Raw genomic sequence first — 72,089 nt, forward strand, 5'->3', positions numbered from 1 at the left:
AATGTAGTCACTGTATGATCCGCAGTGAGATGATTATGATAGGATTTATTTTTGTGAAACAGCATCTCCCAGCATATCCTTATCATTGTTCGGGCCATGCTGGGAGCTGTAGTCTTACGCCGTACACACCTATACAGCAGGGGTTGCACTAAATTGAGCTGTATTTGTGCTGGTGTTGTATTTATGTACTGAGCTTGGTTCTGGTGTTGTGTATAGAACCATATTGCTTGTAAGATGTACAAATGTGTTACATAAAAAGCAATGACACGTCGATTGGTAGAGAAAACAAACACGGCGAGGGGGAAGGAGATGTCGGGAAAGAGGTTTGGGGGGGGGGGGGCCAAACTGAATCTTTATTATCAATGTACACCACTATTCCAGCGAAAAAAAGGTTGCAAATTTCAGCGCATGGCTGTTTTGTGAAAAAATCAGCACATTTTCCACCATGCCCGACATTTTTAAAAATGGGGTGTAGAACCTGTGCCTGGACAAATGTATTATAATTTACGCCAGGAGCTGGCATAAATTATGGCGCAAATCTACGCCAGCTCATAGATTTCACTGTGTGGGCCACAGGGCAGTACAAGGTAGAAACTCGGGCCGGGCCCAGTACCGTCCCACCCTCCCAGTAAGGGTATGTTCAAACGCAGTGACCAAAAACGTCTGAAAATACGGAGCTGTTTTCAAGGGAAAACAGCTCCTGATTTTCAGAAGTTTTTTGTGCCATTCGCGGTTTTCGCTGTGTTTTTTACGCCCGTTTTTGGAGCTTTTTTCAATAGAGTCTATGGAAAACGGCTCCATAAACGTCCCAAGAAGTGACCTGCACAGAACGCCGTTTTCCCATTGAAATCGATGGGCAGATGTTTAGAGGAGTTCTGCTTCAGATTTTTCGGGCGTTTACGGCCCAAAATAGGCCGTGTGAACATACCCTAAGAGTAATTTCCGCTTTGGTAAGAAACAAAAAAAAAAAAAGACAAAAATAAATAAATGTATGTGTATGTGTACACACTTACCGCACCATTCCATTTTTCTCTTGTGCCCCTCAGGTTCCCACATCATCAGGCCGCGCCGCACACAAGGTCCTGACGCCAGGCAGCGTCAGGACGTTATATGTAATACAGCACACAAGGACCTGCTGGTGTCTGGCGTCAGGACCTTGTATGCAATGCGACCACGATCGTTACGCCACAAAATTGTGGCAAACTATTAGTCGAAGATGTAATAAATGTATTACTAAGTTTGGCGCGTATTACCCCAGCAGGCTTTAAACTAGGACTGGCATATTAAACGCCAATCTTTGTAAATCTGCCCCATTGTATTTGTTATTATCATCATTTTACACTTCACAATAAATGCAGCTAAGGCTTCGTTCACAACTGCGTCAGGACTCCATTCAGGCGTTCCGTCGGATCTTTCCACCAGGGTAACCCATGATCGGAGCCGTGACTGAAACAAATGGAAACCGTAGGTTTCTGTTTGCATCACCATTGATTTCAGATCTGGTGCAAATGGTTTCTGGTTGTCCCTGTTGTGAAAGTGTTCCGTTGTTTTGACGAAATCAATACTGTAGTCGACTACGGTATTGTGTTCATATCACGTGTTCATGTCTCAGCTACAGACAAATATCACTTAATAAGGCCCCATGCACACGACCGTAAAATCGTCCGTAATTACAGTACCATTCATTTCTATGGCCGACGGACACCTTCCCGTATGTCTATGGGAGGGTGTCCCTGCCGTAGAAATATGCTGAAAAAAATAGGACATGTCCTATTTTTTAATTTTATGGACCACGCTCCTATACTTTATAATGGGAACACGGCCCGTAAAAACGGCTGGCTGTGCCCGTAATTACAGGCACGGTCGTGTGCATGAAGCTTAACTTTGTGATTCATTTAGTTCAAATTGTCTAGAAATTTTTTTAAAACATTTGTAGATTGTTAACCGACAGTGACCTATCAGCTTGGATAATGGAATGAGTCAAAAAACAAAAATGGTTACATCGCGGCCCACGCTGTGCACTGCCATATGGCATGTGATGGACCATGACAGAACATTTTTCTTACATATTTCTTCGGAATCTGCAAGAAAACGTAAAAATCTAAAATGCCTAGTTCTATAACGAGACACACAGAGGTGACGTGTGACCAGCAGAAGGCTATGTGCACTGTTCACACAAGTCCGTTATATGACCATCTGCGTGAGCCCTAGAACATCATTTACAGATAGAACAGAACCGGATTGGTCATTTAACTCTTTGTGCATCATCATATTTCACTATAATGCAGTAGGATAACTTGTTCTCCTATATAAAAACCATCACCATGAGCTGCGCCAAATTACAAACTCAGCTCTGTTACATCTGTACAAACAACTGTATATATCCCTGCAGGTGATGATCTCTCACGCCACTCCCTGTATCCCTCTACTACAGCCAACATTACTATAGGCTGGATTGTCTGCCATGTCCGCCTCTGATTGGCTGCTTAGACACCCAATGATAAAATCGTAACGTGGCACATAACTCCGGGATTTTAATGGAGGGGTGGCAGGAATATGGTAGAGTCCTAGTTTAATACTATCAGAAATAGTCACACAGCACCTCAGAACTGATGGAATCTTAGGAACCATGAGAAATAAGTAAATTATAAGAGAAAATTCAGAGAATTCTGTACGATGAAGTCATAGTTTTAATTCCTCAGGCAACACTCCAGCCATAAATCCGAGTGTTACACAATGTAACGCAAATGCAATTATAATTCCTAATTAAAAGCTCTAGAACTCATTCATAGTGCAGCCTGAATTCCCACGTTGAACACCCCTCTACTAAGCGCTCTGTGGAATGCTCCAGTCGCCGTGACGTCACGTCGCCTGGACGCCTTTTTTCCTGCCTTTCCGAGGCCTGCGTTCTTCTTTGATGATTCGGCTGCTGGAGAGAAACATGAAGCTGCTTTTTGCTGCTGCCCTTATTGCGGGTTCTGTCATCTTCCTTCTTTTCCCTGGCGGTTCCGAGGCTGATGAGAAGAAGAAGGGTCCGAAGGTCACCGTCAAGGTAATAAGCGACTATAGTAAAGACGGAGTACGATGTCCATGCTGCTTCACTACGTGCAGCGAATACCCAGACGCTGCAGTCCTTGGCGATGCACAGTGCGTCTCATAGACGTGGCAAGCGCTGGAGGATTCCCGCAGCCGGCACATGTTCCCTTTGTCCTCCCCGCACTATGGACCATATCCCAGGGTCCGCAGCGGAGTATTGTTTTTAGATCTATATTCCTGCTGTATAAAAGTATCCAGAGAGCTGAACTCCATTCTAGAGGTTCCACCCGCAGCCTCCAGACAGATCTCTGCTCCACCTGCGCCGGTGTGCTCGTCCTATAGCCTTCTCCGTATAAATGCTGCACGTATCCAATAGCGTCCGCTGTTTGTGTAGTGCTGCACGTATACACTCATAAGCTGCAATTTCATAGGATACCACTACGTGTGAACACGTACATGGAGTGCGGCTTACAATAATATACATACGAAGAGCGCAGTGCAATGGTAGAGCCCATGCAGATGCTGTATAGTTAGGTGGGCTTCGTGCCCCATCTATGCCAGTTGCTCTATAAAAGGGGTATATCGCGTCAGTGACCTCATGTAAAGATGTCGCATACAGTAAATATATTAAACTTTGGCCTATTCTGCTGGCTCTCATTGCGTGATGGCTCCTAGGGGCCACATGTTCTCAGTACATGTAGGATTGTACTACTATGATGTGTTGTATGGTCCATAAATGACATGCCCATCCCCAGGTTACCACGTGTGATGACCAGATAGCATGATCTCTTTCATAGATTACTTCTAGTTCGCATTCTTTGAGGGAACGTTGGCCTTTGTGCCCTGTTTGGCATTCCTGATGGTGCTATACCCAGAGGGCATGACCCCGATCTGTTCCTGCAGACGAGTAATGAAAATCTTATATTGCACCAAAAAGTTTTGACATGTCCAGACTTCTTCTTTGTAGCTCTGGTGTCTGATTTCCAGGTTGCCGAATGCTGTGGGGGCATATCCAACTGCCTGGAGTGCCCGCTCTGCAAAGTACCATGTGGCTCTGTGTAGAACTGCCAGTAGACTGACCGGATCTGAATCTTAATGCATCTTCAGATGGCCGCATGCTACGGGTGCATTGTTGGAATAAAAGTACAACAGTTGGCCAGGCTTTATGAAAACAACGTTCTATTCTGGAAAAAAAATGTTTAAGCTGCCCGTTGACGTTAAATTCCTGACGACCCACTGGGGGCTGCAGTTCTTCGTCTGATCAGGTTTTGGTTTATGATAACAATATAGAATTCACAAATGCCGCTGTGTAACCACGCTGAGTGATTGGTGGGAATTTACTGGTGTTTCATCTGCCATTTTTAATAGAAAGTTGGAGTAAGATGCAACACGTTTATTAAGAGGCAAAAGTGGAATGTGTTGCGTCTTTCAGCTTACTGTGCGCTCCGATGGCCGGGCACCATCCATTCCCCTGTTCCCATCGGAAATGCCGTATATATAAAAAAAAAAAAAAGTATACGGCTCCTCTTCTAATCTATACCAGTTTTCTGGTGGAAATGATCACTTTTGTGGGGCCACTGTGGGCCAGCCCCCTTTTAGAAGCGATGCAACGTTTTCATAAAGGTGGTGAGGGTGGCGTATAATTGTGACTTTTCTACACCAGAAAACTGGCGTAGAGATTGATCAATTCCCCCTATAGTCTGTGGCTGGCTGTGTTGTGCAGTGCTCTGAGGCCAGGGCCACATTCGAAGCCTCTATAATGAGGCAGATTTACCACCACTAGGGCCGGAATGAGGATAATGGCGTCCCCTATGCCAAGAATCTGGTAGTGGCATTTCATTATTTTTTTATTTTTTTTTAAATCTTAAGTAACCATAGCTCCTAAAAAGGCTAAATTCGAAATCTACAAATCAATGTACTTCTCCTATTCTATTGTTAGGCCAAATTCAGTTAGGATGTACAATAATTCTGTACACAATTCCGGTACGGTCCTGGATAATTCATAGTAGGCCAGTTCTATATAGACACGAGTTAAGGAGGCCATACACATTAGATGAATGTATTCCGAACCTGCCGATTTCAGCGGGATGGTCTAACCTAGTGAATGGCAGTTTCCCGACTCACCCAATGTCGGGGAGATGAGGATTGGGCTTTAACATGTTTGTAAGGAGATAAGCCGCTGCCAGAGTTGTCCCGTCCCCCTATTGAGAACACATGCACACTGAGCCAAGTGCGGATGGTTTTTTTGGGTGGTCGGGAGGATTAGCGGTTGGCCGAACAAGTATCTAAAGTGTGTGGCTAGTTTTAGACATTCTCCAGGTGTTCAGTCTGTACAAAGGATCCAAGGGAAAAGTGGAGGGAATAGAGAGAGAGCTTCCAGTGGTCGTGATGGTGACTAAAAACAGGAATGTGCTCACTATTGTGTCCTCTGGGGTAGTGGGTTGGTCATCTAAGGGTTGTGTGTACACGTGCAGGTTTTATTATGCAGTTTTTGAAGCCAAAACCAGGTGTGGATCATTAAGGGACCGTATAAAGGACAGATTTTACTTCTCCTTTTTAAATCCTTAAAATAATCTGCACAGGCTGATAAAGGCAGGCTGATAGAGCTAGTGTTGGATGGTGTCCGAACAGGCGATCATGAGGATAGTCTTGGCTATTGAAAATTAGTTATCAATCGGCTGGAACTTCTGTTAACAGGAGACACAGTATGCCGGTATTCCCGACCTTCTACCCCCACTGTGCCCATCTCTCCATGAACAGCCTGATCCCTAGATTGATTGGTCTCTGACTTTGTCAAGCATGGATCTACTTGGCCATATGTTTCTGCATGGGTAGCGACTGCCGCTTGGAAAATACCAAAATGCTCCTTTAACCCCTTAGTGACCAGCCTATTTTAGGCCTTAATGACCAAGCCATTTTTTAAGTTTTTCCATCGTCTCATTCAAAGAGCTATAACTTTTCTATTTTTGCGTCGACATAGCTGTATAATGTTTTGTTTTTTGAGGGACAAGTTGTAATTTTTAATAGCACCATTTTGGGGTACATAGAATTTATTGATTTAACGTAACTTTTTTTTTTGGCGGGGGGGATAGGAAAAAACCTGCAATTACGGCACACTTTTTTTGCGTCCTAAATTTATGCTGTTTACCGTGTGGTATAAATAACACAACTTTATTCAGCGGGTTGTTACGATTGCAACTATACCAAATTTGTATCGTTTTTGTATGTTTTACTACTTTTACACAGTGAACACTTTTTTTTTCAAAATGATTTGTTTGTCTCTCCATATTTGAAGAGCCGTAACTCCTTTATTTTTTTGCCGATGCAATTTGCGGGGCGACTTGTAGATTTTATCAGTACCATTTTGGAGTAGATGTGACTTTTCGATCACTTTTTAGCATATTTTTTTTTTTTTTAAAGAGCCTCTGTCACCAGATTATAAGTGCCCTATCTCCTACATAATCTGATCGGCGCTGTGATGTAGATAACAGTGGTTTTTATTTTGAAAAACGATCATTTTTGAGCAAGTTATGAGCAATTTTAGATTTATGCGAATTAGTTTCTTAATGACCAACTGGGTGTGTTTTTTACTTTTTACCAACTGGGTGTTGTACAGAGGAGTGTATGACGCTGACCAATCAGTCATACACTTCTCATTGTTCCAGCCTAGCATGATCCACAGCACAGTGTGATTGTGAGGTGAAAGAAGCTGGGCTGGAACAATGAGAAGTGTACGACGCTGATTGGTCACTGATTGGTCAGCCTCAGACACTTCTTTACAACACCCACTTTGTCAAAAGTAAAAACACACCCAGTTGGTCTTTAAGAAACTCATTAGCATAAATCTAAAATTGCTCATAACTTGCGCAAAAATGATTTTTCAAAATAAAAACCACTGCTGTTATCTACATGGCAGCGCCGATCAGACAATGTAGGAGACCGGGCATTTATAATCTGGTGACAGAGCCTCTTTTTTAAGACTGGGTTCAAAGAAAACAGCAATTTTTGCATGGTTTTTTATTTTATTTTTTATGCCGTTCGGGTTAATTCATGTAATAAGTTTATATTTGGGGTTGTTACGGACGTGGCGATACCAAGTATGTGTAACGTTTTTACTTTATTTTGTTTGTTAATAATAAAGAAGTTTGTAAGGGGGAAAAGGGTGTATTTTTATTTTTCCACTTTTTATTAAACTTTTTTTTTACTAGTCCACTAGGGGACTTCACTATGCGATCATACGATCACATTTATAATACACTGCAATACTTCTGTTTTACACGGACAGGCAAATGCTAGGTCATGTCAGAGGCATGACCTAGCAGGCATTTACTACAGGCAGACCTGGGGGCCTTTATTATCAGACACAGACACTCGGCGATCTTATCACCGGGTGTCAGCGGGATGAGAGGGAGCTCCCTCCCTCTCTCCAAAACCACTCAGATGCGGTGCACGCTATTGAGCGCCGCATCTGAGGGGTTAAACGGGTGAGATCGATACTAATATCGATCTCACCTGTTTGAGCAGGGATGCCCCCAGCTACCTCTGGTAGCTGAGAGCAGGGACATTTAACGGCTCCCTGCTTTATTTATTCCGATGCAGCGCCGTAAAAAGGCTTATGCATCAGAATAAAGCCCATTAGCGGCCGCCGTAAAAACACTATGGGGTGGTCACGAGCTGGTTAAAAAATTGGGGAGGTTAAGCTTGTGACTCTGTGAACCTTATTTGTATATTTGTTATTTTTTTAATCCAGATTAATTTTCCTTTTTAATGTCAGACCTAGAAAGCACATATTATGCTGCACAACGTGTCCTTTTCAAATTCTAGAGGATTAGGTGTCTAGTCTTTTGCACAGATTAAGATACGTTTGATGGTAGTGACCCCTCCATTATTCACTATCATTGTTCTATTCGTATTGTATACTTTATCAGTTTACAAGGATTTAGCTGCCAACGCTAATGAGTACACTAAATTCTAAGCTGCAAATGTCAAGTCTGGATCTTTATCTTTAGGCTGGGTTCACACTTCTTGGTCAAAAAATTTGGCTTTTTGCCGTGAATTTTTGTCAAAACTGCGCTATGATGCTACGACTTCTAAAAAGTTTTGACTGGGATGTGTGTATCCATCCTTAGGCCTCATGCACACTACTGTAATGCTGTCAGCAAATACGGATCCGTAGTCATCCGCATATATGGCACGCTGTCCGCAAATGTGGTCCATAGTGCATCCGCATTTACAGATCCGCAAAAAAACTGGGAGGAAACTTAGGTAATCCACTGGCGTCACATAGCAGCGCTACATCCGTAGCGATCCGCAATTACGGAAGCGCTCAGACTTCTATACGCAGTCCGTGACGTAAATCTGCACAATATCACATGTTCTATAATTTGCGGATCGTTTCTAGGCCGCGGACGCCCATCTGTAAATATACGGAAAGGTGTCTGTGGCCCATAGAAATGAATGGGTCCGCAATTTCATCCGTAATATCAGATGAAGGCTATGGTCGTGTGCATTTGGACTTAAAGAGGCTCTGTCACCAGATCATCAAATCCCTATCTCCTATTGCATGTGATTGGCGCTGCTATGTAGATAACAGTAACATTTTTTTTGTTTTTTTTAAACGATCATTTTTGGCCAAGTTATGAGCAATTTTATATTTATGCAAATGAGCCTTTCTAATGGGCAACTGGGCGTGTTTTCTCTTATTTCCAACTGGGCGTGTCTTGTGTTTGTAACATCTGGGCGTGTTTACTTGTTTTACTAGCTGGGCGTTGTGAATAGAAGTGTATGATGCTGACAAACACTTCTATTCACAATGCCCAGCTAGTAAAACAAGTAAACACGCCCACATGTTACAAACACAATACACGCCCAGTTGTCCATTAGAAAGGCTCATTTGCATATATATATATATATATATATATATATATATATATATATATATATATTCCAAAAAAATTAAGCGGCAGCACTCCAAGGAAATTGGTGAAAAAAAGTGGTGTGTTTATTCACCCCAGGCAGGCAACGTTTCGATCCGTCTCTATGGGATCTTTGTCAAGGCTTGACAAAGATCCCATAGAGACGGATCGAAACGTTGCCTGCCTGGGGTGAATAAACACACCACTTTTTTTCACCAATTTCCTTGGAGTGCTGCCTCTTCATTTTTTGGGATTTCATTAACAATAGTTCCTAGCCTCAACCTAGGAGGCCTGCACCCACTGCTGTTGCTGTGCTGCCTTACTCTTATTCTCATAAAAAAAAAAAAATATATATATATATATATATATATATATATATATATATAATATGCAGAGGATTGGAGCAGCACTGTGAACAAATGCCTGACTAGGCTGGTGCAAAGCTTCAAAAATAAAGGCGTGACCTCTCCTTATGTGTTAGATATCCAAAAAAGAGACCGTGAAGCAGCACTCAAAGTGAATTTATTCATCCAACATGGAACCACAACGTTTCACCTCCTCTATGAAGGCATTTTCATTGAAAATGCCTTCATAGAGGAGGTGAAACGTTGTGGTTCCATGTTGGATGAATAAATTCACTTTATTTGAGTGCTGCTTCACGGTCTCTTTTTTGGATATATATATTTGCTCATAACTTGGCCAAAAATGATCGTTTTAAGAAAAAAGCAAACACGTTACTGTTATCTACATAGCAGCGCCGATCACATGCAATAGGAGATAGGGATTTGATGATCTGATGACAGAGCCTCTTTAAGGCTGCCTTCACACACTTTTGTGTGGTTTGATATATTCTGAAGACTTCTTTAAAAAAAAAAAAAAAAAAAAAACATTTCACATTGACACTTTTTCCTCGTAAAAAAAAAAAAGTGTGTTCGATATTCCACCGTTGACTTCCAGCGAAGACCCCACGCGGGCGACCGTAGAATTACAGACCCATTCAATTATATTGCCCATGGACACCTTCCCGTATGTTTACGGGATAGTGTCCAGTCCATTAGAAAGCCTCCGCAAAAGTGAGCACATGTCCTATTTTTTGCTTTTTACGCACCGTGCTCCCATACTTTATATGGGAGCACGGCCTCCAAATGCCGGTGGCTGTCACTGGCCGTGCCCGTAATCACAGACCGTGATAACGGACACGGTCGTGTGCAGGGGGCCTAACATTAGGCTGCAGGATTTTTGGCCACAGTAGCGTTTTTCCTTAAAACGCTGTGTATGAAGGAGGTCTAGGCTGGGGTTTTTACAGAGCGTTTTGATTGCTGCTTAAGTGTTTTGCCACTTTATTTTTTTTCATGTGGTTTTTAATTGCTATGAACAACTCCTATTAAAACCGCATGTGTTCGTCCCTCACGGTGTTACCAGGAGCTAGTGATTATTTAAAATGGCTCCTCACCAACTGTCACTGGCTCCAGAGACTGCCTCCCTATACACACAGAGGGGACAGATGAGGGGCACACACACCACACCACCACGGACAGCAGCCACAGAAGGGGACGTTTATAACTGATATACGACATATCCTGTCTACAATCTCAAGATCACATAGGATTACAATGAAAGATGACACCTCTCTATAGATAACGATCAATGGGTCCCCTCATGTTTACAGGTCCCTATGGTCGATGTGGCTGCTGTAAAGCGTATCTCTAAATGCTGTTAACATCTGTTCAGGCAAGATAGCTGCCCCCATAATCATGTACAGAGAATGGAATAAAAAAAATCTACAATTGTAAAATAAGACAAGCAAAAATGAATATGTATCGGTATCTTTGCGCGCCCCTAGGTGATAAGATATATGAATTGTTTTCCGGACCTTCTCTCTACAGGTGTTCTTTGATGTTAACATTGGAGATGAGGAAGTTGGACGTATAGTGATTGGACTTTTCGGCAAAACTGTTCCTAAGACCGTTGATAACTTTGTTGCACTTGCAACTGGAGAGGTGAGTTCCGAAGCTGGGACTATAATGCATGGCCTTATCCCGTATCTATACTCCCTGACCAGGACATAAAGACACGGGATCTGCTGTCGCACAACAATTTTAAAACATAGGATAATAGTATTTTCTTTTCCAAAATATACATTTATAAGTTAATCTAGATCTGAGCCAATAGATGTAATAAAGCAGATCAAAATCCGCAAATCTAAATTATTTTTTATGAGCTGCAACGTTTGCTTGCCATCATTTATATTCTGTTTTTCCATCTCTGGTGAAAAGGGGGTTCTATGGGTATAAGATTTTTAAATCCGCTTTTCTATATCCCTCCCCTTAGAGATTCTGTGTCACTCTGCTGCTGCTACTCTTTGAAAATGAAACGCATTGACATCTTCTCTATAGTGGTGTTGTGTTGGTCAAAATGAGGAGCAGCAGGGGACAAAAGACAAGCGGGACCGGTATGGCAGAGATCAGTAAGGCTTCGTTCACATCTGCGTCAGGGTTCCGTCTGAGCTTTCCGTCAGAACTGGACCCTGACTGACACAAACGGAAACCAAAGTTTTCCGGTCCATCACCATTGATTTCAAAGGGGACTGATCCGGTGCCAATGGTTTTCGTTTGTCTCCGTTGTGCGAGGGTTCCGTCGTTTTGACTGAATCAAGAGCGTAGTCCACTATACTATTGGTTTCCGTTTGTGTCAGTCGGCTCAGTTCCGATGGAAAGCTCCGTCGGAACAGAGCCCTGACGCAGATGTGAACGAAGCCTAAGGTGTGTGTATATTTAAGTTTAATTATTTTAGTATAGTTGACCCATGTAACCCTATTTATGAGAGTTAGATACGAATAGCTATATAACCGGTTTTCTCCGTGTTACGGCCAGTTCAGATAGTTGCATCATTATTACATTTGCAACACCTGTAACCTTGCCGTAAAGCAGGCCCGATTCTGCTGTCAAAGTATGGATTCTGAAATGGGGCCCAAGAGGCAGATATTGCCGATGCCCCAGCCCATTGTGATATTAGAACCAACATGTTTACCGTTAAAATCAAATGCCATGGTTTGCGTTTAAAGGATATTCCAATTTCCGCACATAAAACTTATACTAAGAATAATTAAAAGTTGTTGTTTTTTAAAGAAAAAAAAATACCTTCTGTATGAATTTCTCACATTTTAAGATCCCTGCTTGCAGTTATTCAATAGGAACCTTCATTGTGTACTCCCAGGAGATAAGTCTATCCCGGTCATGTGATCACAGATGGTCAGCTAATTATAAGACACCGTACAATTATCGGACCTGTAACGAGCAGTGCACCTGTGTCAATCACATGACTAGGACTGATCTCTGCGCAAAGTAGGAAGGACATCAGTCAAATAGTATGTGTAGTGCAAGTCTTGGTAGGGGTACCGTCCCACTGACCCCAAACTTGACATCCAGCAATTTAAAAAAACATAGGTACTGTCGTATTGATGTACAAAAATATTGTGGTTTTTAATCCAGTCTGTCCATGGATATAAAAAGAGACCTCTATTTAATGCCTGCAAGCACAAATCTTAGAAACTGAGGAATTGATACAGAAAGTATTGTAAAACTGTATTTTCCATGTACAAAAACGTTTATTTGCTGAAACCATAATGAGATTGTGTTAGTTCGCTTTTATTTTATATTTGTCTTTTATTCCCCAAAAAACTAATTGGATGGTTTGCCATTTTGTTTTTCTTTTTTAGAAAGGGTTTGGTTTTAAGAGCAGCAAGTTCCACCGTGTTATCAAAGACTTCATGATTCAGGGAGGCGATTTCACAAGGGGAGATGGTACTGGAGGTCAGTAAATTTAAAAGTGGAGGGGGGGGGGGGGACGACGACAACGACCTAAAAAGCGAATTGGAAGTCAATAGGGGTAAAAAAATAAAAGATGCTAACGGATCATGATGGATAATTAAAGCGGTCATGGCTACATAGCGGATCTTTCTCTTGTGGGCTTTTAAATTGCAGCATGTATATTCTACCTCTTATTCTAATCTAGGTAAAAGCATTTATGGAGATAGATTCCCTGATGAAAACTTCAAGCTAAAGCATTATGGCCCTCTCTGGGTGAGCATGGCCAATGCCGGGAAGGATACAAATGGTTCCCAGTTTTTTATCACAACTGTTAAGACGACTTGGCTAGATGGAAGACATGTTGTATTTGGCAAAGTCCTGGAAGGAGAGGTAAGATGTTGATTTAATTAAATGGTCAAAAACTCTGCATAAATCAATAGTACAAGCTAATCTAGGAAACGATTTAACTTTAGCTTCATTAGAGAAAACATTTCTCCCTTTTTCTCCCCTTAACAGCTCCCCCTCCTAACTATTCACTCACTGTGAATTTACTGCTAAATAGTCTTGAGGCGAGACTAAATGCCCTTTTACATGGGCCAACGAGCGTTCATTTGACTGCTCGTTCAAAGATAATTGCCCTGTGTAAATAATGCTTGTTCATTGGCTGATCGTATAGTTTATGCAGCACAAAATACTATCGTTGGCAGCACATCTCACTGTAAATGCTGTGATCTGCTGCAGATACGATGCAAATGCATAGGGACGAGCAATTGTAGTAACAATCGCTCGTCCCCATACATTACTGATCATAGCTCCTTGTGAAAAGAGCAAACGTGTGCCGAGCAACTAGCTGTCTCGTTGATTGGCCCTTGTTTCTACATCCCAAATTGGCCGGTGTTAAATTACTTTATTTATAAACTCATTAAAGGATCAGTTTACAGCTGCCCATAGAAGTGTATGGAGAGAGGGGGCAGGAGCAGAGTGACAGCAGCAGCTTCCTAGTAAGGTTATGTTCACACGGGTGGTAAAAATACGTCTGAAAATACGGAGCTGTTTTCAGGCGAAAACAGCTCCTAATTTTCAGACTTTTTTTGTAGCAACTCGTGTTTTTCGTGGTGTATTTTACAGCCGTTATTGGAGCTGTTTTTCAATGGAGTCAATGAAAAACTGCTCCAAAAACATCCCAAGAAGTGACATGCACTTCTTTTTCGCGGTCGTCTTTTTACGCGCCGTATTTTCACAGCGATGCTTAAAATAACACCTCGTGGGAACAGAACACCGTAAAACCCATTGAAAGCAATGGGCAGATGTTTGTAGCCGTAATGGAGCCGTGTTTTCAGGTGTAATTAGAGACCAGAATTACGTCTGAAAACAGTGCGTGTGAACACACCCTAAGGGGTATGTTCACACGGCAGCGTCCGTAACGGCTGAAATTACGGGGATGTTTTCAGGAGAAAACATCCCCGTAATTTCAGCCGTAACTGCATGTGCAGGCGCTTGAACGCCGCGTCCATTACGGATGTAATTGGCGCTGCTTTTCATTGGAGTCAATGAATAACGGCTCCAATTACGCACCAAGAAGTGACAGGTCACTTCTTTGACGCGGGCGTCTATTTACGCGCCGTCTTTTGACAGCGGCGCGTAAATATACGCCTCGTGTGAACAGACAAACGTCAGCCCGTTGCTTTCAATGGGTAGATGTTTGTCAACGCATTCAAGCCGTAATTTCGGGGGTTAATACGCCCGATTTACGTCCGTAATTAGTGTGTGTGAACAATACCCTAAGTGTTCTATCTCACCCCATTGCTGGATTCTCAGCTACACTGCTCATTACTGCTGTGTATTCTCCATGCTGCAGCTTCTATATGTATGTATGTGTGTGTGATGGCGAAAGAGAGCACCCGTTTCCTTTTATATGTGTGCAGTGTATAGAAGAAATTATAGCAATTATGCTCCACCTAGTAGCACAGAGAAAGCTGACAAGAGCCTGCAGAAGGGAAAACTACTAAAATATGCAGGATAGAAGACCTTTAATGGCTAAAAAAAAAGTGTTACTCTTAACATACGGACATGACTGCTTATTCTGAAAAGTTACCTGAAAATTTGTTTGGAAATGTAACCAGGTCACAGTTACTGTCACTGCTCTAAATTTGTTCGTGATTATCAGGTTATTGGGCTTTTTTTTTTTTAAATTAAAATGTAGTGATTTAATGAAAAAAAAGTATTGGAATCTCAGGGATTAGCGTCTCTGGCGTACTCAGACCTTTTGTATTACACTGGCCACGTTAATTTGAATGTGTGTTATGTAATAGCATATTTCTCCTGCAGGTTTCAGCTGCTATACCTTGGCATTCAGCTGATAGCCAGCAGGTTTTCACTTGGAGATGGGTTGGTCTAGATGGGACCATCCCTTTTAAGTGCCGTAAATGTTTTTTAAAATGTAAAATTAAAACAAATAGCATTTTCAAAGTGTGTTTTAGGGCTCATGAACCGTTGCAGTTCATCTGGCCCATTCTAGTGTTTGGGTCTGCAAAAAGGGATGCCACACGGAAGCCACTAGGATCCATGTTTTGCATTTATTATTTCCAAACCGTTTCGGTCTTTGCAGGGAATATGCGACCTTCTAATGTGAATGCAGTTTTAAAGGGAATGTTTTTGTTTTTTTTTAGTTAAACAATTAGTGTATAGGTGATTTTTAATTTTTTTCACGAGTCTGGAAATATTATAAATTAGATTCTAATTTATAATATTTCCCAGTGCTGGTCACTAGATGGCGCAATTCCCAAAATTGCAGCATTGCATGTGGTAAAGCAACCACATTGCTTTATGCTGCAAAATTTGAGAAAACTGACTCGCTCTAGTGAGCTCTCAGAATCCCCCCTCCTTTATCCTGGCTAGTGCCAGGAGAAAGGAGGGGATTGAACGGTCAAACCTCCTACACTGTGTCACTATTTTTTGAGCTAACACACAGTGTAGTAGTTTTACATACAGTAGTAAACACACACTGAAACACGAACATACATAGAAATCACTTACCTGCTCCTGCCGCCGCCGCTCCGTCTGCTACCTCCCGCTCCAAGTGCACAAGTCCGGAAGCCGCGACCGGAAGTAGTAATCCTACTGTCCGGCCGCGACTTCCGGTCCCCAGGAAAATGGCGCCGGACGTCGCACAGTTCACCTTGGACTGTGTGGGAGCGGCGCATGCGCCGTTCCCACACAGACGGCGTACAGCATAGTGGATGGAACGGGCCCCGTTCGCATTCACTATGGGACTGTATGTGCCGTATTCCATGTCTGTATGTGTCGTTAATCGACACATACAGAAATGGAAAAAAAAATGGCAGCCCCCCATAGGGAAGAAAAAGTTCAAAAAAAAAAAAAGTAAAACACAAACACACAAATATAAACGTTTTTAATAAAACACTAAAATCAAACTGATGTAAAAAAAAAAATTTTTCGTGACACTGTTCCTTTTAAGTGTAACTTTCAGGCCTTCAGTTCACCACAAACCTATTCAATGTAACAATTCCGTGTTGTCTCATTGCAGAATGTAGTGCGAAAGATTGAATCCACCAAGACAGATTCACGAGACAAACCTCTTAAAGATGTGGTAATTGTAAACTGTGGGACGATTGAAGTGGAGAAGCCATTTGGAATTGCTAAAGAATAAACCGATAGCAGTGCCAACTCTGCCGGAAATTGCTCTTCCATCACTGGATCAATTTGAGCTTGAAGATCTGTTTAACCAGTTGCCTTTTTTCTGTGACGGGCAGAAAGCTCTTTGCCATCTATACAGGGACGTCTGCGTAGCTCAGAACTGATCTAAAGTGACCAAAACAAAAATGCTGCCAAGCACTGTTGGAGCACCTAGAATACTAACTTACACATTCCACCCATTTTGTGTTTAATGTGTCCAAATTGGGTTGGGGAGGACATAAGAAATGTGTGTAATTCCTTGAAATAAACTGGTTTCTACAAAACTAATGCTTACGATTGGTTTATATTGTGTAATCCTATATCTGCTTAGGTTGGCGAGTCTACGGGTGAAGAGCACAATTGCAAAACAAACATACTCAACTAAAGCAATGAAAATCATTGAGAGACCAGATCTTATCAAGATCTGCGTGATTGGTTCTACACATGACAATCTGATTGTAACAACTGGCAGGGTACCTGTTAAGCTGCCCACTGGGATTTGCAGGCATTTTAATGACTATGCGTGCTGTCTGATCCTCTCTTGACACCAGATTTTGTATTGGTGGATTGCTTCTCCCTATCTAGTTTGTATTAGAAGTCCCCTAATGATGGTTTTCTGGACCTCTTTGAATTAGTCAAAATGCACTGGTGTTTACAGAAGTTTTGGGAAAAATAAGTTTTAACCAAACAAACGAACCCACGAAAAACAAACTTAACCCCTTCCCCACATTTGTAAGTATACATCATGGAAAGCCAGTGCTTCCCAGCAAAATGTTGTATACTTACGACAAATGTATAGCACCGGCTCAGAAGCGGAGTCGGTGCCATCATCCCTAGATGTCAGCTGTATCTTACAGCTGACCACCTGCTGTAATGGCGGGGACCGAAGCTTCGATCCCCGCCATTAACCCCTTAAATGCGGATGTCAAAAGCGATCGCTGCATTTAAGGTGTTTGCAGCTCATCGACACCCTAGCAATGAAATCGCCGGGGTGTCGTGGCTGAAATGGCAACCGGAGGTCTAATACTGGCCTCCTGGTGTGCCTAGCACAGAAAACTTCCAGCCCCCACCCGGAGGCAGGGCCTGAAAGGCTTCCGTAGCCGTCGGCAAGATGGAGCCGGCTCAATCAGTGGATATCAGCTGTATGTTACAGCTGACATCAACCTGTAACGGCAGGAACCGTAGCTAGCTCCGATCCCTGCCATTAACCCCCTCAGATGCAGCGATCGCTGCAATTTTGTGGTTGATAGCAGATCGCCAGCTGTGCCCTGCAATCGCACGACTGCTATTATGACATCAGGAGACCTAACAATGACTACCTGTCTGCCATTACGGAAGCAGATTAGGCCCCGCCCGGAAGCGAAGCCTAATCGGCTTGCTGTCAGTGAATGACTGACAGATCTAATACACTGCACTACGTAGGTAGTGCAATGTATTAGAAAAAAATCTGACAGTTGGACCTTCAAGTCCCCTAGTGGGACTAAAGTAAAGTGAAAAAAAAAGTTGTAAAAAATATAATAAAAGTTTTAAGTAATAAAACACAATCGCCCTTTTTCCCTGATCAAGTCCTTTATTATTGAAAAAAATAAATCATGCATATTTGGTATCGCCGCAACCGTAACGGCCTAAACTATACAAATATGTTAAGAATTCCACGCAGTGAACGACGTAAAAAAATAATGCCAGAATGTCTGGTTTTTGGTCACATTGCTCTACAAAACTTGAAATAAGTGATCAGAAAGTCGCACGTATCCAAAAATGGTGCCTATAAAACTACAGCTCGTCTTGCAAAAAACAAGCCCTCATACAGCTCCGGCAACGGAAAAATTAAAACGTTCTGGTTCTCACAACATGGCAACAGAAAAAATACATTCTTTTTACAAAAGTAATTTTGTGCAAAAAGTTGTAAAACATTAACAAAAGTGCTATAAATTTAGGTATCGCCAGAATCGTACTGACCCGCAGAATAAAGTTAACATGTAATTTATAACGCATGGTGAACGCTGTATAAAAAAAACTATGCCAGAATTGCTGTTTTTTTTTTTTTGGGCACCTCTCAAAAAATAGGATAGTCGTATGTATCCAAAAATGGTACCAATAAAAACTACAACTCGTACCGCAAAAAACAGCCCTTATACCACTACGTCTATGAAAAAAATAAATTGGTTAAAGCTCCAATAAGTCAGGAAATAAAAAATATGCGGTTGTGTAGATCAGAGGGGAACATTTAGTCTGTTTCACGAGGCGATTTTATCGGGGCCCTAAAATAAGGGAGCCAGGAAGGGGGCGCCCAAACATATCGACTAGAAGCGAGGGTGGCCGTATTATACCAGGACAACACTTTCCTAGCAAAATTCCCCAAACTGCAAAGGTGCGGAGTGTGGACCAAAAGGGGATAAGTAAAGACAGTTTATCAGTGCGACACCTGCCTGTGCAGAAAGGATTGCTTCACAGCATAACACACATCTATGGATTATTTTGTTTACCCCATTATACCACCTGACTATGCCCCTGATATACTCTGCCCAGCTTACATATGCCCCACATTATAAATGGAAACACCAGCAATACTCAAACAAAACTACCAAGCAAAATCTATGCTTCAAAAGCCAAATGGCGCTCCCACCCATCTGAGCCCTACAGTGTGCCAAACAGCTGTTTACTTCCACATATATGGCACCGCCATACCCGGGAGAACCCTTTTAACAATTTTTGGGTTGTCTCCAGTGGCATAAGCTGGGCACAACATACTTGCCACCGAATTGGCATATCTGGGGAAAAATTTACATTTTTACTTTGCCCCATCCGCAGGGCATTCATTTATGGAAAAGACCTGTGGGATGAAAATGCTCACTACACCCCTTAATAAATGCCTTGAGGGGTGTAGTTTCTAAAATGGGGTCACTTCTGGGGGGTTTCTTTTATTATTTCCCATCTGAGCCTCTGCAATTGTGAACCAATTCTGTGTAAATCGACAAATTAGACCTCAATTTCGCATAGTACTCTCTCACTCCTGAGCCCTGACAAAAGGCCAGGCAAAAGTTTAGGGCCCCATCTAGGGTGATTCTTAAACCGAGAAACACAGCATAATAATTAGAGAGCTATCTTGTTATGGTGGCACAAGCTGGGCACCACATATTGGCATATCTATTGAAAAATCCCATTTTCACTCCAACATCGAGTACACTAATTTATGCAAAACACCTGCAGGGTTAACATGCTCACTACACCCCTAGGTGAATACCTTGAGGGGTGTAGTTTCCAAAATGGGGTCACTTTTGGGGGATTTCCACTGTTTTGGTCCCACAGGGGTTTTTCAAATGCTACATAACAACCAGAAACCAATCCAGCATAATCTGTACTCCGAAAGCCAAATGGCTCTGCTTCCCTTCTGAGCCCTGCCATGTGCCCCAAAAATGTGTTTATAACCACATATGGGATATTGCCATACTCGGGAGAAATTGCTTAACAAATGTCAGGGTTCTTTTTCTGCTTTACTTTTTGAGAAAATGAAATTTTGCGCTAAATCCACGTCTTGGGAAAAAAAATAGAATTTTTATTCACTGCCCAATTCAAATAAAATCTATGAAACACCTGTGAAGTCAAAATGCTCACTACAGCCCTAGATTAATTCCTCAAGGGGTGTAGAATCACAAATGGAGTCCCTTTTGGGTAGTTTCCATTGTACTGGTACCTTAGGGGCTTTGCAAAAGCGACATGATGTCAAGAAACCAATCCATCAAAATCTGTGTTCCAAATGCTGCTCCTTCTCTTCTGATCCTTGCTATGTGCCCAAACAGCAGTTTATGACCACATATGGGGTATTGCCGTACTCCAGAGAAGTTGCTTTACAAATGTTGGGGTTGTTTTTTTCCTTTTATTTGTTGAGAAAATGAAAAATTTGGAGCTAAAACTATGTCTTATTGAAGAAAAGGGATTGTTTTTATTTTCACTGCCCAAATCTAATTCTATGAAACACCTGTGGGGTCAAAATGATCACTACACCCATAGATTAATTTCTCAAGGGGTGTAGTTTCCTAAATGGAGTCACTTTTTGGGCGTTTTCACGGTTTTTGGTCCCTCAGGTGCTTTGCAAATGTGACATGGCCTCCGCAAACCATTCCTGCTAAATTTGAGCTCCAAAAGCCAAATGGCGCTCTTTCCCTTCTAAGCCCTGCCGTGTGTCCAAACACCCGTTTATTACCACATATGGGGTACTGTTTTACTCGGGAGAAATTGCATTTTCTCCTTTTAGTCCTTGTAGAAGTGAGAAAAAATTTGCTAAACCTACATTTTCTTTGAAAGAATGTAGATTTACATGTTCAGGGCCTACTTCCAATAATTTCTGCAAAAAACATGCGGTGTCAAAATGCTAACTATACCCTAAGATAATTTCCTTAAGGGGTGTAGCTTCCCAAATGGGGTCACTTTTGGGGGATTTCCACTGTTTTGGCACCGCAAGAGCCCTTCAAACCCGACATGATGCCTAAAATATATTCTAATAAAAAGGAGGCCCAAAATCCACTAGGTGTTCCTTTGCTTCTGAGGCCGGTGCTTCAGTCGATTTGCACACTAGGGCCACATGTGAGATATTTCCTAAAACTGCAGAACCTGCGCAATAAATATTCAGTTGCGTTTCTCTGGTAAAACTTTGTGTTACAAAAAAAAAATGGATTAAAAATGAATTTCTGCAACAACAAAAAATGAAATTTCTAACTTTCACCTCTAGTTTGGTTTAATTCCTGTGAAATGTCTAAAGGGTTAAGAAACATTCTAAAAGCGGTTTTGAATACTTTGAGGGGTGAAGTTTTTAAAATGGGGTGACTTTTTGGAGGTTTCTAATATATAAGGCCCTCAAAACCACTTCACAACTGAACTGGCCCCTGTAAAAATAGCCTTTTGAAATATTCTTGAAAATGTGAGAAATTGCTGCTAAAGTTCTAAGCCTTGTAACGTCCTAGAAAAATAAAAGGATGTTAAAAAAATGTCAATCTAATGTAGACCTGTGGGGGATGTTAATTGGCGACTATTTTGTGTGGTATAACTGCCTGTCTTACAAACAGATACATTTAAATGTAGAAAAATGCAAATTTTTGCAATTTTTCGCAAAATTTTGGTGTTTTTCACATTTAAATACTGAACGTATCGAGCAAATTTTGCCAGTAACAAAGTCCAATGTGTCGCAAGAAAACAATCTCAGAATCGCTTGGATAGGTTAAAGCATTCCGACGTTATTTCCACATAAAGTGAAACATGTCAGATTTGAAAAATGAGGCTCTGTCAGGAAGGTCAAAAGTGGCTAAAGCGGGAAGGGGTTAAAGTCCACTTTACCAGCCTTTGTTGATTACGTGATATAAGTGAAAATTTAAATTCTGACAAAAATAAATATGATAAGATTCATGCTTTACTATAGTGTTTTGTCAAGATAACATGGTGCTTTTGCATGGCTTCAAGATTTCCAAATTTTTAACAACTCTTGTTTGTTTCCGTCATATTTTTCCAATGTCTCAATATATACATGTTCAAATAGTAACTGTTTTTGCTAAGAAGCCATATTTCTTTAGGCCTGAAACCGATCTCTCATGAAGAAAATATGATATGACTCGCCAACAACAATAGGGATTTTTACATTAAATGTTCATCAAGGTCTCATACAATATATGTAGACCTTGCTGATCATTCCAAAGGTATGTAAAACCAAACCACCTATTCAGGAGCATTTACCTACAACCATGCTCCATTTAAGTATTGTTTGAGTAGTCTCCTTTTACAAGTAGTGATATCAGGACAAAATCCATTTTCCAGGCTCTTGTCTAAACATGGAGTGTGGTGTATCACTAAAATACGTAATCCATATTTCTCAATTGGAGTTCTATCCACTTGTGTTGTATACAGGAAGTCTTTACCGATCCAAATGGAATGATTGCCACGTACGTTTTCTCACATGGTCACAGAACAGGATTGCTTGTTGGTAAATTTTGCTGGGTTAAAGGAGGGTTCTTGTCAGTCTTCTGGTATAGTCCTTGAATTACTCCTTGTAATACTATGTCCTCAAGCAGATCTGATACAGAAGAAATAAATACATTGAAATGGCACACTGCAGGTAAAAATTAAAGAGTGCAGAGATATTTGGCATAGACTCTGTTCCTACTAGCATCATGGCTTCTGTTTGTAACTAAGCTATGCCAGATTGCTCCCCTATCTATACTTGCCCTCAAAAATAGGAGACTCTTGCAAAGGCTGACGGAACTGTTGAGCACAGACGAGAGCCAGATAAATTGTTACTGATAAGGCTAGGGTTACACAGGTGACTTTGGTTGTGGGACCTGTGTTGCAGCCAAATATCAGTCACCTTACCTGCAGATTAATAAAAGTTTATTTGGCCGTGTTGCATCCTGCAGCCTGACACAACAGTCGCAAAAACAATTCCGAACCTGCTGGATTATTCCCGACTGTTGTGTCACGAGCACCTGCCGGTTGCAACACCTTCATTAACCTGCGATGCAGGCAAGGCGACACGGCGATCTTTGGTAGTATGACCTGTGTTTGCGGTTAATGTCTCTGTGTGGCCCTAGCCTAAATATTTTCCCTACACTATGTTGTTGTTTGTTGTTGTAGGGATCTGTCCAGAAATATATACAATCTCATGAGAAAAAAACAAAACGTATGTAGATGTACCCATAAACTTCTACTGTGCAGATGTGACAAAATCTTGTCCATTTGGTAAATTGACGCCTGGACATCTAGGCTACTACGGTTTTAAGAACCATCACTATAAAACTGTCCACTAATAGCCCAATATTAAAGCTTAATCTGACAGGTTTATGATATGTGGTAAGGAAGATTCAGGGTATGTTCACACGCAGAGTCAAAAACGTCTCAAAATACGGAGCGGTTTCCAAGAAAAAAACAGCTCCTGATTTTCAGACTTTTTGTGCCACTCGCGATTTTCGCTGAGTTTTTTACGGCCGTTTTTGGAGCATTTTTCAATAGTCTATGGAAAACTGCTCCAAAAAATGTCCTGCACTTCCATTTCGCGGCCGTTTTCTTTACGCGTAAAAAAATGCAGAGAAAAAAAGCTCCGTTGGAACAGAACACCGTTTTCCCATTGAAATCAATGGGCAGATGGTTGGAGGCGTTCTGCTTCCGATTTTTCGGCCGTTTTTCAGGAGTTTACGGCCCAAAAAATGGCCGAAAATAGGCCGTGTGAACATACCCTAACACAGCAGCTCAGCAAAAAACAAACACTACCATGGTTTTGTGATGTGGTTTTTACAGGTAAAAACACTTTCTAATTCAGGTCCTTACCTCCCACAAGATCACCACGCTCCCCTCCTGCAGTCATTCTAACAATCTGGCTAAAGTGAAAATCTAAATAATGCATGGCACTTGGGCTGGGCAATTAATCGAAATCGAAATTCAGCGCAATTAATCTACGTCATCTTGCAAATTTTGGTTTTATAAATAATTTTTTCACTGTTTAAACTGTATCTGAATCTTCAGGACGCAGATACAGTTGAATCCAATGGTATAACGGGACAGTAAGGTCTGCTCTATCGTTCACGATGTATCGCCGGACGTGAGGCAGTGACGTTATCACACCTGTCTGCGCCGAGCTGCACAGACAGGAGGAGCCAAGGGATCTCCTCCACTAGTCGTTGGAATGGGTTAGGAGAGTATGTCAATTATTTTTATTAGGCACTATTGAGGGCAGCTATGGGGGCATTATACAGCATGGGGGCAGCTATGGGGGGGGGGACTTTATACTGTGTGTGGTGCAGCTATAGGGGCACTATACTGTGTGGAAGTCAGTTATGGGGGCATTATACTGTGTGGAGGGCAGTTGAGGGGCATTATACTGTGGAGGGCAACTATAGTGGGGTATATTATATACAGAAGTATATGGCAGGCTCTGGATAAATATTCAATGGCGTAGCGTGCAAATAGGGCGTGGCATGCAAAAATGGGTGCAGCCTAAATTGTTTATTAATCGTAATCGAGGTTACATGTCCAATTAATTATGATTTTGATTTAGGTCATAATCACCCAGCCCTACATGGCACTCACATGCACATAAGTGCCGGGCGTTATTTCTATTTTAACATTCTAATGGATGATACTTTGCACGCAGAGCACCACTTCTACATGCAGCAGAAGTACCACAGTGCCCAGCAGTTTATACATTCCAGAGTTCATTGCCATGGAGTGGAGTAGTGCCAACCACAACCACCTTGCTCTCCTAATCTGGCTGCCTACAGGTCGAGGATGCCTGTACAGCCAGTTCAGTTGCACAGAGAGCCAGAGGGTCTGCTAATGGCCGCTTTTTTAAAAATCCGTGAAAACGCCTAAAAGTAATTTTTTTTTGGTTGTTTGCAACGATTCTATGCCAGAAAACAGTTGTAGAAACGGTAAGGGTATGTTCACACGCATTACTTTCAGGTGTATTTTGGGGCATTTACGGCTCGAAAAACGCCTGAAAAAAAACGGAAGCTGAACGCCTACAAACATCTGCCCATTGAAATCAATTGGAAAAAACAGCATTTAGTTCATACGGGGCGTGTTTTTACGCCGCTGTTTTAAAAAATGGAGCGTAAAAAAAGAAGTACATGTCACTTGAGGCGTTTTTTGGAGCTGATTTTACACTGAAGAACGCATTAAAAAAATGCCTCAAAAGAAGCTTCATTTTCAGCTTCAAAAACACCTGAAAATCAGAGGCTCTTTTCTCTGAAAACATCTCCGTATTTTCAGGTGTTTTTGAGTTTGTGTGTGAACATACCCTCAAGGGGCCTTGAGAATGAGTGTTCTGTACGGAAGTGTAAAGCAAGAGAAGTGGAAAGGAGTGCTGGGACTCAGAGTTGCCATCAGGAATGTCTGGGCCCCAGTGCCCCCCCCCCCCCTATGGGCAGGGCCAAATACAAAGTAGCATGGGCTTTGTACGGGTGGGGAAAAGGATACTGGCTCTGTAAGGGAAGGGGGACAGAAGCAGGTGGGGAGGGGTCAGAAGGTGCCGTGGCTCTGTAAGGGAGAGGCGACAGGCAAGACCAGACCACTGTTGGCGGAGGGGGGACCGAAGCAGGTGGAAGGAGGTTAGAAGGTGTCAGGGGCCCTGTGAGGAAGCAGTGATCGGGACTGGGACTGCGGGAGGATAGGAGCAGGGACAGGGTAAACGGGGCACTATAAAAGTGGGACAGAAGCAGGTGGAGGGTGTTCTGTGATGGGAGCAGGGACACGGAAGCAGGAGACATGCCACTGTTATGGGAGGGGACAGAAGCCGGTGCAGGGGGCTTTTATTTAGGTGGTGGGAGGTCAGAGGGTGCCAGTGGCTCTGTGAGGGGGTGGGAAAGGGAAGATAGAAGAAGGAGACCGGCTCTGTTAGGGGGAGGGGACAGAAGCAGGGGCTTTGTGTGGGGCAAGGGGTCAAAAGGTGTCAGGGGATCTATGAGGGAGCATGGACAGGGTAGACAGAAGAAGAAGACGACCGGGCACTGTAAGAGGGGGACAGAAGCTAATGGTAGGGGCTCTGGGTCAAAAGGTACCTTGGGCTCTGTGAGGGAGAAAGGGACATGAAATAAAGGTGGCAGGGGCTCTTTTAGGGGAGGGGCACAGAAAGTGGTAGGGGTTCTGTGGGGAACAGAAAGTGACAGGGGGGTCTCTGGGGACACAGAAACGGGTTTGGCTTTGGTGGGGGGCACAGATGGTGGCAGAGGTTCTGTGGGGGGGGGACGGCAAGGGGGAGGGTAGATTAATGGGGCAAGCAGAGGGTCTTGGGCAGACAGGTAGTCTTCCTACATGAGACTCTTCTGCTCTGCAGGCTGTCCTCACTGCTGCGCTCTGCTGCCTAGATTACCACAACCATAAAGAAAACTCCACCACCTCACATGGATGCAGATGCACATTGCTTCACTGTGAGGAGGAGCCAGGAAAAAAAATCAAGGGGACCCCAACTGTTCCTTGGTGCCCATATAGTTTTACTTAGGTTAAAGGAACAGGCCCCATAACGTTATGGGCTTGTTCCTTTGACTTAAGTGAAACTGTATGGGCCCCAATGATTCTACTTTGCAGCAGTTGGCAGCAGGGGCGTCGCTAGCACTGGGCCTTAGGGGTCACGATTGCGACCGGGCCGCGGCCGCCCGCACCGCATCTACAAAAGTTACTATAGTAACTGGGGCCCATGTAATAAAATACTGTTACTATACTAACGACACATACTTACCCATCTTCCTTCCTGAGCGCAGCAGAAGTCCTGGTGTCTTCTTGCGTCACGACGCTAGATTGTGTCGGGACATCCCCTGCAGCCAGAGCCGAAGAGGTAGGCTTAGATACAGGGTCTAACAGACCATGTCACACATAAACCCTGTATCTAAGCCTACCACATGGTATTCTTAGATACATGGCCCATGTCTGATGTATCTAAGCTTGTATCTTGATGTATCTAATGCCCTGTGTCTAAGCTTACCACATAGTAGGCTTAGATACAGGGCCCCAGCAGACCGTAATTTTATATAGTATAAGATTACTGTCTGCTGGGGCCCTGTATCTAAGCCTACCTTGTGGTAGGCTTCAATACATGGTCTAACAGACAGTATCACACGTGTGTTACAAATGTTTTTTTTTTGTTTTTTTTTACAGGTTGGGTCGTTAGACTACATCGGATTCGAGGACTTCTTTGATGACGGCTTTTTTTATTTTTAATAAAATGGTTAATGAGGATTGTGTGGAGGGTTTTTATTTCTAATATTTTATCTATGTCTTTGTATATTCTTTTTACTTTTATTACTACCATTGACAGCGCCCATTACCCTGGCGGGGTTTAGTGTTAGCTGGTGCAGATCCTAACACGAACCCTCATTATTACCCTGGTACCCACCGCCACCAGGGGTACTGGAAAGAGCCGGGTACGATCCAGTAGCTGACCATCTGTAAAGATGGTCGGGCACTGGGGCGGCTGCAGGCTGGTATTATGAGGCTGGGAAAGGCCAAAAACAGTGGCCCTTCCCACCCTGGTAATGCTAGGCTGATGCTGTGTTGTGTTGTATCGAGATGGTTATAATTGGGGGGAACCCCACATCAGTTTTTTTATTTATTTTTTAAATAAATAATTAGGGAAAAAAAACGACATTCTCCCCACATGTTTCATAAACAGCCAGATACAACATAGCAGGCGAAAACAGCTCCTGATTTTTAGATTTTTTTTTAACAACTCACGTTTTTCGCTGCGTTTTTTATGGCTGCTTTTTGGAGCTGTTTTACAATGGAGTCAATGAAAAACGCCTCCAAAAACGTCCCAAGAAGTGTCCTGCACTTCTTTTGACGAGCAATCATTTTACGCGCCGTATTTTGACAGCGACGCTTAAAATAAAGGCCCGTGGGAACAGAACACCGGAATTCCTATCGAAAGCAATGGGCAGATGTTTGTAGGTGTATTAGGGGCGTTTTTTCAGACGTAATTCGAGGCTTAAAACGCCTGAATTACGTCTGAAAATAGGCCGTGTGAACATACCCGTAATGTGCCGTATTTTCTACACATTTAGTAGTTATACTTGTAGCACGCAGCAAGCATGAGTCCAAGTATATTCACATATTCGTGCTGCCCCCGTCCTTCAGCCGCTAATTGACACTTTTGCAGCGCTGGCCGAAAGTATATGAATTCTGTGTAATATATGGAGTGTGAAATGGAATAAGTTCCATGCCAGAGATCCTGTGTACTGTACTTATGGGTTAGGCAGCCATGTGATTGGCGCATGTTTATATGTATCTTTGTCTAGCTTTGTTGCCATTAAAATGCACAGGAACCCCTTGCTGTCAGTGTCTGCCCCTGCTACAGGTTATTTTGTTATCACTCGTCTTTAAGTAAGTGGCGCTAATAGGTAAACCACAGATTAACAAAGATAATAATTGAGAACATACTGTATATTGCCCCAAACCACACCAGTTAGGGTATGTTCACAAGCTTAACCAAAAACGTCTGAAGATACGGAGCTGTATTGAAGAGAAAACAGCTCCTGATTTTCAGAAGTTTTTTAAGCCACTCGCGTTTTTCGCAGCGTTTTTTGAGCTGTTTGAGTCTATGAAAAACGGCTCCAAAAACGTCCCAAGAAGTGACCTGCACTTCTTTTCGCGGCTGTTTTTTTACGCAGCCGTTTTTCAAAACGGCCGCGTAAAAACACGGCCCGTCGGAACAGAACGCCGTTTTTCCCATTGAAATCAATGGGCAGATGTTTGGAGGCATTCTACTTCTGATTTTTCAGCCGTTTTTTGGCCGTTTACGGCCCGAAAATAAGCCGCGTGAACATACCCTTATTCACAACTCTGAGAAGAGGTGTCTCAAAGTACCTCAAACACAGGCAACAAAATTAGGATTTGTTGTCCATGTGACAGGATGCGAAAGTCGGGTAAACAGAAAGGTAAAGGTCTATCATGACAATTATTATTTTGAAGAGAATGCCACTGGTAGATGTCTCACCTGTATCTGGCGGGAAAATGTACAAGTCTTTGTAAAATCCTACTACCGCCTTGTGTGCCAGCTGTGAACTGCAGGAGAAGTCATAGTAAATATATGTCATTACCTTGCCAAATGCCAAGTTAAGGCTGGATATATAGATTCAAATCTTGATTCAAACAATAGATCATTTTCTGATGACATTTTCTTTAAGGGCTTTGTGCATCTCCCAACGTCTTTTAATGAATGTATTGAAATAGTCAATAGTTACATAGCAGGTGCAGATTTAATGCTCTTACTTTAGAACAGTTAAAAATGCGCCAAATTCTTTAAGTGGTGTGCACCTTTTAAGAAATTTGTCGCAATTTAATTCAACACATTTATATTTAGAAACACCAGTTAATGACCCTTTGTCTCATGTTCAAATTTGTAGGTTGAAATTACACGTATGACCACTAGATGGCGTAATGGTTTACCAGATGAATATATCACCTTAGTACATTGCATTGCAGTAAAGTAATAATCATTAATGCTCAAAATCAATTATTACAATGTGAAGAAATATGTGATTGCTTACTCTTTAACTAAGAATATGATATATGAATTAATATCCCTATATAGCTGTAAAATGACTATAACATACTACAAAAATACATATACCTATGTCATTTACTAAGGAAGGAAAAAACAAAACCAGAATATATGATGAATTTTGTTGTATTCTGCGTGACTGGACTGCCACAAGAGGGCAGGTGACCATCTGCAGCATTACAAATGGCAGAGATTTTTGAAAGCTAGTGCAAACAAATACAGTGGTCACCCCATCCTATGCACCCATTTGCAAATGTAGTGTTATGTAGTGATGTGTATTGACTTACCTGTTGCTGTATTTCACAGGCCACCGCTCCATTTCAGGTTGCCGTGGTGCCACATGTTCTGTGCTCTAATAACCTAAATCCTACACCATCTACTGTAGAACCCAGAGGTCAGTCTCTCAATGCAAGTCTATGAGTCACATTGAGGCTCTCATAGACTTGCATTGAGAGCCTGACTTCCCATCCCTACAGCAGACTGAACATCACAAGATCCAGCGGTGGCCTGAAATGGAGCGGCGTCCCATAAACTACAGCACCAGGAAAAGTCCCCCTTCATATCGCGTTTCTTCTCTACATTTATCATGTATGTTGAGAAATCTTCCGACGTACACGATAAACATGTTTATAGGGCTCCATTAGCCTGAATGAGACCAAGAGTGTGTCCTGTTGGTCTCCATTGGGCTGTAATACGTCAGTATACCTTTTTATAGGGATGGAATAGCGTAATAGACAAAGGTATTTCATCCTGAGGGAGCCCGCAAAAAACTGTACACCGCGTGGTATACTTTCTTTTTAACACGAGAGTCTATGGGTAACGGATGCCACTGTCGGCATCCGCCATAGGTATACATTAAACATATAGGTTGGGAAGCTCCTGACATCACTGTCCATATAAGATCAGTGATGTTGGGAGCTTCCACCTTGCCAAAGTCCCTGTCCAGAGCATCGTAAGTGCTCTTCCGCGGACTTTGGCCCTGGGGAAGCTCCCGACATCACTGTCCATATATGGACAAGGACCTCAAGAACTTCCCCAGGGACGGAATCCCTGGGCACTCTGGCTGGGGTCTCCGGCCTCATATAGCACTTGACATCACTGTCTATATATGGAGAGTGATGTCAGGGGCTTCCCAGGAGTTTCCCCAGGGTCAGTCCCCTGGCGACGTATACCACTGTATGCCATACAGTGGGATATGTTTTGGACTTTTGTCGGATGTATACGTTGGGAGTACTTCCGACGTATACCTCCAATGGAAGGCCCAAACACGATGTAAAGGGGGCCTAAGTCAATACACATGTCTACATTACACTACATTTGCAAACGGGGGTGGAGGCAGAAAAAGGAAATAACGTGAGTGCTTTTTTTTTTTAAGGCTCTGTTTACACTGGTATCATGGTTCTGTTGTGTCTCCGCTGTCCCTGACAGGCAGCAGAATAACAGTCTACGCTCTATTCTACCCCAATCATATCTGTGATCATATCTGGATCCTGTAAAAACAAAATACCCATTACGTGACGCCATGGTGAACAGAGCCTAATACATGCAATAAATATATTTAGATCTTGTAGATACAGATAATACTTATTAAGACGTTTAAAGTGTGTAAATGGTCATCACTTTCTATTAGCTGAGAAACCTCTGCTCTACGGGTATTAAAGGGTTTTAAGATAACAAATACCAGTTACTGATGTCACAATGGAAAGAATCACAACTTTAAAAACTGGTCAACCATTTGGTGCATAAGACAAGAGAAACTTTACCTGTTTTCTCCTGGAGTGATATCTGCTAAGAATCTGCAGGAAAGAAAAGTTGTAACAGACTTACTAAATGTACTTGTCTTACGGTTCTGGATTACATACACAATTGCTAGTCCTAACTGGAAAATCTATTAAAGATCTTTAGGCAATTTCTCTTTATAAGCTATTTATAATATAGTGCTTTTTAACAGATTTTTCCACAGCCACCAAACCCATGCGGCACGCTGCAGAAATCCCAGTATCTGAACTAGGTAGTGACAATATTAATTTGTTTGTACATCAAATTCTAGCTGGTAACACTAGATTCATTCCTGCTGGCATCTGGCCATTAGACCACTAGTTGCAGTCATGTGAAGACTATAGATCCTCGGAAAAATCTACTTTTCCACTTTCAAAGATAGGATGTGCATAGGCAAACACTTGCCTTTAAAATGCATCCAAGTGATGACCGGCAATCGCCAAATAAATGTTTCCCCTTAGGCTGTGTTCACATAACATTTTGTGCTACATGTAAAGGCCCATAATAATAAAACAAAAACGTTCGGTATATGGTTTTTTTGCAGTGGCCCACTGTGTAGGAAAGTACAACTATACTTTCCTATAAAGTTTAAAAAAAGGTATAGCAACATATACCTGCTTGGAGGATGCCAAAAAGACACTCTTGGCAACGGTCGGGACTATAGGGCTTTATGGACCTGTTCAGCGTCTGCACATACACTGTCAGATTTCCAGTAATAGAAATCTCTAAGAAGTGCCAAAGAGGTTCAAGTTTTCTGTAGACACTTTTTGGTTCTAGAAAACGGTAGTGGTCCAAGATCAGAGTCCACCAATATGATCTTTTTATCGATCAAGTGTTACTCTCGTCCATTTGCACCTTCTTCTTGCTAACCTACAGACAATAAAAGAAAGGCAGATGGAAGGGAGTAACACATGACTGCAGGATCAGACCATAAAGGAAACCAGTCAGAATCTAGTCCTAATACTTCAGTAGTCTATCTTACTAAGAGCAACTTCTCAATTTTGGTGCTGGTTGATCTAAAGTGAGATTATATTATAAAGGTACAGAAGGAGTAAATATAAAACGTAAATTTTATTAAGCTGTTAAAAAGTTGAACATCACACATTTAGGCTGGGTTCACACGACCATGTTACGTCTGTAATGTACGGAACGTATTTCGGCCGGAAGACCCGGACCGAACACAGTGCAGGGAGCCGGGCTCCTAGCATCATAGTGATGTACGATGCTAGGAGTCCCTGCCTCTGCGTGGAACTACTGTCCCGTACTGTAATCATGATTACAGTATGGGACAGTTGTCCTGCAGCGAGGCAGGGACTCCTAGCATCGTACATAACTATGATGCTAGGAGCCCGGCTCCCTGCACTGTGTTCGTCCGGGTCTTCCGGCCGAAATACGTCCGTACATTACGGACGTAACATGGTCATGTGAACCCAGCCTTAGGGTATGTTCACACGGAGTGTTTTCAGCTGTTTTTCGGGCCGTAAACGTCCCGAAAAACGGCTGAAAAATCTGAAGCAGAACGCATCCAAACATCTGCCCATTGATTTCAATGGGAAAAACTACGTTTTTCAAAACGGCCGCGTAAAAAAAACGGCCGCGTAAAAAAAACAGCCGCGAAAAAGAAGTGCATGTCACTTCTTCAGCAGTATTTGGAGCCGATTTTCACAGACTCTATAGAAAAACAGCTCCAAAAACGGCCGTGAAAAACACTGCGAAAATCGCGAGTGGCTTAAAAAGCGTCTGAAAATCAGGAGCTGTTTCCCCTTGAAAACAGCTCCGTATTTTCAGCTGTTTTTGAGTTTGTGTGTGCACATACCCTAACTTGTAAAGACATATACTGACATACATAACATATAAGTGTCAATTAGGTATAGATCTTGATCTAAAGTGAGGTAGAACCATAATGGCTAGTTAGAACAGCCTAATATTGCAATGGCATATACTCACTCCAAGCTGCAGTTCTTTTTGCTTTGTGGAAAATGTTTCACTTTTAGGAAATCTAACAACTCCTTGGGAACTTCTTTGTTGAACCACAAAACCCCCTAAACAGAATAAATATGTGAACATCAGCTCCTAGCTTTACAAATGTCACAAAAATATGCTGAAAGGTGAGAATTTCATAAAATACATGCTTCGTCATTATACGTTTTGAGGGCATATATGTCCTTTACGAGATGCGTCCTACAGTTTAACTTCCGCTTCTAATATTAATCTTACAGTGACTATAAGTACCAATATATAGTCTTCATTTTACATGCTCCTTGTAACTTGGAGCAAATAGGGTTTAGGATCGAAGATGATATAACATCATGCAGCGATGCTATTGCCTATAAGGGTATGTTCACACGGCTTAACAAAATACGTCTGAAATTACGGAGCAAAACGCCCGACTTACGTCTGAAAACAGTGCGTGTGAATATACCCTTAGGCAAATTTTATACGAGCGTGTCAGTATTAGGAAGCCAAAACCAGAAGTGGGTCCAAAACGCAAAAGAGGTTCAAATCTTTCCATTATACTTTTTTCTGTGTAGGTTCCACTCCTGGTTTTGGTTTACAAATACTGACGCAAAATACTGACCAAAATACTTCCATGTGAAAGTGGCCTAAAACTTTTTCCGTTTATACATTCATGTCAGTGACTACAGTCAAGCCTTTCAACCTTTTATAGGCAATGACCATTGTCAGCATCTGGAAGAAATCTAAGGGCTATTCCTATGCCCTCATTATTGTCAGACAAGTTGGCAACTCTGCACCCATCAGTTTTCATACATAACATCTCTGAATCCAAAATAATGCTTAAAACAGATCTTTGAAGTGTAGTGGAGAATGTGATCAGTTATTACCCCCGATGACACACAGCATAAAAGCTGTGTAAAAACACATTGCTCAAAGCATAGGCAAGGGTGTATCTATAGGGGGTGCAGAAGTATCAGCCATTCATTTGAAACGCCATCATATAGTACATTTCCCCTGCAGCAACCAATGCCAGGGAAATGTATGGTTGGCCAAAACTTCCTCCAATGATAACCACTGATCTCCCGAGGTATAAGCGTATGTTCACACGCCAGCGTCCGTTACGGCTGAAATTACGGGGCTGTTTTCAGGAGAAAACAGCTCCGTAATTTCAGCCGTAATGGCATGTTGAGGCGCTTTTTCGCTGCGTCAATTACGGACGTAAATGGAGCTGGTTCTCCATGGAGTCAATGGAAAACGGCTCCATTTACATCTGAAGAAGTGACAGGCACTTCTTTGACGCGGGCGTCTATTTACGCCCCGCCTTTTAACAGCGGGGCGTAAAAAAAATGACCGTCGGAACAGAACATCGTAAGACCCATTCAAATGAATGGGCAGATGTTTGCCGACGCTATCGAGCCGCATTTTCGGACGTAAATCGAGGCGGAAAACGCCCGAATTACGTCTGTAAATAAGCCGTGTGAACATACCCTAAGAAGCCGCAACTACAGTGATAGGCTGATCACCAGGCTAACTTCAATACAAAGAAGGGGTCATTATTGTGAGACAACCCGTTTCACCCCTTCCCACAAAACGACGTGTCTGGTACGTCGTAGTGCGGGGGGAGGGAAATGTATGGAGCGAGTGTCGGACCTGGGACTAACTGCCAGGAACAGTGATCGCGTGGTTCGTGGCTGTTTAAATGCTGCGGTCAATCGCTACCGCAGCATCTGAGGCATTGAAAAGAGGGGGGCGGCCCCCTCCGACAGCTAGTCGCCCCTCCCGCAATGAGATCAGAGGGTGATGATGGTTGTCATGGCAGCCTAGGGGCCTAATGAAGGCCCCCAGGACTGCCTTCACTGTAAAAATGCCAAAATACTGCAATACGTTAGTATTGCAGTGTACTGTACCAGCGATCTAACGATCACTGGTTCAAGTCCCCTAGTGGGACTAATGAAATGTGTAAAATAAAGTTTTTAGTACTGAAAAAAAAAGAAAAGTTAAAAATACCTTTGCCCATATTTCCTCTAAAGCAATGTAAAAAATTAAAAAAAAGGAACAAATTGGTATCGCTAAAAATCTAAACGATTAAAATATAGCATTATTTAACGCGCACGGTGAACGCCGTAAAAAATAAAACATTTAAAACACCAAAATCTTTGTTTTAGAGGATTTCTTTTATTTCGCACCTGTCGCTTATTGTTTGTGAATTCCAAAAATGTCAGTTCCCTTCATGTACTAGTTTCTTTCTCATCTGCTAAGGCAGAACTTCATGAATCACTTCCAGTAAATTTGGTACTAAACTTTCCCAGACCTTTTCTCCACAGCATTGTGCTGCACAATAAAATGTTGCTTCTTTCCTGAGCTTTCTATATTCAGTGTCCGGCCACCTCAGTGTAATACACAGCGCTCAATACATGGATTGGCCTAGTGCTTTTCATACCTCAACATTTATGAAAGGTATTGTCATTCCACTCCCTAAGTATTCAGTCACCATTTCCTACACCTCCACACACATATTAGAGAAAATACAATATATCTAAATTAGTGCAAAGGAAAAGTGAAGTTCTTGCCTATGGCAACCAAGCAACCTAATGCGTTGACATTAGCAACTACTCCAAATTTTCCTTTGCACCATTTTTTATATATCTCCCCCATTGTGTGTAAAATTAATTTACAATACTTCTGGTATTTAAATCTGCCCACAAATATATTTGTGCTAACAGATCCCCTTGACTTTTGTAGGATCTGCCAACAATAATTGCCTTTTGGGGCTGCCACACAGTTCCCTAATGGGCATCAGAGATCAGAAACGTTAAGATTTTTACCTCAGACCAGATTTTATTGCCCCTCCCCCAGTAACATCGGGAGCTGCTAATTCTGTCTCAAACAGAGAAACATGTTCTCTCATTACACAATTCGGATGAACAATTTAATAAGTAGAATGGATTCTCATGATTTCAAGTTCAGCAAAAACGGATGCTTGTAAAGTTATTCAGACAAATATAGTAGTTCCCTTTAACCACAGGTTCAGCAGACCCTAAACACAGTCATTTGCACTGACAAAAATGCAGAACAGAATAAAGTGTGTATTGCACAATAATATTTTCTTACTTGGATGTATGCCTCTAGTCCTTGCCGCCTTTGCTCTTGGACCTTAGACATCCAGTTTCGAACCCGTTTGGGTGGAAAGTCTGGAACTTTGCATGTCTTTTTTAGCTGTGGAGACAAAATAAATTCAGCCACTTAGTGCTGGTGATCGGAGTTATGCAGCTACATAGACAGAGGAGTGATATGGATCCAAACTTTCATTTGTAGACAACTAAAGATTGTTTTTATTAAGTTTATTAGGCTAGATTCACACATGCGTTGCAACTGACGTTTTGACACGTCCGAGGTGCATCCAAGCTGTAGCGTTATCAAGCCTCCCCCATAGACTAGAGACATGTCCTATTTTTTCACGGACCCTTCACACGCTCCGTTGAAACAATGGTTATGTGAACGGCCCCATTGAATTGTTTTAACGGCTGTCACACGGACGTATTACATGTTCGTGTGAATAAGGCCTAAAGCAGATAAACTCCAGGGGGAATGTCAGACCTCAGCAACTACAGTATATGCATTGTCAAGACCGCAAGAACAGATCCCGGAAGAACAGGCACAACCAATTATTGTGTACATCTGGGGCATTTAACATTGATCAGACAAATGATGCTGATGATAATAGCGGTGGACCTTTGACTTATATAGTGACAAAGGCATCTTCTTCAAGTGTGGAAGGAAACCCCCACAAAACATTCAAAACATAAATTTTTCCTATAAAATGGTCACGGTTCATGTTTGTATAGTAAAACAAGATTAGACCGTCTTTATACCCCTATGTAATATGCCAGCGTGCAATAGTCAATGCGGATTTGTGTAAACAAAAATTATTTTGGGCAGCCACCAATTTGCTTTTAAGGGATCGCTTAATGATACATTTTTACTCGATTCTGGACCTGATAGTGCTATTTCATAGATAGAAGAATCATAAACATTAGGCTTGCACATAAAGTTTACAAAGATGGAATAAAAACGTACTAGCTTATGGAGCGTATGAAATTCACTATATCGGCGATCCAGTGTATGTCGACGACCATTGAATAAAACATCTAATTTGAATACCTAAAAAGAAAAACAGATTCACTTTTAAGCAATAATACAAGAATGCATGATGAAAATACAAATAAAATGTGAAAGAAAAAAAGGGAACTATGTCTTCTAATCATGCAAAAATGCATTGTGTTTCCATACATTGCTCTTGTCCAGTCCAGTGATACTGTCAAATGGATATCAGAGATTTATGCTGAATCCCTGTATACCTAGAAAAATCCCTTCTACATGCCAGACAAACAGAACTTACATTGGTTGTAAACTTTAGGATTCTTCATAAATCAGGGCCTTTCTATTCTGAAACTGGCCATACACATAAGATAAAAGTTGTCTGAAGCCACCAATTGCAGCAGGATCGTCCAACGAACTTACGTGTATGGGGGCCTCATAATTCTTGATAGCAAATGTTGAGGGAAAAAGGGATCTGTATTTTCCTTCATAATTAAGCTGCTGCCACAGTCTTCTTAAAAACAATAATTGGACTGATTGTTAAAACTTATCAGTATTCAATATGCAAAGTAGCAATATAATGTTTTATTCTATGGTATTTATTTGCCTATTAACACCCTACCGCTTTTCCCTAAAAAAAATGAGTAGTTGCCTTGAAAAGGGAGGCATGGTGCAAACAACTATCCCTATCATCCATATCAATACAAGTTACCATAGACTAATATGTTTACACCATCAGGGAAACAAAAGGGTATAATAATAATAATAATAAAAATAATAATAATGATAAAAATAAATGGCCTACGTAGTTGATCACAATAAGGTGTTAATAGGCAAAATTACCAGCAAATACATTCTCATAGCATTATTTTTTTATTGTAGGTACTGCCATATACGTCAGAGTTTTTTTTATTGCATACCAATAAGGCTGGATTCACACGAGCACATTACGTCCGTAATGGACGGACGTATTTCGGCCGGAAGTCCCGGACTGAACACACTGCAGGGAGCCGGGCTCCTAGCATCATAGTTATGTACGATGCTAGGAGTCCCTGCCTCGGTGCCGGACAACTGTCCCGTACTGTAATCATGTTTTCAGTACGGGACAGTAGTTCCACAGAGAGGCAGGGACTCCTAGCATCGTACATAAGTATGACGCTAGGAGCCCGGCTCTCTGCAGTGTGTTCGGTCCGGGACTTGCGGCCGAAATACGTTACATTAGGTTACATTTTACAGTCAGTTCAGTGAATTTATATGAAAGGACTAATGAAATTTGCATGCTAGCATTTTTTCCCAGACATGCTGGATACGGTAGAAATACAGACACAAAACGGTCATGTAATAAGGAGGGGAGCTGCACCACTGGGCACGGGAATGCAGCAATCTAAGGCTCTGGTATCATGCTATAACTGGAATATTACTTTTTGTCACAAACTTCATGACACAGCACCAGTGCTTCACCAGTCAGTTGCCTATGATCACAGACTTCATCTAGTACAATTCCAACCTTAGCACTTGAAACCACACACACCTCTATACAGGGACGTAGCTAGGGGGGGCAGGTGGGGCAACTAAGAGGGAAGGTGGGTGGGCGCCAGGGCCACACCGTCCATGATGGCAGCCTGCTGCCTCTCTGAGGGGGCGGTGGCGCCACTGAAACCAGCCGCCGCCACTCCCTCCTGCACTTTAATTGTACCTGCGTCTTTCAACGACACAAGCGGCGCAATAACTTCTTTGTGCCGCTTGCATCGTTGAAAGGCGCTGATTGACAGGGCAAGTCATTCTGCCTTGCTAATCAGTGCCTTTCATAGACGTAAGCTGCTTACATGTACTGAGCTTTGTTCTGGTACTGTATATATGTACTGAGCTTTGTTCTGATACTGTATGTATGTACGGAGCTTTGTTCTGGTGCTGTATATATGTACTGATCTTTGTTCTGGTGCTGTATATATGTAATGAGCTTGGTTCTGGTGTTGTATATAGAACTATATTGCTTGTAAAATGTATAAATGGTTAAATGCTCGAGTTACACAAAAAAAAGTGGGAAAAAATGACACCTCGTTGATTGGTAGGGAAAACAAACATGGCGAGGGGGAAGGAGATGTCCGGAAAGAGGTTCGTTGGGGGCGCCAAACTGAATCTTTGCCTCGGGTGCTGGAGAACCTACCTACGCCTCTGCTTTATGCTTGCTGGGTCAGCCATTAAAAACGGACAAATTACTTATCACAAAAAGACATTTTGATGCATATTCTGTGTTTCAGCTTTTTCTACTATAGTTGCTAACACATCTTCTGCTCCCACCTTCTGCCTGTTTCCACTCCCCCACCGCCAAGACGTGTCAGAACCATTTCTGAAATTTTTAAAGCAGCCCATACATATTATATAAATTTTGTTAGATCCTACCAAAACAAGGATCCACTAACAATCTAATGTGAATGGGGCCCTTCCGGCTGTCCCCGGACATCAGGTGTCAGGGAAAACAGGATTCGGCTTGTTGTTTTGTCTCCCTATTCCAGCTTGATGTGGCCATTCAGTGTTTTTATGTAAGGTTTGCATAAAGAAAAAAATTGCATCCAAAGCCTGTGTAAATCATGGCACCCAATACTCAATAGTTTTGTTTGCATAATGTTTCCATGTTACACACTTTATTACCCGTTGGAATGCGCGCACACCTGGTTGTGTGCATGAGGCCTAAATTAGAAAGAGAGAGACCCTATTTAAAGGGAGAGCTCACCCTTAAAACATCTTCTGAAATGTCACTGAGACTTTAAACCTTTCATGACTGGCAGTGTTTGGGCCTTCATGCCCAGAGCAAAATTTCAGCTTTTGGAATGCCTGAGCACCTGACGCCCATGCAAAACGGGTTCTTGTCATGCAGAATGTCTAAAATGTGTGCATGTAAGTTCAGAGAGCTATACACACAAATGTATTTATTTTTTATTCAATTTTTCTCATAATATTTTTTTTCCCATTTTACTGTATTATTATTATAATTTTTTTTTACTAGAGGGACACAGGTTTTCAGGTAACACTTGAGCGTGACAGCCTGATCCTGCCAATGGATCAGGCTGTATACAGCCACAGCGCCATCAAAGTCAGCACGTAAATGAACGGGCTTCAGGCACAAAGACCAGCCCATTCATTTAGGTGGTAAAATACAAAAGGAAAAAAACATCATAAAAATCTCAATATTTTACAGGTATGATGTGTTCTTGGTGTCAAGCTGGATAACAAACATGTTCTTTCCTGTTCTAACTTTTGATATTTGATCTCAGGTAACTCCAATGAAAAGCAGTGCCAATTACGTCCGTAATGGACGCGGCGTTCAAGCGCCTGCACATGACGTTACGGCTGAAATTACGGGGATGTTTCCTCCTGAAAACATCCCCGTAATTTCAGCCGTTACGGACGCTGCCGTGTGAACATACCCTAAAGCATGCAGAGTTTTGCAATACCAAACTTTTCAAGTCCTGAACAAAAGAAAATGGAAAACTAAACGTCCAATCAGAATCTAAAGAAGCGGTATTCTTAGTTTATTTCCGTGGCTTATGAGAGCACGACTTTTCCCATAAGTGCTGTAATTTCTTTTGTAAAGTAGTAAAATACTACAACTTTTAATTGTATTGGCAGAAGTTCAGTCAGTGCTTACATGGCTTGTTAATTGGTGTTTTTTACACATTTTAAACTATCAGATTTATTTTCTCTTTTTTCGTATACGGGGTCTGTTCTTTATTACTTTGGGCCTGTTCCCATCAGCGTTCGGTTTCCGTTGATGGGTTCTGTCAGACCTTTCCGTTGGAGGAACCCATCAACGGAAAAGGCGAACGGAAACCATAGCTTCCGTTTGCATCACCATTGCTTTCAATAGTAATACTTCCATTGCTAAAGGTTTCCGTTTGTCTCCGCTCTGTAAGGCTTCCATTTTTTTGGAAGAAACAATAGTGTAGTCAACTGCGCTATTGATTCCGTAAAAAAAAACGGATACCGTACAGAATGGAGACAAACGGAAACAATTAACAAAGGAAGCATTCACATTGAAATCAATGGTAATGCAATCGGAAGCTGTGGTTTCCGTTTGCCTTTCCGTTGATGAGTTCCTCAGACGGAACCCATCAACGGAAACCAAACGCTGATGTGAACACACCCTTTATTCTTAAAATCCAAGTTAATAAGTAATAAGTAATTATAAGGTGAGTGGGGGATGACTAAATGAAAACAAATTCTACCTATAAAAGTAGCTTTCTTCAAAATTTAAATATCACTTCCAAACTCCACTACGTCATCCAAATCCTAAAACTTTATGCACATGACTTTGTTTGGGATCACACAAATACCAAAATACAGTGTTAATGCATTTCAATGGGGCCATACCACAGTATACAAAGATTTCAGCATGTTTTATCAGACTGAGTTTTCCCCCTAGAAGTACTGGTTTTAGAGCCCACAATTCAGTTCCATATTGTGCACTGTATCACAGGCCAAAATGTTCACTGCTGTGTGCATGAGGGCTTGAATGAAGGGAATACCAAAGCTGGAAAGCAAGGTGCAATGGCATCACCAATTTCTGGTTATGGATACACTATTACACAAGGTGCATTTCTGCAGAGCAAGAGTCTCTGCATCGACACACGGAGTCCATACAACGTGTGCGCCATATAGCTCCATATTACAGAGGTATTCTCGGAGATCGTTCAGAGCTATAATTCGGCCACGTGCATGATGGTCTCCATCAGCACGTCATACCTACTACTACCTAACAAACCGAACAATACCCCAATTGGTACTAGTGGTCCTAGTGACTAATTTAAACAAAACCAGAAAAAAGAACAAGTCACGACCAGGTATTTGAAAAAATACAAACTGTCTTTATTAAAGTCAATTAGACACACGGAAAAAAACAACATATAAGGCTGGGTTCACATGACCTATTTTCAGACGTAAACGAGGCGTATTATGCCTCATTTTACGTCTGAAAATAGGGCTGCAATACGTCGGCAAACATCTGCCCATTCATTTGAATGGGTTTGCCGATGTATTGTGCAGACGACCTGTAATTTACGTGTCGTCGTTTGACAGCTGTCAAACGACGACGCGTAAATTGACTGCCTCGGCAAAGAAGTGCAGGACACTTCTTTGCAACGTAATTTGAGCCGTTCTTCATTGAACTCAATGAAGAGCAGGTCAAGATATACGAGCGTCACAGACGCCTCGCATAATACGAGGAGGAGCATTTACGGCTGAAACGACGCAGCTGTTTTCTTCTGAAAACAGGCTGTCATTTCAGCCGTAAATGACAGCTAGCGTGTGAACTTACCCTCACAGTTATACATAATAAAATACCATAGACCCTCGAACAGAAACGGAATCCGAACATGAAAGCAGAGTGGCCCCCCAGATGTACAAATGGTCCAATACCTCCTATAAACGGCTAAAGTGCATACATATATATTACTGAGCAGGTGCTAGGCATGGTACGCCCTGCACAGATGGACACATAAGTACAGTATAAAAAGTATATGTAAAGTACAGTCCTAAGTATACATAACATGCAAGGCAATATAATATACCTATACCTACGTAGCAGGAGATGAAAATAGGAGACCAGGACCGGGAGAGGGGACCTCTGCTTAACCCTCTCCCGGTCCTAGTCTCCTATTTTCATCTCCTGCTACGTAGGTGTAGGTATATTATATTGCCTTGCATGTTATGTATACTTAGGACTGTACTTTACATATACTTTTTATACTGTACTTATGTGTCCATCTGTGCAGGGCGTACCATGCCTAGCACCTGCTCAGTAATATATATGTATGCACTTTAGCCGTTTATAGGAGGTATTGGACCATTTGTACATCTGGGGGGCCACTCTGCTTTCATGTTCGGATTCCGTTTCTGTTCGAGGGTCTATGGTATTTTATTATGTATAACTGTTATATGTTGGTTTTTTTTCTGTGTGTCTAATTGACTTTAATAAAGACTGTTTGTATTTTTTCAAATACCTGGTTGTGACTTGTTCTTTTTTCTGATTTAGCACGTCATACCTCTTTAATCACTTTGTCTGATGCGGGACCTATGCAGTATGAAAAGAATGTCTTAAATTGATTATTCCTTTAGGCAAATATCCTCCAAAGTTATATAAATGAGAATAATGACCAGAATTAGATACACTTTCTACTGATTCCAGAACACAAGGAACTGTAAATGAACGCAATCCATTAATTGTACTATCTGTTGCCCTAATTTACCTGTCTAGGAAAAACTTATCTGGTATTCTGTATAAAAACTAGTCCATTAAAAAACAAAAATAAAAAGGAACAGTTACCCAAAAGCAACCAACCTTGCCCTGGAGAACTAACGGCTGGAATCTAAGGCCACGTCCAGGTGTGTCAGATTTGCAGTGCAGAATTTTCAATATATGTGGATGGGGTTTTCATAACCCTATCTACATGTAGCGGAATTTATTTATTTTTACTCGGAATTGAGAGCATGTTGCGGATTTGAAAATCTGTAGAATGTCAACATCTGTCGCTGATCTTTTTAATTAATTTTAATATTTGAGGACCATCTGGGGGATATATCATATCAATTGCAATGAAAAAATGGTAATGGTATTGCCCATAGCTACCAATCAAGTTGCAGTTTCATTCTCCAAAGGACCTTAGAAAAATGAGAGCTGGAATATGACTGACAACTCAGCACTTTTTCCTTTGCACCAGTTTTGCTACCCCCACCCCCACCTGTCCAGGCAACAGTATAGTATGTACATTTTAGCACTGCCCTAGAGGGTTACTCAAAGTGGCAGACGGTTGTTTTATTACGTACAGGACTTTCCAAGGTCTTCGCACACTGCCAAGTCACCAATATTAGTTCTTTGAAATAAAGAGTAAACAATATGCATGTGACATAGAACACGGAGGCACCCTGCCTGCAGCATGTAACCTGATCTGAACACGGGAAGTACACGATCTACATAGCAAAATTGTGCACAAATACAGTGCAGGCCCCAGCCCTTCACAAATACAGTGCAGGCCCCAGCCCTTCACAAATACAGTGCAGGCCCCAGCCCCTCACAAATACAGTGCAGGCCCCAGCCCCTCACAAATCTAGTGCAGGCCCCAGCCCTTCACAAATACAGTGCAGGCCCAAGCCCTTCACAAATACAGTGCAGGCCCCAGCCCCTCACAAATACAGTGCAGGCCCCAGCCCTTCACAAATACAGTGCAGGCCCCAGCCCTTCACAAATACAGTGCAGGCCCCAGCCCTTCACAAATACAGTGCAGGCCCCAGTCCTTCACAAATACAGTGCAGGCCCCAGCCCTTCACAAATACAGTGCAGGCCCCAGCCCTTCACAAATACAGTGCAGGCCCCAGCCCTTCACAAATACAGTGCAGGCCCCAGCCCTTCACAAATACAGTGCAGGCCCCAGTCCTTCACAAATACAGTGCAGGCCCCAGTCCTTCACAAATACAGTGCAGGCCCCAGTCCTTCACAAATACAGTGCAGGCCCCAGTCCTTCACAAATACAGTGCAGGCCCCAGTCCTTCACAAATACAGTGCAGGCCCCAGTCCTTCACAAATACAGTGCAGGCCCCAGCCCTTCACAAATACAGTGCAGGCCCCAGCCCTTCACAAATACAGTGCAGGCCCCAGCCCTTCACAAATACAGTGCAGGCCCCAGCCCTTCACAAATACAGTGCAGGCCCCAGCCCTTCACAAATACAGTGCAGGCCCCAGTCCTTCACAAATACAAACAAAAAGCTTTTTAACCCCTTAAAGACTAAGATCATAGCTGCCTCTTCGCATTCCATCAGCCATAACTGTAATATTTGTAAGGCTATGGAGCTATTAAAGGCCTTGTTTTTTTCTTCACGAGTCATATTCTTTAAGGCATCATTTTTGGGTAAGTACATGGTAGCATTTCATTTATAAGAAATTTTAAGTATGGGGAAAGGCATATAAAAATCAGTTCTGCATATTTTTTTTTATGACATTCACTGTTAAACTTAAAGGAGGGTATAGCTTTATTGTACGGGTCAAGGCAAGTGTGTGTATATGAGTGTAAGTAATATATGTTTTATAGACTTTGATTAAATAAAAATTATTAACTATAAATCTCTTTTTTTTTGCATTGCAGTGTGATTTTTATTTACATTTTCTTTAGTCCCATTAAAATTCTTTTACTTTTAACGTTAAAAATAATAAAAAAAAAATGTTTAAATAGAATTTATGGTCATATGTCTATATGACATTACATTACTGCCTGTGCATGTAAATTGCACAGGCATTTGTTAGGGCATACCTAAGATATTCCCTCATAGACACTATTATTAGACAGCCCTAAGGATCTTTATTATGACCAGGGCTCTCGATTTCCCAGTCAGCCCCTTTGTCCTCTCCCTGCCAGTCACGACAAAACAATCAAAGTGATTAAATGCGGTGCTTTAGGGGTTAAAATCAATGAAATTTGGTGAAATCTCATCCACTTTGCTGCTACTGTAATACGCTGCTGAATTTCCGCACAGAAAATCTGGTCGAAAATTGTGCAGTCTTTACGTTACGTGTGAACATGGCCTTTAGGTAAAAGGCAGCTAAATCTATCTAGAAATCTGCAAATCTATATGCATGCAGTAATATTGCTGTTTCAATACACCTACAGCAGACAAGCTTAATGTGTTCATACATAGAAATCTACAAATTACTACAGGTTTATCACTCTGGTCTGGAAGGATGGGCCACAAAAGCTAGAGCATTGGTCTGTTGGGGCGAACAGGTGAACTTTTTTAAAGTGAATGAATCTGCCAGAACTGGAGTGCATTTTTTGCTACTGTCAAGTCACGGGTCCCAATGCGGCCACATTTACTTACAGTACTGCGATGTACACAGGACGACACAGCAATCTCTGGACGCATTATCTTGTAGCCCTAGTCTAAGGCTGGATTTACACGAGCGGGTGCGTGATGTGCGAGAAACGCACAAATATAGGACGTGTCATGCGTTTCACGCAGCGGACATACGCTGCGTGAAAATCATGAACTGTCTGTACGGCCCCATAGACTAACATAGGTCCGTGCCAGACGCGTGAAAATCACGCGCGTTGCACAGACGTATTACACGTTCGTGTAAATAAGCCCTAAAGGGGTTATCCTCCCAGGGCAGCCCCCCTTTATGAGACAGCTATATAAAACACAATCCCCACATTATGTCCATTTACCCTAATAGGGCAGTTGACAAGTTCTGCCACCTGCTGAGCCCTTGAATCAGAGTCTACCGAGTGCCAGTCTTGTGAACATATCTGAACTAATTTGAAAAAGGTTGAATCTTTACAAATAAGAAAACCACATCTTCAAGTTTGTGAGAATTAATTCACTAGTTTGTGTTTGTAAAACCCCTGCTCCGGTATAGCAAGGAAGGAGTTGGTGGGGCATGTGACCTAGATTATGGATGCCAGTGGGCACCAACAAGCTGCTCTACCTTACTCAGGGGCTAGGGCAACAGAGTGGATAAAGGGGAAGGAAAGCCACGCTACACTTGCCCCTGCTGTATATGGGCGAGTTTTATTCTACAAAGCTAATAAAATGAATAAAAGATGCTTTTCATGGTATTTGCACTGTTACACCAGGGGGAATACCCCAAAAGAAACTGTAATATCCACCATTTCCAGTTGTCACTTTTCTAAAACTGCCACGGAACAAAGTAATTAATGAAAAAAAAAAATACAAAAGAGCAGAAGAGAACAACTCAAGCACTTACACCTAGAACTTCTGCTACCTGAGAGAACATTAGAGAACTTTTTACTTTTTTTCCTCTCTCTTTTTTTTTCATGGCAAAGTCATTATTTTCTTGTTGCATTCACTTGATACCAGTGCATGCCAGCCAGCGATCACATAAGTCAGCCAGCTTACTTTGATGTTAATGGATTTCATTCCCAGGAGAATGACCATTGTAACAAAACAGACGGGAAATTATAGACATGCCAAGTACAGTGAATCATATCAGTTTATAATGTGGGTGCTGACAGGAAAATGGATCCTTGATGCAACACATTTTTGTGCCTTGGAAAAAATATATTAGTAATAGATTATAGAATAATAATGGTAATAACATAATAAAAGCAGCAACCCATATTTTACATCCATCTACCAAAATGTATTCAAAGCCTCCAATAAATAGTCAAGACATAAATAGATCAAAAAAGACCAAAAAATGTCCAAACAAAAATGACACATTCCTCACAAACTAATGAAAGAGAACACATTTAGGCCACCTTCAGACATAAATTTGTACATGTGTTTTTGGTAAAAAAAAATATTTTGTACAGGCACTTTGCAGTTCTATTAAGAAGCCTAATGCCTCATGTACACGACCGTTGTACCACTCGGGTCGTTTTTGGCACTCGATAATCTTCACGGTCGTGTGCATGAGGCGTTATAAGAAGAAAATAGCCTCAAATACACCATAACTAGAGCATGCTACGTTATGATAAAGACGTCACTGACTCCAAAAGCAGAGATTGCATGACACTACTAAAACAAATGTTGTGTGTGAAACCGAATATCAGAGGGTCATGGCATGTTTACTGACTTTAAAGGCTATGTAAACCTTTGAACACTTTATTTTATTTTATTAATAAAACAATGTATCGTGTTTAATGCAACTTTTTATTTGTTTTTGTTTTTTTACTTTTTGAGCTTCATCTATGTACGCTAGATATATAGAAGCTGTATCTTGCACTGAGAACTAAAATCCATCAGTTCTGCGGCACTGACGGCTTCGGTGACAGCAGGTCCTACGTCTCTCTGATACACAGGATCCAGCTGTTATCGATCACTTCTAAGTTCATAACTTAGATGTGATCGATAACGGCTGGATCCTGTGTGCCAGAGACAGGTTCCACTGTGACCAAAGCCGTCAGTCCCACTGACCTGACTGATTTGGGTTGCAGCACATGATACATTATTTAAAAGATAAAAAAAAAAAGGGTTCAAAGGTTTAGGGCCTGTTCACATCACTGTTGCCCTTCCTTTGAGGGGTTCCGTTGGAGGTTTTCGTCGGGTTAACCCCTCAACGGAAAGGCAAACGGAAACCTAAGCTTCCGTTTCAATCACCATTGATATCAATGGTGAGGGAAACCTAGCTAATGGTATCCGTCTGTCACTGTTGTGACAGGGTTCCATTGTTCTTGACGGAACCAATAGCGCAGTCGACTGCGCTATTGATTCCGTCAAAACGATGTCCAATGGTGAGGGAAACAGAAGCTGAGGTTTCCGTTGGCTTTCCGCCAAGGGGTTAACCTGACGGAAACCTCCAACAGAACCCCTCAACGGAACACAGACAGTGATGTGAACAAGACCTTACATAGCCTTTAAAGTCCACATACCTGGACCCTCTGATATTCAGTTTAACCCCTTAACGACATGTCACGTACATGTACGTGACAACCGTTAAGGGGAAATATGGAGCTCACGGGCTGAGCGCGCTCCATACTCAGCGGATGACGGCTGTGTTATACAGAAGACACCTCACTTCAACGGGCGGAATCAAAGATCACTTTGATTTCACACGTTTAACACCTTAAATGCTGTGGCCAATCGCGACAGCGACATTTAAATTGTTAGAATCAGGGGGGCGACCCTCCAACACGCCATCGCCCTCACCCACGACGCGATCGGTGGGTGACAATAGTTATGGCAGCCTGGGGGCCTAATGAAGTCCTCCAGGTTTGCCATCTTTGTTCTCCTTTGAAGCCTTGCCTCTGGGCTTCAAAGGAGACTGTCAGTATCACGATATATAGAGCAATACATTAGTACTTTAGTATATCATACAAGCGATCCAACGATCGCTGGTTCAAGTCCACTTCTCTCCATTCATTTAGTCAGCGCATAGGGATCCTGCTAGATCACTATGGGCTGTCTTATACTGACACATTAACATTATTGAAGTGTTTAGACAGTTAGTAGACATTCCTTCCAGCCAGGACGGGATGTCTATTCACAATCCCAACACTTCGTTAACGTTTCTGTGGTACTTACAGCAAAGCAAGTGTAATCTCGCTGTAACCTGTCATTTACAGTGTGATCTCACGAGATTACGCTTGCTCTGCTGTAAGTACCACAAACGAAGTGCCGGGATTGTGAATAGGCATCCCGTCCTGGCTGGAAGGAATGTCTACTAACTGTCTAAACACTTCAGTAATGTTAATGTGTCAGTATAAGACAGCCCATAGTGATCTAGCAGGATCCCTATGCGCTGACTAAATGAATGGAGAGAAGTGCATGACGCCGATTGGTCGCTGATAGGTCAGCGTCATACACTCCATTGTACAACGCCCACTTGGTCTAAAGTAAAAACACACCCACTTGGGCATTAAGAAACGAATTAGCATAAAGCTAAAATCACTCCTAACGTGATAAAAATAGATAGTTTTTCTAAATAAAAACCACTACTGTCACCTACATTATAGCACCGATCTCCTTATGTAGGAGAAAGGGCACTTATAATGTGGTGACAGAGCCTCTTTAAATTATATATTGCTTGGGAGCATATTCACCACAGCAAAAATTAAATGGGCATTCCAGTAGCAAATTTTTTTTAGTCTATATAAAAAAAAGTCATGCTGATGTTTTCTGCCTCCCCCTGCCAAATTGTACAGTAGCATGTAGCCTGTGTGGTTCTCCTCTGTTCATTACTCTGGCGAGATAGTAGGTATGTTCAAGAATGACTAGAGAGAAACCAGAAGAAAACAATTGAGAAGGTGCACATAGACGGTATATAATTTGATAAAATCTATGAAAAACCTATTATTAACATTATATTGAAAATGCTATAACTTTTGTAAAGGGATAAAATCAAACTTAATAAGACAACCAGAATACCCCTTTGGAAACGGCTCATTTTGTACAAGGACACATTGTATTTCCGGGTTTTGTTTTTTTATCATTTTCAGTACAATTTTTTTTTATTTCTAATAATTTTTTTAAAGGGATTGTGCAAAAATGTTTTAATTCTTAATTCAATTGTTTTTTTTGGGGGGACGGGTTCTGTAGTTATCCAAACACCTTAAATTATGTTTCAAATATTTGTTTTTCCAGGTAATGATCGTAATATAAAATATAAGATGGCGCCCACATCTTTCAGACATTTACGGCATAACCTATGGATCTGACATGTCTGTCATGACACAACCCCTGTATACTTAATTTTTTGTTAAAAATTGTCCCACATGGGGACTTTTAGCTTTTAATTTTATTTTATTACATAAAATGCAATGGAATACCTATGTATTCCAATGCATTACTGCTTGTGGCTGTCCTGATTATCTCAGTACATCCCTAGAGCCCTTTGTTCGGCTTGGGCTGTCCCTTAAAACCGTCAACGCTGGAAATCACAAAAGGTGCACCCCTCCTTAGTTATGCCAAAATCGCTATTTATTGCATCATTACAAGGGTTAAATGGATGGGATCAGAGTTTTCTCCGATCCCGACCTTTACCGTGGGGTGAGAGCTGTCAATCTCAAAGTGGGTGATCATGCAGGCACAAACGTTGTGTAAATGTATGGCGCTGGGTGCTAGGTACTAGATCCCAGCATGTGGGGGTAAGGAATTAAATATTTAAGCGGTCCCCGTCCACTCTGGATCCATAGGGACAACACTATTGGTCATTACCCAGGTTTTTAACACCGGAGCGACAGGTAAATGTAAGAAAATATATATCTAAAAAAAAAAAGTATACTGAAGATTTATTTTTCTATTTTAGGCCGTTTGAGAGCTGGGCATCTGAAAAAGGGGCTTGCAAAAAATTAGCATCAGCTCGTCTGCGCGCCACATTCTGGTCCCATATTAAGATCTCCTAAATCAGGCCACATAAAAAGTAGATCCAATACTAAAAATGTTCGGTCACCCCTGTCAGTTCAATCCAACTCAACTGAACTTCCAGGAGCCAAGTTGACTTTATTGTAGTGGCCAGAATCTGAAAACCTTCATAGAGATAAATTCAAAAGAACCCAAAAAGTTAGTAGTAAAGTTGCAGGAGGAGGGGTTTGGGAATGTTTTCATTTCCCCTTTGAGAGAGGGGCTCCAACTCCCCTACTTCTCAGTGTCTCATTAACCACACAGAACACGGAATATCAAAGGAACTGACCCCAAACCACACTGCACAGTGACACCGATCAACGTCTGGACACAGAGCGGCCATGTTCTATAGGTGAGAAGCGTGTTAGCATTACGTAACACACAATACAGGAAAACTGTCATACGCCATACCCGAACGCAAGCATCAGCAATGTAGAAAACCCTAAATGCCATGTGTGCCATACATATTACAATATAGCTGACTGTAGACATAGCCAATGAGCCCTGGACAATAGTCATGTCATCTCTGGTATCAAAATTCTCAGATGCGCCTAACTTGTGAAGGACATTTTTAGCAGATTTGTTTACAATGGTAATGGTGCCATGTACTGGTAATAGTCGTGAATGATCATTTTCTGGGGGGCACACTTAAATGTACTGGGCATTGGTCTGCAGTGCTCCCTGTATTAATATGGAGCAATGCAAAAATTACTTTATGGGTTATTATGCCCAGATCGAAAATATGGATGGTTTATGATTTTACAATGTGAACAATGGGTAACAGTGCCAGTTTAGGTCAATCCGGGCATTCTATTGATCAGTCAGCAGCTTACAGGGTCCTTTGTACTAAGCGTCACAGGTTCCAGACAAAGCAAACCCGGGCAAGTCGTCAGCTGATCGCCTCAGGGTGCCCGGGTGTCTCCTGTCCGAGAACCATAATAATGAACAGATGGGCAGACGCCGCTCAGTGTTCCAGGCTGGCACCTACCGTGTGGGTCTTGTCAGTCTTGTACACCTGGTGTCCCACTGTCGGAATATACACGTCTATCATTCTCTAGGCTCCGTGCAGCAAGGATGGAGATGAAACAAGGTGCCCACTCAGGCTCTCGCCATGCTCTCCGGGATAGTGCTGGCTCTATATGCCCAGACAGTACGCAGGGTGCCCAGGGCTACACACAACATCTGATGTCTTCATGCCACCCCACCCCCCTCTCTGCTTTCACTGTGTCCTCTTCAGCAGTTTGAAACTTAGTAACACTAGACTCCTGTGCCAGACCCTCCCCACATACAATACTGTACCCTCCCCGGCTCCATTCATGTACCGCAGGAAAGTTGTCCCCTCCCTCCATCTCTTTCAGAGACAGGAGGCCGCGACATTCGCACGGGCTCAGACGCCCTCCTACTTTCACACGGAGCTCGCCCGTACACATAGACGAGAGGAGATGAGCGGCATTTTAGACGCTGTGTTCGCGCGCACCGCATCTATGTCAGGCTTCTGGTGATATCGGTGTGGACTAGTCATAGAATCTCTCCAAAGACGTTACACGGAGATGTGGACGTACAGGTGTCATGGCAGTGTTCCAGGCAGAGTTAGTAATCCAGGTCTACACAGGACAATTCTGAAGCGGGGTTTTTTGTTTTTTTCATGCCAAAACCAAGTTCAGACTTTGTGTTATGCAGCACTAAGCCGAAAAAAAAATGCATGTTCGTACATATGGTTTTGGTGCAATAATTACAATTAAGTTTTCTATGAAAAACTGCAATCCGGTTGAGGTATGTGAAAAACACAATTCCGTCTTTCATCTATGAAGTGAAAAACTGCAGCAAAATCGCAACAAGGGTTTTTATATTGCAACCCTAAAAAAAATGGCACATTTCTTTCCAAATCTCATTCATGCTCTGGACACTGCACTTTAACCCCCTTCCCTCCGCAGTCATTTTTCGGGTTTTCGTTTCTTTATTTTTCCTCCCCACCTTCCAAAAGTCATAACTTTATTATTTTTCCATCGATATAGCCATATGAGGGCTTGTTTTTTTGAGGGACAAGTTGTCGTTTTTCACAACAAAATTGCACCCTGGGCCGGTTTTAGACAAAATGTGGGGCCCCAAATGCTAAATTAGGGCCTGTCCACACCATGGAAATACAAACGGAAGCTATGGTTTCCATTTGGTTTGCGTTCATGGGTTCCCCTGACGAAAAGGTCTGAGAAGCGATCTATGGAACCCCCGACGCGGATGTGAACACACCCTTACTGTATCAGTAATACAATCAATTGAGAAGGTGATGTGCAGAGAACTGCATTACTGATTTCTAGCGCCTCCAGGAGTGTTACAAGACCCAAAGCATATGTCCCCCCCTCTCACACAAAAAAAATATCTATATACATATACAGTTATTAAATCATACCACTATACCAGATTAAATAATACCCCCATACTGTTACTGAACAATGCCACCACACCATAACAACATAGTGACTGAATAATACCCCCATACTGTTACTGAATAATAAACACTATACAAAGACCAATATTACCACCATGCAGTGACCATATAATGGTAGATGCCAGTTATACACAGGAGCTCTGCAGACAATATAAGTGATTACAGCACATTTATATCTAGTGACTCACAGGTGATGTTTTCTCTGATTAGAGTGAGGACTTATTCCAGTCACCACTCGTCTCTGCAGAATTTGACACACAGACATGTTGGTTTCTCGCTTTTCAAGCACCCACCACACCTATACCCCATCCTCTAAACAAACTCGTAATAAACAGTGCCCCAGATGGTAATAATGATCCCTCAGTGCTCGACACAATAAAAGTGCCCCATCAGTAACTGTGCACCCTTTGTGCCCCCACAGTAGAAATGCCCCCTTTGTGCCCCCTGTAGATATCGCCACACACGGCCCACTGTAGATAGCGCCACACACAGCCCCCCTTATATATAGTGCCACACAACGACCTTTAGTAGATAGTGCCACACAACCCCCACCTTAGTAGATAGTGCCACACAACCCCCCTGAGTAGATAGTACCACAGTCCCTCTTGTATATAGTGCCACACAACCCCCCTTAGTAGAAAGTTCCACACAACCCCCTTACTAGATCGTGCCACACAGCCCCTCTTGTATATCGTGCCACACAGCCCCCTCCCTTTTATATAGTACCACTCCTTTGTATATATAGTGCCACACAGCCCCCCCTGTATATATAGTGCCACACATCCCCCCTTGTATAAAGTGCCACACAGCCCCCTTGTATATAGTGCCACACAGCCCCCCTCCTTGTATATTGTGCCACCAAAGCAATCCCCCACTTGTATATTGCCACACAGCCCCCTCCCTTGTAGATAGTGCCACACAGAACCCTCACCACACCTATACCCCATCCTCTAAACAAACTCGTAATCTACAGTTTCCCCAGATGGTAATAATGATCCCTCAGTGCTCGATACAATAAAAGTGCCCCATCAGTAACTGCACACCCTTTGTGCCCCCACAGCAGAAATGCCCCCTTTGTGCCTCCTTTAGATAGTGCCACACACATCCCCTTATATATAGTGCTACACAACCCCACCTTAGTAGATAGTGCCACACAACCCCTCTTATATATAGTTCCACTCAACCCCCCCTTAGTAGATAGAGCCACACAGCCCCTCTTGTATATAGTGCCACACAGCCCCCTCCCTTCTATATAGTGCCACTCCCTTGTATATATAGTGCCACACAGCCCCCTATATATATAGTGCCACACAGTCCCCCTTGTATAAAGTGCCACACAGTCCCCCTTGTATATAGTGCCACACAGCCAGGGCCGGCCTTAGGATGGCGCCCCGGGCGAAATGATCTTTCGGTGCCCCACCCCCATCATTAAAAAAAAAATACCCATAAAAAATTATAATGCTCCTTTAGTGCACCCATACAGTATAATAATAATATTTAATAATATAATATATTACAACCCCTTCAAGGATGCAGTATTTTGTCCTCTAATTGTGCCCACAGTATTATGCCACCTGTAGTACCCCTACACAGTATAATGTCCGCTTAGTGGCCCCCACACAGTATAGTGCCCCTCTGTAGATTTTGCCATACTGCCTCCATGTAGAGAGTGCCATAATCCCCCACCTCCTCCTTGTAAATCGTGCCATACAGCCCCCCACACCTCCCCCTTGTAGACAGTGCCATACAGTCCCCCACCTCCCCCTTGTAGACAGTGCCATACAGTCCCCCACCTCCCCCTTGTAGACAGTGCCCCCAAACAAAAACAAAAATTGTACTCACCTAGGCCCCGTTCCCATGACGAGCTGAGCTGCTCCACGACGGGATCCTGTAGCATAGTACAGAGTTTCCCAACCTTTTCGGACTGGAGGCAGCACTGGAAAAATACAATTTCCTTAGGGCACCCCTACAAAAATAGTTTAGAGAAAAAAAAAAAAAAAGCACTACACTCCTAGGGTATGTTTACACATGTTTTTTGTAAGGCAAAAAAAATCTGCCTCAAAATTCTTTCAGGAACTGGCAGCGTCGTTTGACCTTTTTTTTGTGTTTTTTCTTAAGCCGTTGAAGTGAATGCAAAAGACGCAGGAAAAAAAGCTGCAAACAGGCGCCGCAGGTATTTTCTGCCTCCTATTAATTTCTATTGGAGGTCAGAGGCGGAAACCACTTGAACACGATCAGCCCCCCACTCACAGTAAAATGACCTTCAGCCTCCCACTCACAGTAAAATGACCATCAGCCCACCACTCACAAATTCCCCCTGTAGGTAGCGCCACACAGCCCCTTGTAGGTAGCACCAAACAGCCCCGTGTAGGTAGCGCCACACAGCCCCCTCGTAGGTAGCGCCACACAGCCCCCTCGTAGGTAGCGCCACACAGCCTCCTTGTAGGTGGCGCCACACAGCCCCCCTTGTAGATGGCGCCACACAGCCCCCTTGTAGATGGCGCCACACAGCCCCCTTGTAGATAGCACCACACAGCGCCCTGCCTTTTTTGGGTGGTTTATGGCCCGAAAAACGGGTGAAATTAGCACGTGTGAACATACCCTAACAGGCGGTTTTTATTTTGTGTAATTTTATACATGCATTTTTCCTGGCATTTGAACTAAAAAAACAACAAAAAACACCATACCTGGATCATGCTCCATTTTGATAAAAATGCCACTGACCCCCCAAAAGCTACAAAGGTCACCACATTACGCTGAACCTTAAACACAGAGCAGGTCACTGTGCAGTCACATGGGATTGCAGGCTCCAGATATTCAAAGATAGAAAAATATAATAATACAAAAAACGGAAGCACTAATCATGTACATGGGGAAGGAGTACAGTATAATATGGAGAAAAACATTTCACCAAAGTGTCGATTTAAAGATAATTTGTCACCACATTTTGCTCATGAAATAAAGGATATATAGGGCTTCTAGACTATGCTATGGGTCTTCTCTCTTCCAACGCCAAGGTTGAAGGACTTGTGGGTGACGTCATGATTCCCAGCCAGCTTCTTTCACTGCAGACACACAGCGTGACGTCACCCACAGGTCCTTCTCCCTTGGCGTCGGAAGAGAGAAGACACATCCGCTCCAGGCGTCAGAGAGTACAGTTGAATTTGCAGCATGTGCAGGTAAACATAGCAAACTCCCTAGAGACGAGCATATTAACCTTTTGGACGCCTGGAGCCGATGTATCTTCTTTGTCCGACGACAAGGTTGAAGGACCTGTGGGTGACGTCACGCTGTGTCTGCTGTGAAAGAAGCTGGATGGGAGCGATGAGAAGTGCATGACGCTGATTTGTCAGCGTCATACACTTCTATTCACAACGCCCAGTTGTCCATTGAAAAGCTCATTTGCATAAATATAAAATTGCTCATAACTTGGGCAAAAATTATCGTTTAAAAAAAACCCAAAAAACTTTGCTGTTAGGCTGGGTTCACACGACCTATTTTCAGACGTAAACGAGGCGTATTATGCCTCGTTTTACGTCTGAAAATAGGGCTACAATACGTCGGCAAACATCTGCCCATTCATTTGAATGGGTTTGCCGACGTACTGTGCAGACGACCTGTTATTTACGCGTCGTCGTTTGACAGCTGTCAAACGACGACGCGTAAAAATAAAGGCTCGTCAAAAGAAGTGCAGGACACTTCTTTGGACGTTTTTGGAGCTGTTTTTTCATAGACCAATGAAAACAGCTCCAAAAACGGACGTAAAAAACGGCGCGAAAAATGCGAGTTGGTCGAAAAACGTCTGAAAAGCAGGGTCTGTTTTCCCTTGAAAACAGCTCTGGATTTTCAGACGTTTTTGGTCACTACGTGTGCACATACCCTTATCTACATTGCAGCGCCGATCACATGCAATAGGAGATAGGGATTTGATAATCTGGTGACAGAGCCTCTTTAAAGGCTATACTGGGTTGAGGAGATAAATTAAATGTATTTTAAGATAATTTGTTTAGATTTAGGCGAACAACAGTGCGGCCCAGTAACACCATGTTCTGGCCTGGTGAGGCTCCAGTAGAAAAAGGTTGAAAAGACCTGGTCTAGAGTATCAGTGTAACCCACTATATCTATTTCATAGGTCACCTGGTAACATTTCAGAAGATGTTTCAACATGAGCTTTCCCTTTCATAGTAAATGGATGTGTTTTGACAAGAAGTTCCCCTTAGGTCACGAATCTGATATTAACTGAGTCCTGTTACATGAACATCCAATTGGTCTGGAATACTTACCATAATATTAACATACCAGACTGCAGGAAGTCCGTGTGGGAGTAAAATTCCCTGAAACTAACAGAGTAGAATATTTTTAGTCCGTTGAATCCGCAGGGATTTTTAAGCAACATATATACATAATGCTATTAGTATATTACAAGACTACCCAAGTACATTACTGTGCAACACCAGTTTTGTGATGCTGTCGATCACCGTGTAATCTTCAACAAATGTTTGTGAAGAGTGTTTTTGTATAAATATGGGGAAGAAAATATATGTAAAACATGTTGCTCTATCAGGTGTGGGCTTTGATAATCTAGCTTTGACTTGCAAAATGAGAGCTTGAATCGGAGAAACTGCAAATTTAATGCGCCAGTCATACGCCAGTCTTAATAGAATGAAAATTTAAAGTAAAAGCCTCTTAATAAATGTGTCGCAACGGTCGGCCGGGCGACACAATTGTGTGGCAACAGGCGCGGCCATAAACCATCCATCCCCCCCCACATCGGCAATAAATGTTTTTAAAAAAAACCCTATTAAATCACACCTCACCGATCCTCTTCTCCCCCTGTGGGTCCCCTCATCACCCCAGCACAGCTCGTACAAGGTCCTGATGCCGAGCAGCTTCTGGGCCCTATATGTGACGCAACACTTCAAAGTCATCAGTGCTGTGTAGCATACAAAGTTCTGACGCTGGTCGGTGACGGTACGGTGTATGAGCCGCGTCATACTGAGGGGACCCAAAAAGGTGTGGTGAGATGAGCATATATATTTTTTTTAATGTAACTGACAATGTGGGGGCAGGCAGAGGGCAAGGTACGAGGCCCAGCACAGTTCTCTACCTTGCTACTCCCCATAGAGTGAAATCAGGAGCTGGTGTAGATTTCCACTATCATTTATGCCAGTTTTATAATAAATTTGTAGGACCACTGTGTCCCTGGTTCCTTTGCCAAAGACTCGCCCCCTTTCCGAAAAAGGCTGGTGTAAAAATGCCAAATGTCGCAATTTGCACCGCAAATTACAACTTCTGGGCCCTTTTGCAACTTTTCTACGCCAGAAAACGGGTGTAGAAAGGTAGATAGATTACTCCCTATGAATTTGTTTTTAGGTACAGCCCATAACATTATTTTTTTTGCCATTTTGATGACGTGTGCCTTTCAGTATTAAATCTACTAATGTAAATGGTAAATGTAAATCTCCATGTATTCAATTTCCATGCACATTTGGAAATACCTGATATATTTATTAGGTTATACTCCAAAAGAGTTGAACAACATGTTATTTAGTAACTACAGTATCGCATGCACCCACACATACTGGTTTCATTTTTCCAAGCTCCCCTTCATGTTTGTGCCAGAGCTGGTAATTGGGGGTGACACACACACACACACACACACACACACACACACACACACACATACACACATACACACTGTGCTCTCTGTCCGTTAGCCGAATGCGACAGAGAAGAATAAGGCACTACTGTTTACTTACGTCCGGCAGTGGAGTGGGTCAGGAAGGGAACTGCTGTTACTGGCACACACACACTGAACACTTGTCTGCAGGTGTGTATCTATGTGCTGAAATGAAGAAGGTTTTTTTTTATTAGTATACACTGCAATTCATGGATCCTCTTTTATTATTATTGATTAATATTGGTCTACATCAACTCGAATGTCTAATGCTGACTGAACTAACTGCACAGTATGCATACAGATGTAGCCAAGTTTATCTTGACTGATAACTTGATGCAGCGTGATATCCCACAACAGAAGCCATTGAAAAAGTCAAGTTAAAGTTTCTTGACACTGTGTATTTACTGCGTTAAAAGTCAAGATAAAGATGTCTACATCTGTATTTATACATTCATTTGTAGGAGAACCAAATTAAGGGCTCATGCACACTATAGTGAAATTCTTCAGTGTGCTATCCATTTTTTAACGGATAGTACACTGACCCATTAATTTCTATGGGGACATGCAAACATCCGTTTTTTTTTCGTGGATCCGTGTGTCCGTTCCACAAATTATAGAACAGGTCCTATTCCTGTCCGTTTTTGTGGATCAGTCTCAGCCATTCTTTTCATTGGTCTGTTAAAAATACGGACTGCACATGGAAGCCATCCGTGTGCGGTCCGTGTATTGTGGCTGTATAAAAGGTGGCAGATGTGTCCATGAGCCCTTAACCTACTGCCATAAAGTCGAGTTATATCTCTAAAATTATATTTTGAATCTTTGGGATGTACCAGAGGTATCACGTAAAAAATGTCACCTAGGTTCAGCAGGCCATATATGTAATGTATTTTCTTATAATAGGATCTATAGCAATGAGACATGCACAGTCCTAATAGATCACTCACTGTCATCAAACATAATCTGTGACATAGATGCAGCATGTTTTTACATGTTCATGAATCTGCATTCCATAGAACTAGAGTCTTAGTCCAGGACTACATTGAGACTTTTTGTAGAGATACTGATTGATTTTAACTATTGAGTTACAGCTGCAGTCCAAATGAATACATTGAATTGTGGACTGCAGCTGTCACCAAATGGCTAAATTCAGTAGTACTACAAAAAGCCTCAGTGTATCCCCAGCTGTAAGTAACAGTGCAAAAGCCTTGTCAAATTACGGTACATTATATGAAGATTTGCTAAATTAAAAAAGTACCCCATCTCTGCAGGAAGCAAACTTAAATATAACATATTTCAAAATGTAATCATATTAAATTTTAATCAACTATTACTCTTTATTTTCTTTAATTTATCATACTGGAAAAAAATTAAACATACCATTTGCCATGTGTAAAAATGTTAGTACCTATTCAGTTGATCAGGTAAAGGCAAAGGGCTGAGTCCAGCGATAAGAAGATAAAATGGAAACTAATTCCGAGTTTACTAGAGTTTCAATTTAAAAGGTCCAATAGTTTGGAGACCAACCACCCAGAACCTAATATGCCCATCCGCCTAAAAAAAGCAATAAAGACCTTGCAGAACAACAAAGAACTTACGATAAAAATGGCAGACAAGGGCGGAGGAATTGCTATTATGAACAAATCGGATTACCAAAAATCAATAATAGATATGCTATCTGATGAAAACACCTACCAAAAACTTGACACAAATCCAACAGTGAAAATAAAATTCTTAATGAAAAGCTTACTGAACGAGGGACTCCAAGGCGGGTTCATCAACCAGAAACAATTTAATTATCTATACGTTGAACAACCCATTACTCCCATAATTCATGCTTTACCTAAAACCCATAAACAAATTAATCCCCCACCAATGAGACCCATAGTCTCAGGGATAGGATCCATATTAGAAAAATTATCCGAATGGCTTGACACTCTGTTACAACCTCTGGCTCAACAAACACCTGGATTTCTAAAGGATACCAAAAACGTCCTTACTTCTCTAAAAGACAAAATATGGAACGAGAATTACACCTGGCTAACTTGTGATGTTGTCTCACTTTACACATCAATTCCCCACCATGTAGCCCACACTGCCCTAGAAAGCCACCTCCAGACACACAGTACTTACGATAGAAATTTCCAAACGTATATTCTAAATGTTCTGATGTTCCTAATGAAGCACAACTTCTTCCAATTTGATGGTAAATTTTTTCTCCAACTGAAAGGCGTCTCTATGGGAGCCAAATTCTCCCCATCAATTGCAAACCTAGTGATGGCGTGGTGGGAGGAATCATACATTTTTTCTAGCAACAATTCTTATGGCAAAAGCATTGAGTGGTACGGACGTTACATCGATGACCTCCTGCTAATATGGAAGGGACCCATCGATTGTATTCCAAACTTTGTGGACTACCTGAACCAAAACCCCTATAACCTTAAGTTCACCTACAACCACAACAAAACGTCAATTGTCTTCTTAGACCTAGAACTTGAAGGAAAAACCGGTCAAATAATCACAACTCAAACGCACCAAAAACCTACTTCCGCCAACTCCATCTTGCATGCCAAAAGTAATCATTCCATACACACAATTAAAGCCATCCCAGTTGGAGAACTTCATCGTGCCAAAAGAAACTGCACATCAACCAACCAATTTAACATAGAACAAGACCATATTACAACAAGACTGAGAAATAGAGGCTATCCACAGTGGTCCCTCAACAGAGCCCGTGATATCATAACCAAAAAACCAAGAGCTCAACTTTTAGAACAGCACAAATTGAACAAATCAAATTCCAACCAACCAACTCTGGTTCTACAGCAAAGCAACCAGTTTGCGGAAATAAAGCATCTAGTAAATAGGTACTTACCCATTCTCATGGAGGACGTCGATCTGCGGTCCATCCTAAAGGAAGGGTGTAGAATAATAGCTAGAAAAGCTCCAACAATAGGTAGTACACTCTCACCATCCCTATTTACATCACATGAGACCAAATCAACGTGGTTGGAAACCAAAGGGTTCTACAAATGTGGACAGCACCCCTGCAAGGTATGCCAATATGCTTACCCTACAAAAACCTTCTGTGACTCCACACAGTCAGACACATACACTATCCAAAACTACATCAATTGTAACTCTGAGTCTGTTGTCTATGTCATTGAATGCATAGATTGCCAACTAAAATACATAGGCTGCACGAACCGCAAATTCAAAATTAGGATCCTTGAACACCTCGGTTATATAAGAAATCCAAACATCTTAAACATTTCGAGTGCCTCCAAACATTTTATACATAACCACAATCGAACAGTAAAATCCTTCCGATGTTTCGCTATAGAAAAAATCAGTCTCCCCAAAAGAGGAGGCGACCTGAAACACAAAACGCATCTGCGAGAGGCCTTTTGGATATACAGATTAAAAACAAGGTTCCCACAGGGACTCAATCTCAAAAAAGAACTTATGTTCCAGTATTAAACCCAGCCCATGTTTCAATATCAACATACCCTGTTTTGCTCAGTCATTAACGTGTCAAAGCAACAGTCTTATGCCAATGATCTCTCTCCACCTGGACTCAAAGTCAAAAATATTTTTGCATACATAACATGTGCTTTTTGTTATGCAATTCACACAATATTACGACTTTTTTTAGCCTTCTGTCTATAATCACCCTATTGTTCTGCATTTTTTTCGAATTTTTTCTTCCTTGCACTCCCTGCACTCCAGATTTCGTTCCAGCGCATAGATACTGAGGGCCCTCCCCCAAATCCGTTTTATTATTTAATCAAAACATAAATTAATAACCCCAACATATGCATAGTTCCACCACTCAGCTGACCCCAGGAATACTCGTTCAACATACAAATTCTAACACCACACATACCATATCTTTCATAACACACAGCCCCAGCCCCGAACATCCTTTTGCAGCATACTCTCAACAAGTAGTATTCAACCATAGTTCACACTAGTTCATGCCTGCCAACAGCGATGTTTTTAAAATGGAAAAGTTTTTTTCCCCACACGCAGACAAACACAGAAAACCTGCAATATAAACAAATCGTCTTGCATGATTCCTCCTGAAAGATCACAACGTAATTCTAAGTGACATTGCCCGCAATAGTTAGATGTCGTCATCCCACTGCATTTCACATATCACGGCGCTCCATAGCAAAAATCTTACACAAATTCTACCCCTTATACTCTTCTCAAGAACAATAACACAAAAATAGAAATATGTATTGTGGTAGATACCACGCTACACCCACTTACCTTGAATCAGAGCAGACCGGAGCGTCAGCTGACTCCAGGAGGCTCGTCAGGTGCCCTGGCTTTTCATTGGTCCTCCGATAAGCCAGTAGTACAAACGAAGCCTAGAATGTAAACAAAGAAGTTAATACCACGCAACATACACAACCGATGTTTCAATACCTCTCGGTCGTATCAATAAAGCATTTAGTCAAATACTCAGATGTTTCTACTTCCCAGGCTTTTGTCCTTCACCCCTTCACACGAGTATTCTTTGATAATGTTATATCTCCCAGCAGTTATCCACCCCGAACCTCTAAATGCACTGCCTTGCGTTCCAGTGACTCATCGCAAGCTGACACGCAATTAAGTTAACCAGCTGTACAAGCCGGAACCTATGCATATAAAACCAGGGCCCCAGCCTCTACACTTTAAACAGCCATGATTAAGGACGTGCTCAACGTCTGAAACGCGTAGGCCCCAAGACTGGACCGTCATATCCTTCTATTTGCACACCAGGACTCCAAACTATTGGACCTTTTAAATTGAAACTCTAGTAAACTCGGAATTAGTTTCCATTTTATCTTCTTATCGCTGGACTCAGCCCTTTGCCTTTACCTGCCTATACCCAACGTGTGCCGACACGAGAGCCCGTGCGATGACTACGACACACACATCAAGTGTCAGGTGAGCTGGAGGACCTCTTCCACATACTTTCTTTCTATTCAGTTGATCACATAGTGTTGTTTTTTTTTTGTTTTTTTGGGGGGGTTCTAGGGTACATTCACATGGGGCAGTAATGGTGCAACAAAGATACATACCATTTCAGCTTCTGTGAATGTACCCTTAAAAATAAAAGGGGTTTTCCTGGAGTTTAAAAAATTAGCCTGACAGTAGAAATTGGATAAAATAAAAAAATACTCACCTGTTAAATGGTTACTAACTTTTCAACAAACCTAATGCTCAATCGGTAGTACAAACAAATATTAGAAATTTTAAAATATATCTTATTAGAGAACAATGCCTCGTTCTCCATTCATCAGGTTTCTTTCCTGTCCCCCTTAACTGTTCACTCACTCTAAATTTACTGCTAAATCTGGTCTCCTCAAGACGAGATGGAGTGTTAGCTCACTGAAGGATCAGATACAGCTGCCCATAAAAGTCTATGGAGAGGGGAGGGGAGGAAAGAGCAGGAGCAAAATGAGAGAGAGGCAGAGAGACACGGAGACCCTGCTCCAACTTCTAATGAAGTTAAATATCACCCCAGTCCTGAATTCTCAGCCACACTGCTCATTTGTAGTGTCCACGGTCGCGGATCATCGGGATTACTCACCCCCTGACGGCCGCAGCCATGGATCTGTGAGCGCGGGCCCGCATCTCCACCCTAGGAGACGCCTGCACTCACTTCCGCTCTGTTCTTCTGTGTCCCGTAGGGTGCACGCGCACGCTCGTGCCCGGCCTTAAAGAGCCAGCACGTGCACATGAAAATAATCATTTGTTAGCCCATGATCCCCTAGACTATATGAAGGGGCCTGCCCTTTTACTCCTTGCCTGAGCGTTGTTGTGTTTACCTGTGTTATTCTTGCAAATGGTCCCTTAGCGTTATCCTGTTCTCAGTGTTCCCGTACCTGCTACCTGTATCCCGTGCTACCTTGTTCCTGTGCCTTAGAAAGTTGGAGTCGTGTTGTGCCACCGGTCACACCTGCTGTGTTACACCATGCCTGGTGTATGCTGCCAAGGTCCCATGTGAGCCCAGCCGTTGCTACTGTCTGAACTACTACAGGTACCCTTGTGCTTGGACTATATATACATTGACTCGGTACACTGTTTGGCCAACTGCTATCCCACTGCGGCAGTACGGCCCAGTGGGTCCACATACCCACAGATCGTGACATCATTACTGCTGTATAATCTCCATGCAGCTGCCGCTTCTAATGGTGTGCTACAAAGAAATTGGGAAGCAGGATGTTTTTGTCTCTATGTGTGCTTTGTATGGCAGCTATGATGGCAGTTAGGGCCATCCACTAGCTCAGGGAAAACTGAGAATTAGAAAGAGGGCCTTCAGAGTGAAAAACTGCTAAAAAAATTTGAAAACAAGTCATATAACGGCTATAAATAGTTTTGATCTTCAGGTACACACACATATGACTGCTTATTCTGAAAAGTCACCTAAAAGCTTTAAATCAAGCGGCGATCCAGCAGCGACTTTCTGATGGTCCAATCTGGTCCTTGCTTACTTACCCTGCAGTGATAATGAGCGACCATCAGGGACCACCGGCACTGGAGAAGTGGTGGATTTAATAGGTGAGTATTGGTTAATTTCTTAATTTTATCCCATTTCCTAATGTCAGTCTACATTATTAAACTCTCGGAAAACCCCTTTGATTCATAGGCCTCATCATGCACACGACTGTGTTACGGCTCAATCTTGTACAAAGCAGTAATAGGGTTGCTATAGAGGTTTACAAAGGCCTCCCCTATACCATTGTATGCCTCTAAGCTCATACGGAGGTATTTTCTTTTACATTTGCACAGATCAGCACCATCGGATGCTGTATGTATGTGCAGAAATATTCTTCCCTAGAAGCATTGTAGAATATCTCTGGCCAAAAGTCTAACAGCAGTGCAGAGAGGTTGTATAGCTCTGTACTAAGGAGCTATAGAGGCTCAGTACACTGAGCTCTGCCGGCTGCATGAACCCTTTACAGCCGGACCAAGCTTTCTTTTGTTTTTTTGTCATAGAACTCCAAGAGCCATAAGTTTTTTATTTTTGTGTCCATGTAGCTGTGTGAGGGCTGTGTGAGGGTATAAGTAATATGTTAACTTTATTCTACAGGTCGTTATGAATTTGGCCTTACCAAGTATGTATTTTTTTTCATGGTGAACTAGTTAAAAAAAAAATATATATATATAAGTTTGTTTTCTTTTTTTCAAATTCAAGGCTTTTTCAATTTTCAATAACATAACAGGTAAAGCAAAAAACTATTTGCTCCAAGAAATTCCTGAAGAAATAAACAATTAAAGAAAAAACCTTCAAGACAAGGGTAAAGAATTGGGTGAGGATAGAGGGAAGGGGGGGTCGGGGGTCTAAAAGGGAAGAAAAAAAATCTCAACAACAATAATCTTTGGAAAGACAGTTAACTATTAACTCCCCAGGTAGAACCTCTACCTGGGGAGTTAATAGTTAAAGAGGCTCTGTCACCAGATTTTGCAACCCCTATCTGCTATTGCAGCAGATAGGCGCTGCAATGTAGATTACAGTAACGTTTTTATTTTTAAAAAACGAGCATTTTTGGTCAAGTTATGACCATTTTTGTAGTTATGCAAATGAGGCTTGCAAAAGTCCAAGTGGGTGTGTTTTAGGTGCGTACATCGGGGCGTTTTTAATACTTTTACTAGCTGGGCGCTCTGAAGAGAAGTATCATCCACTTCTCTTCAGAACGCCCAGCTTCTGGCAGTGCAGACACAGCGTGTTCTCGAGAGATCACGCTGTGTCGTCATTTACAGGTCCTGCATCGTGTCAGACGAGCGAGGACACCGGCACCAGAGGCTTCAGTTGATTCTGCAGCAGCATCGGCGTTTGCAGGTAAGTAGCTACATCGACTTACCTGCAAACGCTGATGCTGCTGCAGAATCAACTGTAGCCTCTGGTGCCGGTGTCCTCGCTCGTCTGACACGATGCAGGACCTGTGAGTGACGACACAGCGTGATCTCTCGAGAACACGGCTGTGTCTGCACTGCCAGAAGCTGGGCGTTCTGAAGAGAAGTGGATGATACTTCTCATCAGAACGCCCAGCTAGTAAAAGTATTAAAAACGCCCCGATGTACGCACCTAATACACGCCCACTTGGACTTTTACTTCTAAACACACCCACTTGGACTTTTGCAAGCCTCATTTGCATAACTACAAAAATGGTCATAACTTGACCAAAAATGCTCGTTTTTTAAAAATAAAAACGTTACTGTAATCTACATTGCAGCGCCTATCTGCTGCAATAGCAGATAGGGGTTGCAAAATCTGGTGACAGAGCCTCTTTAACTGTCTTTCCAAAGATTATTGTTGTAGAGATTTTTTACAATACTTTGCATCAGTTGATACGCTCTTCTGCAGTGGTAAGTAATGCCAAACCTTGGCATTACTTACCACTGCAGAAGAGCGTATCAACTGATGCAAAGTATTGTAAAGTGTCAAAGGTTCTGTATGAGTTTAAGTTTTGGAAGGTAATGAGTAGTGTCTGAGTAGAAAGTTTTTTGGCCACCTGGAGGGGGTAGCACACAAGAGCATGTTTATATCTTGGGAAACCAGAAGTTAACATAAAGAGAAAAGGACTTTAGGTGTGTTAGGAATGGTTATGGAGGTCATTTCCCCAGAACCGATGGATGGGGGACAGCTCCACCATACGTGTGACATTGTACCCCTTTCCGCACCACACCTCCAGCACAGATCATAGATTTGTAGGTAAAATTAAAAGATTTTGACTATTGGAAAGCATCAAAAGTCTTACCCAGCTCCCGTTACCATGCAGTGCAAAAGAAAGGAAGGTCAGAGGAGTTGTGTGAATAACTCCATTGAAATGCATGGGTCAATGTGCAGTCCATTGTTGAAACGGATAGCACGCTGAAAAGAATAAGGCCTCATGCACATGACCGTAGCCATGTGCACGGCCGTAATTTTCGGGTCGGCCGGCCGCGGAGTGACACCCGCGAGCCTCCCGCAAATCGCGGACCGTGCACATGGCCGTATCCATTATTTCCTATGAGCCTGGACCTCAGAACACGGCTGTAATAAGACATGACCGTTCTTTCTGCGGTCCAGGTCCCTGGGCCATGCACGGACCGTGGAAACCACGGTCGTGTGCATGGGTCCATAGGAATGAATGGGGCCGCAATTCTCCCATGGATTTTCGGGGGAATTGCGACCGCAAAAGCACGTTCGTGTGCATGGGGCCTAAGGCCATGCACACGACCGTGGATTTTATACATCTGTAAATACTGTCCGTAAATACGGATCTGTAGCCATTTATAGTCATCCGTAAATCATTCGCATATACGGAACCGTGTTCGTAAACATGGTCTGAAGTGCATCCGTGTTTACGGATCCGCAAAAAGAAGAAAACCACAAATTTTATGCAACATCTGCAAACCTGGTGTCGTCTAGCAACGCTTCCGTAATTACGGACGGCTACACATCTGTAGCTGTCCGTAATTACGGAAGCGCCTGTAGACTTCTATGGGGTGTCCGTGCCATAATTACGGACAAGAATAGGACATGTTCTATATTTTACGGATCATTTTTACGGAACAGACACCCATCCATAAAAATATGAAAAGGTGTACGTAGCCCATAGAAATGAATGGGTCCGTAATTACTGATGAAAAATACGGTAGTGTGCATGGGACCTTAAAGAGGCTCTGTCACCAGATGATCAAATCCCTATCTCCTATTGCATGTGATCGGCGCTGCAATATAGATAGCAGGAACGTTTTTTTTTTTTTAAAACGATCATTTATGAGCAATTTTATATTTATGCAAATGAGCCTTTCTAATGGACAACTGGGCGTGTTTTCTCTTATTTCCAACTGGGCGTGTATTGTGTTTTTAGCAACTGGGCGTGTTTGCTTCTTTCACTGCACAATCACACTGTGCTGTGGATCATGCTAGGCTGGAACAATGAGAAGTGTATGACGCTGAATAGTCACTGATTGGTCAGCCTCATACACTCCTCTGTACAACACCCAGTTGGTAAAAAGTAAAAACACGCCCAGATGTCCATTGAGAAATTCATTAGCATAAATCTAAACTAGCTCATAACTTGCTCAAAAATGATCGTTTTTCAAAATAAAAACCACTGCTGTTATCTACATTACAGCGCCAATCAGATTATGTAGGAGATAGGGCACTTATAATCTGGTGACAGAGCCTCTTTAAGCTTATTCTTGGAAATAAGGCCTTAAAGAGGCTCTGTCACCAGTTTATAAGTGCCCTATATGCTACCTAATCTGTTAGGCGCTGTAATGTAGATAACAACAGTGGATTTTCTTTTGAAAAACTATCATTTTTGAGCAAGTTATGAATACATTTACATTTATGCTAATTAGTTCTTAATGACCAACTGGGCGTTTTTTAACTTTTTACTAAGTGGGCGTTGTAAAGAGAAGTGTATGACGCTGACCAATCAGCATCATACACTTCTCTTCATTCCAGAGCAGCTTGTTTCTCTGCACAGCGTGCAGGTCCTTTCCCGGGAGCAATGGAAGAGTCAACAGACATCGCATCCAGCCATGCCAGGACGTGTATCCGAATCTCAAGCAGATGGAAACGATATCTGTTTAGTCTTCCATGGCTCCGATGAAGAACCTGTGGGAGGAAGTCCCGTCACAGCGTGATCTCGTGAGATCATGCTGTGCAGTGAAACAAGCTGGGCTGGAATGAAGAGAAGTGGATGACGCTGATTGGTCAGCAGGGCCGGACAGGCCATCTGGCAGTTCTGGCAAATGGCAGATGGGCAGGTGCACAGTGGGCTGGTTGGCTGCCACCCACACAGTTCTTTTTAATTATAGCTGTGGACGGAAGCCTATTCTCTTTGGGTGTCTGATTAAGTGTATGTGTAAGCGGACCCTGATTAGACACTCCGAGAGATGGCAAGGGGAAGAAGGGAGATGAGGTCAGCTACCTCGGTATAAATCGAGCAGTTATCAAGCGGCAGAGAGGAAACTGTGCTTTCTCTCAGGAGAAGAAAAGAGCTCACCTGCAAGCCCAGCATTGGTTAGTTGACTGTTTGGTCCGTGGTGGTGGAGCCGTATCGGCAGATTTTACAGAACTCATTAGATAATAAAAAAAGACAATGGCACTGCTGAGCAGCTGCTGTAAGCTGAGCCAATAAGCAGCCACTGGACCTAATATATAGCTAATGCTCAGCAGTGCCACTCTCTCTATTACTGTCTACAGTAAACCAACACCCCCCCAGTCGATGCAGAAAAGTTAAATCCAGTTCACATCTGCGTTGGAGCCTCTGTCCCAGTTTTCGTGAGATTTGATGGGAAAAATAGTGCTACATGTTGCATAATTTTTTCCCACCAAAACAACGGACACCACGACCTGGTTTGTGTGTCGCAGCATGTATCCCAGGTTATTCATTATAGTATATATAGCAGCATTATTCATATGTACAGTATATATTGGTATGATTTATGTGTAAAGTATGTATGATGACAATATTATATGATGTATAGTATATACGGTGCCATTGTTCATGTATACACTATATATAACTGTATTTTTAGTGTGTACAGTTTATAGCGCCATTATAAAGAATATGAGCTTGGGCAATATTGATTACTAAAATACACTCCACATTGAAATTGCAACACCAAGAAGGGCAAGCCGTAAGATTATGCAAATCGAGGAAGTAGCAGGTGCCGCTAAGATCTGCACATGACCAACTTTAAAGCACCTACACCTAGCTCCAATCTGTGGCATGTAGGAGGAGCATAAAAGCCAGATTGAAAGCAAAGCTTTTTAGCCACATGAAATCTCAAAAATCAGATCAAGTGGTGTGGGATGATTGTGCGATGCCTCTTGTTCGTCGACGATCCAGTTATCACTTGTCGCAAACTGAGAGGGGCAGAATCCTTGAACTGAGAAACCTTGGTTTATCACTCCGACAAATCGCTACGTGATGTCGGCACTGTTCAACGTTGCGTGTCCCCGAGGTTGGGAGAACAACAACGAAAGGGAATGACAGCGAGAGGTGAGTGGAGACGAACCTCTGCATTGATGATTCGTCTAGCTGGAAGAATGGTGCGTTAGTGATCCATTCTGTACTGTAAGTGACATCAGACGTCACATCCCAAGCCCAGGGCGGCAACCAGTGTCTTTGCACAACATTGGGCTATGAGCCAGACGTCCAGCTACAGGTGTTCCATTGACCACACGCCACCGTTCTCAAAGGCTATCATGGTGCACAGCAAGATGGATATGGAGACTGTAATGGAGGTCTATACTCTGCAACGAGGAGTCCCGCTTTTTCTCGGACGCATTGATAGCCGGAGATTGGTCTGGAGACCACGTGGGCAAATCTATTTAGAGGCCTTCACAAGGCAACGTCACACCAGTCCTACTCGGGATTATGCTGTGGTGTGCCATAATGTATGGTAGCTGGAGCCCTTTAGTCTTCATTTCAGGTACACAAACAACTCGACATATCATTGATTTGATCGTGGAACCAGTGGTATGGCCATTTCTCCAAAGTGTCCCAGAAACCGTTTTTCAACAGGACAAGGCCAGGCCGCATGTTACTCGTGCTACTGTGAGCAGCCTGCGTGGCCTAAACATACTACCATGGGCTGCAGCGTCAATCTAACTCATCTGGGACGTCACTGGTTAGCAAAGGGGGCTGCCGTCAGCCAATCATGATGATCTGTGTTTCCAAGTACATTCAGCGTGGCATAACATTCCTCAGGCAACCATTAATAACCTCATTGATTGGATGCCAAGGCTTGTAAGTGCGTGTATTTCTGCGTGCTGTGCTCATACTCAGTACTGAAT

At 42.4% G+C, this 72,089-nt stretch overlaps 2 protein-coding genes across 4 annotated transcripts; one reads left to right on the forward strand and one right to left on the reverse strand.

Annotated features, from left to right (window-relative positions):
• The first annotated feature begins 2,866 nt into the window (after positions 1 to 2,866).
• Positions 2,867 to 16,740, forward strand: PPIB (peptidylprolyl isomerase B). Its single transcript, XM_075857840.1, has 5 exons — positions 2,867 to 3,052; positions 10,838 to 10,951; positions 12,670 to 12,763; positions 12,966 to 13,150; positions 16,308 to 16,740. Exons 1-5 carry the CDS (start codon positions 2,918 to 2,920, stop codon positions 16,428 to 16,430), a joined length of 651 nt encoding a protein of 216 aa, XP_075713955.1. The 5' UTR covers positions 2,867 to 2,917; the 3' UTR covers positions 16,431 to 16,740.
• An 864-nt stretch (positions 16,741 to 17,604) lies between these two features.
• On the reverse strand, positions 17,605 to 59,450 carry SNX22 (sorting nexin 22). Of its 3 annotated transcripts, XM_075857842.1 has the most exons (8): positions 59,373 to 59,450; positions 57,897 to 57,953; positions 37,299 to 37,382; positions 36,333 to 36,437; positions 33,213 to 33,307; positions 31,250 to 31,282; positions 28,920 to 28,987; positions 17,605 to 22,517 (listed from the first exon to the last, which is right to left on the reverse strand). In XM_075857842.1, the coding sequence occupies exons 2-8, from the start codon at positions 57,897 to 57,899 to the stop codon at positions 22,405 to 22,407; spliced, it is 501 nt and encodes a 166-aa protein (XP_075713957.1). In that variant the 5' UTR covers positions 57,900 to 57,953; positions 59,373 to 59,450; the 3' UTR covers positions 17,605 to 22,404. The 3 variants fall into 3 exon arrangements, with proteins under 3 accessions (XP_075713957.1, XP_075713956.1, XP_075713958.1); XM_075857841.1 differs by lacking the exons at positions 57,897 to 57,953; positions 59,373 to 59,450 and adding an exon at positions 52,156 to 52,474; XM_075857843.1 differs by lacking the exons at positions 37,299 to 37,382; positions 57,897 to 57,953; positions 59,373 to 59,450 and adding an exon at positions 52,156 to 52,481.
• Positions 59,451 to 72,089: the final 12,639 nt, after the last annotated feature.

Source organism: Rhinoderma darwinii, chromosome 3, assembly GCF_050947455.1.
Source record: "Rhinoderma darwinii isolate aRhiDar2 chromosome 3, aRhiDar2.hap1, whole genome shotgun sequence".
Classification (NCBI taxonomy): Eukaryota; Metazoa; Chordata; class Amphibia; order Anura; family Rhinodermatidae; genus Rhinoderma; species Rhinoderma darwinii.

What these genes read in the sequence shown, in the direction of transcription:
- PPIB (XM_075857840.1), top strand. Translation starts at nt 2,918, where the DNA reads ATGATTCGGCTGCTGGAGAGAAACATGAAGCTGCTTTTTGCTGCTGCC. An exon ending in TTGCACTTGCAACTGGAGAG is followed by an intron (nt 10,952 to 12,669) that starts GTGAGTTCCGAA and finishes TTTCTTTTTTAG; the next exon opens with AAAGGGTTTGGTTTTAAGAG. An exon ending in GCAAAGTCCTGGAAGGAGAG is followed by an intron (nt 13,151 to 16,307) that starts GTAAGATGTTGA and finishes GTCTCATTGCAG; the next exon opens with AATGTAGTGCGAAAGATTGA.
- SNX22 (XM_075857841.1), bottom strand. Translation starts at nt 52,218, where the DNA reads ATGATAGACGTGTATATTCCGACAGTGGGACACCAGGTGTACAAGACT. An exon ending in GACTAGAGGCATACATCCAA is followed by an intron (nt 33,308 to 36,332) that starts GTAAGAAAATAT and finishes TATTCTGTTTAG; the next exon opens with GGGGTTTTGTGGTTCAACAA. An exon ending in ATCACTCCAGGAGAAAACAG is followed by an intron (nt 28,988 to 31,249) that starts GTAAAGTTTCTC and finishes CTTCTCCTGCAG; the next exon opens with TTCACAGCTGGCACACAAGG.